This window comes from Coffea arabica, chromosome 6c (assembly GCF_036785885.1).
Source record: "Coffea arabica cultivar ET-39 chromosome 6c, Coffea Arabica ET-39 HiFi, whole genome shotgun sequence".
Lineage (NCBI taxonomy): Eukaryota > Viridiplantae > Streptophyta > Magnoliopsida > Gentianales > Rubiaceae > Coffea > Coffea arabica.
The window spans coordinates 63,329,397-63,396,668 of record NC_092320.1 but is presented as its reverse complement, the minus strand read 5'-3'; the positions used below and the strand labels follow the sequence as shown (position 1 = coordinate 63,396,668).

The window sequence follows — 67,272 nt, the reverse complement described above, 5'->3', positions numbered from 1 at the left end:
GTAAGTATTTTAGAGTTTTTTTTTGGATTCTCAGGAGTATAATTTTTCTTTTAATGCGCTTATGCAGAACATTCTTTTTTTTTTTAAATTTGTTTAAAGCATGCAAATATTTTATCTTGTTAACTTTTATAATTATGCTAAAGAGTTGGAGTTATTAGTGTCGCATGGATGTTGTGTTGATAGGTGTTTTAGCCAATCCGTAACAATGGGATGGTGATGCATCAATCCTAGCTCAAGTGTTGTAGAACTGCATGCAGTTAAGATGGCATCCAACACATCATGAGGATTTGTAGTAACTACAAATAGTATTAGAAAACTCATAGTAGACAGCAACACACACGATAGCCAGATGGCAGTAATCGGTTCTCCAGACATAACAATGCAATTGAATGCATATCTAGTCATCCCAACCGCCATACATGAAAGCCTCTTCTCTCTAACCCGGTGAATGAAATCTTGTATACGCTTGAACAACAAATCATTAGCGATAGAGAAATAGAATCAAACTCTCTTCAACTAACAACAAGATAAATCTAATGAAACAATGATAAGAAAGGAAATTAACTTGGAGATAGAATGCTAGTCCTATGGGCAAAACTACCAAAGAATATAGCAAAACGCAAGCAACAACGTTGCTGATAATATTATTCATCCTTGCCATCCAAATCACCTTGCCTACAAGATTTAAAGAGGTGAAATAACCCCAAGATAAAAAAGTACTTCACCTTTGTAGCAATGGTTAGTCAAAAAATCAGGTGATAATTCATAAAATAGATATTTTCTAAAATTTTGAAACTAACTATAATAATGAAAACATTTTCAACAAAAATGGCATATAGGAAAAATTAGAATCTTATGCAAAAGCAGTAGAGATATCTGATAAAAGGATAGTAGTTCATTTCTTACTCCTACAAGTCCTACCTATTCTTCTATGTCTCTACTTCTATTCTCTTTTTTTTTATTGGTGTTTTAGATAACTTGCACCTCCCATAACTATAATGTTATCATTTTTTTAATAAATAAAATCACCCCATTTGATTTTCTAGTAATAATAAACTATCATTTTTTTCAATAAATAAAACACCTCTTTTGATTTTCAAATAATAAGAAACTACTTCAAACATTATTAAATTAGTCTTCTAATGATTATTTATTTATTTATTTAGATTTATCGTCATTTAAACGAATGATTATTCAAAAAAGTATATAGGTAAGTATTTTAGAGTTTTTTTTTGAATTATCAGAACTATAATTTTTCTTTTAATACGCTTATGCAGAGTATTCTTTTTTTAAATTTGTCTAAAGCATGCAAAGATTTTGTCTTGTTAACTTCTCTAATTATGCTAAAGAGTTGGAGTTGTTAGGGTCGCATGGATGTTGTGTTGATGGGTATTTTAACCAATCCATGACAATGGGATAGTGATGCATCAATCTTAGCTCAAGTGTTGCAGAACTGCATGCAGCTAAGATGGCATCCAACACATCATGACGATTTGAAATAATTACAAATAGTATCAGAAAACTCATAGTATTCAGCAACACACATGATAGCCAGATGACAGTGATCGATTCCCCAGACACAACAATGCTATTGAACACATCTCTAGTCATCCCAACTGCCATACATGAAAAGGCTCTTCTCTCTAATCCGGTGAATGAAATCTTGTATACGCTTGGACAACAAAATCATTAACGAGAGAAAAATAGAATCAAACTCCCTTCAACTAGCAACAAGATAAAGCTAATGAAACCATCATAAGAAATGAAACTAACTTGGTGGTAGAATGCTAACCCTATGGGCAAAACTATCAAAGAATATAGCAAAATGCAAGCAACAACGTTACTGATAATATTGTTCATCCTTGCCATCCAATTCACTTTGCCTACAATATTTAAAGAGGTGAGATAACCCCAAGATAAAAAAGTACTTCAGCTTTGTAACAATGGTTAGTCAACAAATCCGGTGATAATTCATGAAAATGGATGTTTTCTAAAATTTTGAAACTAACTATAACAATGAAAACATTTTCAACAAAAATGAAAGATAGGAAAAGTTAGAATCTTATGCAAAAGCAGTAGAGATATCTGATAAAAGGGTAGTAGTTCATTTCTTACTCCTACGAGTCTCATCTATTCTTTTATGCCTCAACTTCTATCCTCTTTTTTTATTGGTGTTTTAGATAATTTGCACCTCCCATAACTATAATGTCATCATTTTTTTAATAAATAAAATCACCCATTTAATTTTCTAATAATAAGAAACTACCATTTTTTTCAATAAATAAAACATCTCATTTGATTTTCTAATAATAAGAAACTACTTCAGACATGATTAAATTAGTCTTCTAATGATTATTTATTTAGATTTATCGTCATTTAAACGAATGATTATTCAAAAAAAGTATATATGTAAGTATTTTAGAGTTTTTTTTTGGATTATCAGGACTATAATTTTTCTTTTAATACGCTTATGCAGAACATTCTTTTTTTTAATTTGTCTAAAGCATGCAAAGATTTTGTCTTGTTAACTTCTCTAATTATGCTCAAGAGTTGGAGTTGTTAGTGTCGCGTGGATGTTGTGTTGATAGGTATTTTAGCCAATCCGAGACAATGGGATGCTGATGCATCAATCCTAGCTCAAGTGTTGTAGAACTGCATGCAGCTAAGATGGCATCCAACAAATCACGCCCTTTATAGCAAAACTACCAAAGAATATAGCAAAACGCAAGCAACAATGTTGCTGATAATATTTTTCATCCTTGCCATCCAAATCACTTTGCCAACAAGATTTAAAGAGGTGAGGTAACCCCAAGATAAAAAAGTACTTCAGCTTTGTAGCAATGGTTAGTCAAAAAATTAGGTGATAATTCATAAAAATAGATATTTTCTAAAATTTTGAAACTAACTATAATAACGAAAATATTTTCAACAAAAATGGCAGATAGGAAAAATTAGAATTTTATGCAAAAGCAGTAGAGATACCTGATAAAGAGGTAATAGTTCATTTCTTACTCCTATGAGTCCCCTATTCTTTTATGCCTCTACTTCTATTCTCTTTTTTTTAATTGGTGTTTTAGATAACTTGCACATCCCATAACTATAATGTCATCATTTTTTTCAATAAATAAAATCACACCATTTAATTTTCTAATAATAAGAAACTATCATATTTTTCAATAAATAAAACACCTCATTTGATTTTCTAATAATAAGAAACTACTTTAGACATGATTAAATTAGTCTTCTAATGATTATTTATTTATTTATTTAGATTTATCGTCATTTAAACGAATGATTATTCAAAAAAAGTATATATGTAAATATTTTAGAGTTTTTTTTTGAATTATCAGGATTATAATTTTTCTTTTAATACGCTTATGCAGAACATTTTTTTTTTAATTTGTCTAAAGCATGCAAAGATTTTGTCTTGTTAACCTCTCTAATTATGCTAGAGAGTTGGAGTTGTTAATGTCGCATGGATGTTGTGTTGATAGGTATTTTAGCCAATCCGTGACAATGGGATAGTGATGAATCAATCCTAGTTCAAGTGTTGTAGAACTGCATGCAGCTAAGATGGCATCCAACACACCATGAAAATTTGTAGTAACTATAAATAGTATCAGAAAACTCATAGTAGACAGCAAAACACACGATAGCCAGATGGCAATTATCGGTTCTCCAGACACAACAATGCTATTGAACGCATATATAGTCATCCCATCTGCCATACATGGAAGTCTTTTCTCTCTAACCAGGTGAATGAAATCTTGTATACATTTGGACAACAAAACCATTAGCGATAAAGGAATAGAATCAAACTGTCTTCAACTAGCAACAAGATAAAGCTAATGAAACCATGATAAGAAAGGAAACTAACTTTGAGGTAGAATGCTAGCCCTATGGGCAAAACTGCCAAAGAGTATAATAAAACGCAAGCAACAATGTTGCTGATAATATTATTCATCGTTGCCATCCAAATCGCCTTGCCTACAAGATTTAAAGAGGTGAGATAACCCCAAAATAAAAAAGTATCCAACTTTATAGCATTGGTTAGTCAAAAAATCAGGTGCTAATTCATGAAAATGGATGTTTTCTAAAATTTTGAAACTAACTATAATAATGAAAACATTTTCAACAAAAATGGCAGATAGGAAAAATTAGAATCTTATACAAAAGAAGTAGAGATACCTGATAAAGGGGTAGTAGTTCATTTCTTACTCCTACAAGTCCCACCTATTCTTCTATGGCTCTACTTCTATTCTCTTTTTTTTATTGGTGTTTTAGATAATTTGCACCTCCCATAACTATAATGTTATCATTTTTTTCCAATAAATAAAATCACCCCATTTAATTTTCTAATAATAAGAAACTATCATTTTTTTCAATAAATAAAACACCTCTTTTGATTTTCGAATAATAAGAAACTGCTTCAAAAATGATTAAATTAGTCTTCTAATGATTATTTATTTATTTATTTAGATTTATCGTCATTTAAATGAATGATTATTCAAAAAAAGTATATAGGTAAGTATTTTAGAGTTTTTTTTGAATTATCAGGACTAAAATTTTTCTTTTAATGCGCTTTTGCAGAACATTCTTTTTTTTTTAATTTGTCTAAAGCATGCAAAGATTTTGTCTTATTAACTTCTCTAATTATGCTAAAGAGTTGGAGTTTTGTTCGATACAGCATTTTTACAACTGATCCTATACTTAGGGGGGGAAGAAGGAAATAGGGATTGACCCAACTATGAGAACTAAACTGCCTGTGAAAATATTTTAAAAAATTCTGAACCCCTTACCCACACCTAAGGAGGATAAAATCTTGATGGCCAACTAAACGCTAAAGAGTTGGTTGAAAAAAGGCAATCTAATAAGGCACTCAATGCAATTGTTTTAGGAGCTTGGAAGGTCAAAAAGCTGGTTCCCGTGGCTCAAAGTCTCAGGTATATGTCCAATACTTCTTTTGGCTTTTAATGTGATTTGTATTCCTCTATCAATCTTTTGAACCAGCTTGAAAAATGTCTTGTAATTTTACTTATCTCCATTGTAATCTCATAATTCTTACATGCATGGCTAGTGTTTTATCTACAATTGCAATATGATATTTACAATGTTTGCTTGTTCTTTCCTAACATTATGGCCCCGTTTGAAAGGTGAATTTTTTAGATGTTTGTCTAAAACTTAACTGTAAGTTACTGTAGAAGTTTTTTAAAAAATTTTTGAAGTGTATTTTTTTTTAATATATTTTGAAATGTATAGTTTAAAAACTTTGAAAAGTTTTTTGAGATTACTATAGCTAAAATTTTTAAAAAATTTGTAGCAGACAAACTTGGCAAAAAACTTGACTTCCAAACAAGGCCTATATTGTGTTACAGGTCATTATGTTCCTAGTAGTATCGCTAATATTGCGATAGAAACTGGATGTTCTGGTTTCTATATTGTCAATTCGGAAGGATAATTCAAGGTACCATGGTAAAAGTAAGCTTCCAGTCTTTATGTGGATGACTATGCAGGTAAAATAGATGACAATGCCTAAGTTGTTTGCAACTAAATGTTTTCATAAATGATATGCTTTGTCATATGTTATTTTAACTATGCATTTGATGCCAAAGGTTCTCTGTGTAGGCAGCCCAAGGAGATCTTACGCTGGGGTTGTACATATGGGCACCTACCTCTCTTGGGTATGAAATCAAATCCAAGTCCAGAGAGCAAGGAATTGATTTTAAGTGCCTTAGGATAGGATACATAGTAGATGAATAGAATTTCCGCTCTAGCACTAGTTATCATTAATCCCCTCCAAAAAAAAGGAAGAAGAAGAAGAAACGCATAAATAGATATTACTAGCTAAAATGCCTGTGCAGGTAGAGGAGGAGCAAATAATTTGAGTGGTAAGTGTAAGTGTACCTTTCTCAAATTACGAAAAAAGTAAAAAGTAAAACTGTTACAAGGATTTATGATTAGACAGATGCTAAATTAAAATAAATCAATTTTTCATATGAAAAAGCATGCCTATATAGGAAGATTTTAAGGCACACTTTGGAAAATGAACTTTTAATTCTACTATTCTATGCTTTGTAAATAAGCAATACTAAGTGATTGAATAAAAAATAGTATGCTAAAATAACAAAAATTGAAAAATCAATGATAAGGATTTATTTTATGTATTTTTTAAGTGCATTTTATTAGTTGATTTTGGTTTGATTATTTAGTTTTATAACTAAAATAAATAGGTTTTGGTAAAAATATACATTGTTTGGTAAAAAGTGGCTATTATTGCATTTCTATTGATTTTAGTGATAAAAACTTCATTTTTATGCAGGTTTAATGATTCAATCACCAAAGGATGTCAAGTGAGGTGAAAAATAGATAATTGGCGATGAATTCAAGTGGTTAAAAGAGAAATGAAGTGAAAAACGTTCAAAGTGAGGAAATGCAATTCAAGATAGTTTTGACACTCTTCGGTATTTCGACTATATCTGGAGCTACACTTACCGAATTGATGTGATCTTAATACCATTTTAAAGCTAAGAAAGAGACCTACAATTGTTATGAAGACATCGAAATCCAATTCTACTGTTTTCATGCACAAAAAGTTGGAATACAAAAGTTGCATTCTGTGGTCGAAAATTGAAATAGGGGTTTGACCAGGTGATAGTATTTTGATCATATCTCAAGCTACAAAGCTCCGATTTGGATGATTCTTGAAGAATTATAAAGCTAACTCAAAGGGCTACAACTTTTGTGTTTTGCACAAAAGGTAGTTCAGCCTTCATCATAGAGAAAATAATAGTTGAATCAAGGCCAAGTTGAAAACGTGAGTTGATGCCACATTTTGTGTAGTCGCGTTTTGTAGCCGAAAATCTGCAATTTGCTCAACCATTTCTCTTGTGTTCAGACTACTTTGCAGCTATAAGTTGCAAGGGAATTCGGTGCACATGCTTCAGAAGACAAAAGGGCAGACAATATGGCTTATTTTCAAGTCAAAAACATTGGTTATTGACTATCCTAACAAAGTTGAGATTTAGGAATCAAAAGGTGAAATTTGACTTGGAAAAATGGAGCTCTTGAGCGGTTTTTATGCAGAAACATTGGGAGAGGTCAAGACGACACCATACGTAGGGAGTTTTCATCTGGTAACATTTTTTCTCTAGCTAGAAGTTCTTGAGGAAGCAATTGGAGACTCATCTTGTAATCATCTTGTACAAAAACATAGCAGAAATTTGAGAGTTTCATCATTAATTGGCTAAGCTTTCTTTTATCTTCTTGTAATTGTACTTTATGATGTTTTGCATTAATAAACTTGTGAGTTTGATTTTTATTTCATTCATGAGTAGCTAATTTTCTTTATCTAGCGAGTAGATGAAACTTATGGCTAAATAATATGAATTGAATGTGATTTACACTTGTTATATCTTGTATTAATTTGTCTATTTGTGTAATTATAATTACTTGTTGTTGTATGATCACCAATAGTATGTTCATAGTTGTTATTAGTCAATGAGAATTGATAGTAACAATGGAAAAACATGAGTAGAGCTTAAGTTGTATGTTCATGAAAATAGAGATACACTTAAGTGGATTTTTCAGCATTTCATGAAGGAAAACAGAGTAGAACTAGTATTTCACCATGAAAATAGGGGAAACTACATTGCTCTAGGCCATTTCATCGTGAGAATGAGATTTGGTAATATTGGAAATGAATCCCTGGTTAAATAAGAAAAAAAATAACAAGAGGTAAATCTATTCATTTGTGTTGTTTATGCCATAAGTGGAATCTACATTCCTAGATTCAATCTTTAATGAAATTTCTCCATTTGCATTTAACATTGATTAAACCAAATTTGTAGATAATAGCAGCATTATAATTTTCTTACTCAGATTTATTGTAAGTCTAAATAATAGAGAAAAATAAGGGCTTAGTACTTGTTTAATTTGCTTCTCGTGGGATCGACCCGATACATACCCTACATTATGATTTCGGCCTGTATACTTGCAGTCAACGGATATAAAATCAAATTTAAACTTGCATTGATATAAAAATCCCGTCAATCAATATACTCAAAAATGATACCTGAAAATGCCTCAGCGAATACTTAAAAAAATTACATAAATCCATTCGTCGGTTATTAAAACTCACTGTGGTGCCACACGAGTACACCATTGTTATCATGCAAGGAGACAAGACTTGCATCGTGAACGGGTGCCCCTAGAAGGAGCTCTCCATCAACTTGAGAAAAGCTTGAGGAAGGGTGAGCCAACATTCACGACTATACTTCGTGAGGAAGACCTTCTAACTTTTAAGCCAAAAGCAAAAGTGTAGATTCTGCACGAAATCTAGAAGGTCCTTGAGGAATTCCAGGATGTGATATCTGATGACTTGCCAAAGAGATTTCCTCCAAGATGCACTGTGAATCATATCGTCGAGCTAGTCGAAGGTGCTAAATACGTCTTCCAATTGCCCTATTGGATGTATCTTAAAGAACTTGAGGAGTTATGGAGACAGCTAAAGGAGCTTTTGGTGGTCTATCTCATAATGCCATCTAAGAGCCCGTATACAGTGCCTATTCTCTTTTAGCAGAAAAAGGACAAAATCTTGCATATATGCAACAACTATCGAGTTCTTAACAAGACAATGATCAAGAACAAGTATCCCGTTCTCTTAATTGCGAATTTGTTGGACTGCCTTTGACTGAGCAAGATTTTTTTCAAATTAGATCTATGCAATGGTTATTATCAAATATGATTCAAGAAGGGAAATGTGCTGAAATGGCCATCACTATGAGATATGGGTCGTATAAATTCAGGATGATACCGTTTGATCTAACTAATGCACCAACTAGGTTTTGCAACCTCTTGCAAGAGATGTTGAAGGATTTTCTTGACAAGTTCGTCGTGAAATGCCTCGACGACATAGTCGTGTATAGTACTAGCATGGAGAAGCACATTGTGCACTTGAGGCAGGTGCTTATTGTGCTTCAGGCCAATCAACTACACATGAAAAAGGAGAAATACGGGTTTGGATTGCCTGACGTCTCCTCCTTAGGTCATATCATAGGGTACTAAAGAATCTGGATGAACTCACAAAAGATTAAGGTGATCATGGATTAGAAGGTACCAATGACGCCAACAGAGTTACCGTCATTCGACCACCCTTGATTGACTTATTACGAATAGGAAAGATGTGGAGTTGGATGCCCACATGCCAAGCCGTATTTGGAGTTTTGAAGAATGCAGTGATGAAAGAATCAGTTTTAGCACTACCAGTCTTTGGCAAGCCATTTGAAGTGCATATCGACGCATCCAACTTGATTGTAGGTGGGATCTTAATGTAAGAGAGTCATCTTATTGTTTACGAGAGCCACAAGTTGAGCGATGTGGAAAAATAGTGGGCGACTCATGAAAAGGAAATCTTTGCGGTCGTGTATTGTTTGAGAATATGCGAACATTATCTTAAAGTTGCCATACTGTTCAAGATCAAGACGAACAATCGAGCGATGAGTTACTATCAATCGTAAACAAAACTTACAAGCAAACATTTAGGGTAGATGGACTACCTAACGGAATTCAAGTACGATTTGGGGTACAATCCGGGCAAGACTAATGTAGTGGCCGATGCTTTTAGCTGCAGGACTGCTGTCACGCCCACTTACATGACTGAGACATCTTTTAAAGCGTATTAAAGAGGTGTTTCAACAAGACCCACAAGCCCAAGAGTTTAAGAAACAGGTAAAAGAAAACAAGACAAGAAGGTTTTGGCTTGAGGACGGGGTCTTCTATGCCAAGAGCTAATACATATATGTATCGGATTGAAATCACTTGAGGAGAGAGATTTTGAAGAAGTGTTATGATACTCAGTACGTTGGTCACTCGGGGACACATCACACGTTGTTTCTTGCGCAAGAATGATACCACTGGCTTAACCTGAAGGACGACGTCGATACGTACATGAGAATTTGTCTTGTGTGCTAGCAAGATAAGGTGAAAAATGAACTGCTCTCTGGACTTCTACAACCGTTGCAAGTCCCAGTAAGTGTATAGGAGAACATCTTCATGAACTCTATCATAGAGCTACCGAGGTCGAAAAGGTGCATGAGCATATTTATGATCATGGACTATTTGTTCAAATATACTATGTTCATTCCCGTCCCAAAGGAGTGCATGGCAGAGGTAACGGTAGAACTCTTCATAAGACACATTGTCAAGTATTGGGACTTGTCAGCATTTATAGTGAGTGACCAAGACTCATGATTTATGGATAGGTTCTAGACAAAACTCTTCCATTTGTTAGGATCGGAGTTCAACATGTTAACAATGATGCATCCGTAAATAGATGGGCAAACGAAACAAGTCAATAATATGTTGAAAGTGTACCTCCGATACTATGTGGCTATGAATCAAACCGACTGGGCAAAGTTGTTAAATGCTGCCCAATTTTGCTTCAACCTACAACAGAAGAAAGTACCAACAAAAGTCCAATCGAGATCGTGCTAGATTTTCAGTCGACGACTCCCAAGGACATTGTTGGTGGTCACGGTCCAAATCCTCCCACATTTAAGTTTGCTTAGGATTGGCAAGAACGAGCAAAAATAACTAAATTGTAATTAGAAAAGGCTCAACAATGGATGAAGAAGAGGACTGATCGTATACATACATTCCATGAGTTTAAGGAGGGAGACCAAACGCTAGTGAAATTCTACCAATACGAATGCATTTGTGAGGTGCATAAGGGTCTCATGAGACGATATGAAGAACCGTTTACCATACTAAAGAAGATTGAAAATGCTACATATAAAGTGGAGTTACACAAATTTATATCCCAACTTTACCCAATCTTTCATGTTAGTCTACTCAAGATGTTCCATAAGAACCCACATGACTCATCTACCGACGTGTCAGCGAGAGCACTTGCAGGTGTTAGGGATGAGTACGACAAGATCATAGAGAAGATTCTAACTGGTCGTGCTGTCTAACAGAAGAACCGTGCTCCAATAAAGAAGTACTTGGTGCGCTGGCATGGTCTACCTAAATCCAAAACAAGTTCAAAATCGGCTGCAAAATTATGCTAGTTCAAGAAGCTCATACGTGGATATGAAACAAGCTAACGGCCATCAGAGATGATACCTTGTTCAAGTAAGGAAGTATGAGGCGGTCCACACATGTCTGTCTCACAATCAACCAAACATGCATTAATGCCTATAAGAAAATCATGAAAAATTAGGATCGATAATAGAAGTATAGTCTAGTTAAAGAAATGAATGGGAAGCCATAAAGGCTAGAGCCAATGCTTAGAGGTTTCTTGAAATGTTTTGATAGTATTTCAAAGTGTTTTAGGCCACTCAAGAGTCTTGGCGAATAATTTAAAATTTGTATATAAGAGTCTTACCTTGTATAAAATGTTCTAGAGACTGAGTGTAGAGAATTGGTGTGTAGAAGTTTCTAGAACTTTATAAAGACTTTTTGACTTGTCTATAAATAGGCAAAACCTCTTCATTTGTAAACACATTGTATAATCTTTTGAGTACAATACAAGAGTTTTCCTTAACCTTCAACCTTTCTTTTCTTATTTCTTTCATTTCCGCACAATCGTGTATTTGAGAGTTAAGTTGAACTAGCAATCGTTTATAAATTAAGTCTTCAAACTTGTTAGTGTCACATGAACGTTGTTATGTTAATAGGGATTTTAGCCAATCCGTGACAATGGGACGGTGGTGCATCAATTCAAGCTCAAGTGTTGTAGAACTACGCGTAGCTAAGATGGCATCCAACACATGATGAAGATATGTAGCAACTGCAAATAGTATCAAAAAACTCAAAGTAGACACCAATACACACGGCAGCCAAATGACGGTGGTCGGGTCTCCAGACATAATAATGCTATTGAACGCATATATAGTCATTCCGGCCACCATACATGGAAGTCTTTTCTCTCTAACCTGATGAATGAAATCTTGTATACGCTCGGACAACAAAGCCATCAACGAGAGAAACAAAATTAAACTCCCTACGACTAGCAACAAGATAAAGCTAATGAAACCATAATAAGAAGGAAACTAACCTGGAGGTAGAATGCTAGCCTTATGGCAAAACTATCAAAGAATACAGCAAAACCCAAGCAACAATGTTGCTGATAATATTCTTCATCCTTACCATCCAAATCACCTTGCCTACAAAGATTTAAAGAGGTGAGATAACCTCAAGAAAAAAAGTACTCCAACTTTGTAGCAATGGTCAATCAAAAAATCAGGTGATAATTCATTGAAATAGATGTTTTCTAAAATTTTGAGCGTCGGAAAAAATCTATCGTTCCATATATTTAGATAAACTAGCTATAATAATGAAAATATCTTCAACAAAAATGGCGGATAGCAAAAGTTAGAATCTTATGCAGAAGCAATAGAGATACCTAATACAAGTAGAGAGAGACGAGGAGGGGAAGAAGGAAAATCCTTTTAGGGAAGAAAGGAGCAGGAGAAAGAGCGAGTATAGAGGGAGAATTGGAGTGAGTACGAAGTGGTCAGTACGTACGTACTGGCCGAGTATCGTAGTGGTGGGGGTAGATGGTCAGCAGTCCATTTCTCACTCCTACGAGTTCCACCTGTTCTTCTGTGCCACTACTTCTATTCTCTTTTTTTTTATTGGTGCTTTAGATAACTTGCACCTCCTGTCACTATTATGTCTTGTCTTGTTAACTTCTCTAATTATGCTAAAGAGTTGGATTTTTTTAATACAATATTTTTACAGCTAATCCGATACTTGGGGAGAGAGGGGGGGAAGGAGGGAATAGGGATGGACACAAATATGAGAACTACTACCTATGAAAATATTCTAAGAAATTCTGAACCCCTTACCTATATCCAACGGGGATAAAATCCTGATGGTCAACTAAGCACTAAAGAGTTGGTGGCCAACTGAGGGCTAAAATGTTGGTTGAATGAAGAAAATCTATAAAATCAACTATTTCTAAAGTAGTTGGCCACTAAAAAATTTTTAAAACTCTATTTCGATGTAGGTCAAGAAATCGAATATTTTGACTTGCATTTTAAAAATTCAAGATTTTCTGGAATGTTCCATCAACGGGTGCCTATACACTCGTTTGAACCGATGGTGATTCAATCCCCGTCGAGTTCCCCTTTAGCCCCTTTGAGTCTCCTATCCCCCTAGTATAGAATAGAAGTAAGCGTAAAATAAAATCTATCGTCTCCGACATAATTATAAAGAATAGGAGTGAGTTGAACGAAAAGAATCTATAAAGGAACTCAACATAATTATTAAAACTACGATAATACAAAATCTCTCGACAGACAATTTTGCTTTTCAAAGACTGTTATTGTGCTACATCACCAAGTTGGTGACCCGGTTAATTTGCTTGTGGATGAATGATGTAAAGAAGCTAATTAAGAAGATTGTTTTTTTTTTATTATTAATAATCAGAGTGAACACGTTGAAACTTGGTATTCTCTCACATTATTTCCATCTTTAATTCGTGTCGCTTGCGCGCTCTCCACTTGCGCATTCCATGCTCACATTTCCCGTTGGGAAGAGGAACCAACTCCATTCTTGAAATGCAAGAGACCAAATATTTGCAGCTCCCCATCATATCACAACTCTTTTATTCCGGTGGCGTTACCAACTTCCCTACAATTTCGATATCGAATAACATACGCAGACTGCTCGAGGCTAGCTGAAATTTATCGAGCTGAATAAGGCTCAGAATAAAGGACCTAAAACCACAACCGCGAGACAGGCCCGCCCTTGGTTTAAGTTAACAGACACGCATGCACAAACGAGCAACCTTCATGCCGGTTGGTTCCCTTTTTAAAACCAAGCATTTTAATGCTACCTTACAATTTTAAAGCTATTGAACTTTACTTTAAACATGAGTTCGTAAAACATCCTGGTTTGAAATGAAATGAAAATCGACAGACTTCTAGGTATCGGGTGAAAAACCAACAGAGCAAATTCCAAGTTTACACAGCAATCCACTCTATTATCATCTCTCCAAGGTTATCAACGATTACAACCCAAAACCAAATCGCAGATGCACTGAAATAGCTTCCAGACAGATGCAACTTCAGTCCTGCACGTTCAGTTGCAAGTTCGAAGCTTCTTGGTTCTTCCCTATCCCCTCAGCCACGTGTTCCGGTATGATGAATTGTCACGTAGAGATGCATCATGCGGTTTGTATTCCATTACATAGCTGAGCGGAAGCTTCAAATGTCGTTTAATTGCATCTCTCAGGGACATCACAGCCTAAAGACGACACGAAACCAATTATAAGACCAATGCTAAAGCAGGTCATATCAGTCAGCTTAATTACAAAGGAGATGGGTTTCAAGAGATGCAGAAGCTAGAGCTGACCTGGTGATCAGATGCATTGCGGTTCCACAGACTCAATATATCCTCGTTGAAACGAATGCTTAGTACAGCACCACAGATATTATCACCATAATCAAGCTGATCACCAACTAATGCTAAAACCTGCATTCAGTTTCACACAGAATATTAACTAACAACTTGATAAACTGCTAACAGTCATAATAGATCACAATTCCGTCCACTATAGCATTGTTGTACTCCAGAACACTGTCATGTCCATGAAAAACAGGCTGGCAAACTAGACAATTAAAAAGGCCAAGTGAAAGAAATGAGGAAACAGCCTTGTCAATCATAATATGCAACTTTTCCTAAACTAATGTACATTTACAACACTTAGTGATCAATACTGGAAAGGTTTTCTAAAAAAAGAAAGTGCTAAAAGTTTTTTTTTTTTTAATAAAAAAAGAGTGCTAAACAAGATTTAAAACCACGAATGCCTGACATCATGGCCAATGGACCTTGATCATGAGTCATGGAGTCTCACAAAACAATAGACAAAATTATTCAAAGTAGTTAAACTGATCAATTTTCAATAGATATTATGATTTACTTGACTACTCTATTGGAAAAGAACCAATACGAAGATAGTAAATACTGTGATCCGAAAAAGTCTAAAAATTATAATTAAAAAAAAAAGAAAAAAAATTTATGCCAGATGCGTGCCTCATAATGAAGAAAAGCAAACAGACGATATCTCAAAGCATCACTACCCAGAAATTAAGAGCAAAATACCACAACAGAAACAAAGGCAAAAAGTGTCGCAATCAGCTCAATAAATTAAGCAGAATAACGATAAATTGGTATCATACAACTGAAATGCAACTAAACTACAAAAAGGCATACAGGCCATCATAATCTGAGATTATGCCCAGGTAACAGGCATGGTAAAAGACAACTGAAACAAGTACATAGACGATGTTGCAGTCAAGACTGAATAAATAATATTGGATGACAAGGAATTGGTATCACAAAAGTGGTCATTCCAAAGCAACTGCCAGCCACTTAATACGTGTAATCAGAAAAAGAATACTTACAATTAGACTTACAATGGAAATCAAGCAATGCAACTACCAATAAAGGACTGCAGCTTTTAAGTTGACATTGCATGTAGAAGCAAGTCCAATTAGTATAATACAACATGAAGCTAAAAACAATAGCATGAACACAAGCCAAGATATCCAAACTGAAAAGGATCTATTTACAAGCAATTTTAGTCATATAGAGAATAGGCAATGGTAAGTTTAACATAATGTGAGCAAGAAGGTCCACAACTTTACACCATCCATCATGTCTTACAGTTCTAATAATCATTTAGTGATGTCAGCCACCATTTCAAAAAACTAGCCATCTGGACATAATTAAATATACCTAAAACTAATATGCAGTACGAATATCATCATGCATCTGCAAGAAGAATATTGAGGAAAAAAGAAAGCAGGGTCGAGAAAGCATAACCATACTGAGCAACATTGGCTTACCAAATCTTCCCAAAAGCGGCCGGAGACAGCTTTCTTGAATCTGATAATCCACTTTCCACCGTTACAATTAGCAGAATCCTATTGAACGTAATACAATTCATCCGGTCCCCCAAAAAAAAGGAAAAAAGGATTAAAAAATTTAAGATTGAGAATATGCCAACAAGAAAAAGATAAGGCAAAAGGGAAAGCAGTGCAAATTTTACCTCCCACAAAGGTCGAATACCCTCCTTGAAAAGATGTAAATCAGTTGGGCTTGGTAATGATGATGGGCGTGCCAGGTGGCAATAGCAGACCCAGAAACCCTCAACCTACAAGCAGTGCATTTTAAATGGAAGAATAATGGAAAAAACAACATTGAAGTTTCTGCCTAGGAAAAACTGATTGCTGAGCATAACAATGTTATGCAGCATAAAAGGGTTTCTTATTTTCTTTGGAGAGGGGGTGAGAAAGGGGGAAGAGTTGCAACTTACAGTACTGAAATCCACAATCTTTTTTATGTTGTCTTCATATGATGCTTGAGTGCGAACTCCAGGTGTCCTTCGAGTATACCAAAAAACGAATTTGTGCTGATTGTCACATTGTATAAATGTAAGTGAAACTATACAGAGAAGTATAATAATGCTAACAACTTTATCTTAGAAACAGCAAAAATCGGCCAGTATAATGTGAGGATTTACAGAGATTCAATAGTACGAGACAAGATCCCTCCAAACTTGAGCCTACACTACTACATACATGATATTCACAAAATCAAGTAATATCAAAAAATAGTCATAATCAATAGAAAGTGCAGCAGCAGGATTAAAAGGGCCTCCAAATGGCTTAAAACATCAAATAAGATGCAGAACTTTCTAAAATTTGATGAAACTGATAAATAACTAAATCCATCAGACAACAGACAAATCATGAGATAAATTAAGGGTTGGATAGGCGCGAAGAGAAAGATTAGAAGAATGTAAATATGTAGCACTTAATGTACAACTTGATTTATCATAAAAGAGCTACTACCACCCATTTACGGTGGTTGAAAAGAATGATGAATTGAAACATACTACAACATATCTAACACACTTCCAGTTCATGTTATAATGAAAATGCATATAATTGACAAGGAAATCAAACTTTAAAACAGTTTCGGAATTTCTTAGGGGTGAGAGCCCTAGATGAGGAGTGGATTTGCTGTTAGGAAGAAGCGAGGCAGGAAGGCTCTTTTAAGAGAACTTAAGAGAATCAAAGAATGAAAGATGATTATCAGCAAAGTTGAGAAGTATCAAGCAAGGGCAGAAGAAACTTGACAAAGATTTCACCCAAATATTCCATTCTTACTTCCACACACTAAATATTAGAAAATATGGAAAACCATCATGCTCTCTCAGTCTTTCCCTTCTAACAAATCCCACTGACACCCTTTCTTCCCTCCAAAAAATAGATCCTTGATTGAACTAACTTCTAGAATAAGCAGAACAAGAATTTAATCCCCAGCATTTAAACTCAAAATAAATGGAAGCAGTGACTTCTGGAGAGTCAGGTGAAGCTGATTCACAACGACAGAACCAAGTTTGATTTCAATATTGCTGCACCTAATCAGGCTATTTTATTTCCTTTTGCTATTCTCTTTTCAAAAGTAATTCTATCAGCCTTTCTGACTCCCGCTCAAGAATTTAACAGCCACAAATGCACTACTCACAAGTGAAAGGTTTAAATGCCTCATGTGCAAAAGATAGAAAGATCTTTCACCAAGCAACAAAAGCAACATGAAGTGGCCATGTTTTGATTTTACCATAGTTTTCCTATCAAAATAAAAACTTTCATGTTAGTTCTATTTCCACTTCTTCAGAAGATTTGTAAAAGCCTGTACATCACATTGCATCATTGGAAACTTAGTGCTTTCATAAGTGTAGCATTCTATGCAGTCAAAGTTGCAAAAGATAAGTGAAAACCATACAACAACAAAAGACAAATACAGAATGAGCACATAATTGGTGTAAGTTTCCAGAATTAAAAACACAAAAAATCTAAAGCGCTGCAGTCTCTATACTTGTGTCATTGTGTCCTGCATCCTTGAGTAGAAAAGGGTGGACTCAGGGGAGAAGGCATGAGGACCAAATCTGTCAAGTGCTAGAGTTGAGTAAATCGGACGAAGAAACAATATGTAGACTAAAAAAGAGAACAGGGGAAACAGATGTGATCATTCGAGTTCTTCACATGAAAGAAGGAGGCAAGAAAGTTATGAATGCTTGAGTAGCTGAGAGATTTGGGTTGTGCCTGCAATCATCTCCTAGTTGAAAAAAGAAACAATTGCCTTTGTTGATCATTCTATGATGTAGACACATAGATTTGATGATGGGATGGTGCGTGGAGTTCTCATGAATTTTGGATCTTCATAAATGTTTGTCTCAGTGCTGCTGGAACAAAACAATCCAATACCACCAACAAAAGGGCCGTCATTTGAGATTCCTGGTAATTGACTACTTAGCAACTTCTACATTAATCTCTTAATTGAGTTGGCATATTAATAAAATGTTGCCTCGAAACAAACAACTAAATGAAACCTAAAACGGTGCTTTTCCACACATTTTCAATCCTCAACAATCACAAATCCTTTAAACTCCTCCTTCAAGAGAAGCATACCCTAAACATCCATCATGAAAGAGGTTGCAAACATTTTAGGTCAACTGAAATTGGCGTGTTTATCAGCCAAAAAAAAAATCCACAAAAACAAAAGAGCAGGAAACAAAAAGTTACTTAATTCTAGGTTCAAATCAATCCCTACGGGATAAGCACGCAAGCGGTCTCGAAAAACCTAATCGAAAAGGAATAAAAGAAGGAAAGAAATTAAGCAAAAAGAAGAGGAAGAAGAAGAGAAGAGGACCTTGAGAGGGTGGAGACCGGCTTTGAGATCAAGAGCAATGCGTTGTTCGCGGTCTTGTGCTTCTTTGTCTTTGCTGTCGGTATCCGACGATGCTAAACGGCTGAGGTCGGAGGAGCTGTTGTTAGTCTCCGATTCTTTCTTCTCCACTGCTGCTGCCACTTCCATCTGCCTTTCTTCTGCTTCTAACTGCACTGCTCCTACTCCTTTTTTTCACTTTTCCTTTTCTTCTTATTCACTGTATTTATTAGTAATTAAGTATCAACAAAATCACCTTACCCTTTTTCGCTGCTCCTTTGCGATTACTATCAAGGGATAATTGCGGAAACCTCCCCTGAGGTTTTTGATACTAGCACTCACCTCCCCTATAATTTCTAAAATTGCACTAACCTCCTCTAGGAGGAAATTGGACCTATTACTAACAATAAATTGTATGATTTTACTTTTATACCCTAACTAATTGCAGAAACTTAATGAAAGAATTTTAGAAAAGAAAAATTATTTTTTGTCAACAAATTGAGTGACTAATTAAACTAGATTACCTGTAAGTTTAAGCATCCTTAACCATTGTGAGCAAAACTAAGAAATGGTGCCAAATGAGGAGAGAAAAAGACATATATGTTTCTATATTATGTTTTTCAAATTAGTCAATTTAAATCTAATTTTATACAATTGCAGAGAAGAAGCCTAATAAGCAATTTTGAAATTTCTACTAAAGTAAGTATAAAGAAAACTTGTACAAATATATCTGCTCAAATCATTTCTATTCCAAAACCTCCTCTAGTTCAACCTACTACAACTTCTCAAGTTGCTATATCTCTTTCCATTAATATAGTTATAACCCAGTAATCTAGAATATCAGCAGCAACAGTAGTTTTAGTACACAGTTTTAATACAGTTACTGCAATTTTTATTTACTAAAAACAACTTTATCTTATTAGTATGCACTTTTAATTACTTGTAACTAGGCTTATCTCATATTTAGTAATTTTTAGTGATGCTTAAATATGTTGTTAATTAGCTGATTGTTTAGCGATATTTTTTTGTAAATGATTGGTTCTAACAACATAAGCAGTTGTGTTACCCCTACAAATAACTATTCATATTACTAATAGAGAATTTTAAAAGTGATATGTATTCTTTATAAACTTTGCTGCAAGAATTTAGATATATGGTCATTTAACTAGCCGTTAGTATCCATCGTTGCTTCATGTATTGTTGTTAAATTTCATTCAATTGCACTAACACCCCCTTGAATTTTGCTAAATCTTAATAGTTTTTTATATTTTTATCATTCCTCTGTTAATATAACTTGGCAAGTAGCATGAGGGGCAAATCTGGTACAAATTTCTCATCTCACTCCTTAAAAAAAATTTTTAATGGTAACTTTTCTGGCATGGACTAAATCTGTAATACAAACCTTAAGTTCAAGGGTGGTAAGTGCTATTTTTTAAACCACAAAGGAGGTGTATGCTAATATCAGAAACCTTAGGGTAGGTTTCTGCAATTTTCCCTACTATCAAATGGTGTTATTTGCACTCTCTCTATCTCGTTTTTATTTTGACAAGACCATATTACTTATTTCCAAATTTCTTCTCCTTAACTATGAGTTAACTTTACTAGATTTTTTTTTTTACATTCTAAAACCAATTAATTATTCCACTATATATTAAAATTATTCTATAAAACTTCACGAAATTATATGATGTCAAAGATCAATCTAACAATGTAATATGAACAAATTTCAAATTTCAATTCCAAAATAAATATATAAATAAAAAATCTCAAGCTTCAAAGATGACCAAAAATTGAGTAAAATTCTAATATCTCATAAATAGGACACTAATACTTCAAAAAGTCAACTAAGTATAGCTCATATAACCACCATAGTGGAAGTGAAACTTTCTAATATATTTCAACAAAAGCATAACAGCATCTGGTGTCCAGATGATGCAATGGAACTTCAGTTGTGCCTATAAAAATCTACAAAATTGAAATTGAAATGAAAATATAAAAAATAAATTAAAAAACAGTTATGTAGATTTAGAAAAAAGACAAACAAAAGTTTAATTTCTTTAGCTTTTAGACACGTGCAACAATTGTTCCCAACTTCCTCACATGTAAACGTAATATTAGGAGAAAAAAATTAAAATAGAGGTAATATGGTCTCATCGAAATAAAAATAAAGTAAGAGAAGTGCAAATAACACAAGAGTAGTGCAAATAATATTACTCAAAAAAAAAAGAAAAAGAAGAAAAAAAGAGGCGGTTCGTTCAGAGAGAATTGTTTGTGAATTACCTAGTCTGATGAAGGTACGTCTAAAACAATCGTAGTCCATGTGTTTGTTTGGATAATGGATTATTTGTAAAAGGATTTTTTCCCCTCACATCACAAATACCTTTTTATCTCATATATATTATTTCAAAAATGTATTACAATATATATTTTTCGAAATGTTGTCATTTCCCTCTTGATGCAAAAATATTCAATCATAAATTAGACCCTATTTGATAACTCAATCCAGCACTTATTTCTCTCTTGATGCAAAAATATCCAGTTGTAAATTATGCCCTATTTGATAACCTAATTGAGCACTAAATTTTAATAAATTTAGATTTTAACATATTTAAAAGTGTTTGATAATAACAAAAGAACATATTAATTAATTAATTAATTAAATGAGTCTGAATTGTGCGGGCAAAATTTACTCCAAAGAATAAGTTATTTATTTAAATATATTTAAGTATATTTATTTAATGAATTTAAGTCTTTTCAAAACCAATACTAATTATTAATAGTCTAATTATACATTACATATTTAAAAACAATACATTTATCGATAGATACATTAGAATGTAAATCTAATTTTACATATCAAAGCATAAATTTTATATACACACACACACTAACGGGTCTAGCTTTAATCGGGTAGAGCCTAAAGAGATCCTAATTCAAATCATATTTTAATCGGATTTCAAATCTGTATCCAAGTTATGTCTAACCTAGGGATTATATCATTATCGTATGCTCGATTCCTTTTCTTTTCGGCCAATTCGATGTTATTGACAGCCCTAATTCTCCTATTAGCATTTTGTTTTCGGACTGCACTCAAGAATTTGCCTAACTTTTGAAGAGTCCAAAACATGGTGGTACCAAAACAGGTGGAAATTTCGTACCAAAAAATAAAGAGGGCGGGGGGGAAGGGGGAGCGCTGAGGTGAAGAACTGATGATGGATGGATGGGGGTGTGAAGTCAAAATGTAGGCCTGTTTGGAAGCTAGTTTTTTGGGCAAGTTTTTTACCTACAAGTTTTTTAACAACTTTTGCTACAGGAACCCAAAAAACTTCTCAAAATTTTTTACCTATACACTTCAAAATACATAAAACACACACAAATTCCTCCACCATCCCAACCCAATACACAAAACACACATAAAAAAAATTCCCTTCCCTTTGGCTTTCTTCTTCCTCTACCATCCCAACCCAGTCCACCACCTCCGTCGCCGACCACCACCACCTCCGGCACCATTTTTTTTTTGCTTTTCTCCCTCTCCCTGCCATTCTCCTCCTTTACCTAGTTTGACTGCCTTCCTCTTTTTTTTTTTGTATGTCCCCCGCAACCCTCCCCCTCCCGCGACCAGATCTGGTCCCATGACCAGATCGCAAAAGTGGAGGGAAGGGGAGCTGTGATCTGTTCGCGCGAGGGCGACGAGGCTACTGAGGGTGACGGGGATAGATGAGGGGAGGAGAAAAAGGGGGTGACGGGCAGAGGGAGAAGAGGGGCTGCGGGGGAGAGGGAAGGAGAAGAGGTGATGGGCGGAAGAAAAGGGGTGGCAGGTGGCGGGGGAGAGGGGAGGAATATGGATGACGGGTGGCAGGGGAGAGTGGAGGAAAAGGGGTGGCGAGCAGAGGGGGGTGGCGGGGAAGGGGAAAGGGAGGGTGACAGCAGAGGGAGGGGGAAGGGGAGAGGGAGGGGGAGGGGTAGGGGGTGCTGCATTGCTGCGGGGAGAGGGGCTGGTAACGGGGAAGGGGGAAGGGAAGGAAGAAGAAGAGAAGAAAGAAAAGAAAAAGAAAAGAAAGAAAAAGAAAAAGAAAAAGAAAAGAGAAAGAGAAAAAGAAAAGAAAAAAGAAAAAAAAAAGTTTTTCCTCTTAAAAATTTCTACAAAATTTTTCACATTACAAAAATTTTTACAAAAAAATTTTTCACCTTACAAAAAATTTTACACAAATTTTTTCAAAAACTTCTACAGTGTACTACAGTAAAATTTTAGACAAACTCCCAAAAAATTCAGGTTCCAAACAGGCCCGTAGAGCGTAGAGAGTAGGAAAGACCCGTGGCCTACCACCGCCATGACGTACCAAACCAAAGCGGTCATCTTGAAGCACTTATTAGCTATATATAATTTGCCCTTTGCGCATTTAATAAACAAAAAAAAAAAAGATATTATTCTCAACTTTTGTCGTAGAGTATTTTTCTAGAGTTTTAGAGAGAGAGAGAGAGAGAGAGAGGGGGGGGAAGGAGTTGTTATCGTGGTCTTTTCTTTCTCCATATACAGACCAACTGCCCAAAATTTTTCTCTCAGGTTCCACCTCTTTTTTTGATTTTTTTTTTCTGTTTTTTCTCATCATCTGTCATCTATCTTCTTCTTCTTCTTCTTCTTCTGTTCCTTGGTGGTGGTGGTGGTGGTGTTGGATGTTGGTGAAATCGATGAAGATGGGACGTTTGAGATTGATCATCTGCTCCATCTGTTTGCTTTCTTGGGTTCCGACCCCCCTTGCATCTTCTTCATCGCACCCTGTCTGCCCTGCTGCTTCCCATTCTCGACCATTTTCCATTCTTCACGCCCTCACCTCTCAGTGCCCTCCTTTCTTCTTTCCTAACTCCCCTCTCCATGTAAGATTCTCTGCCCCCTCTTTTTACGTTCTTATTTCTGCTCTCAAGATTCCTTATTTATTTATGTTTTACTATTCTTTTCTTTGTCCGTTTGATCAGATTTACTGTCACGATTATGCCTGCTTAGCTTTCACTGCTGTCCAGTTTACTGCTCTAAATTTATGGGTTTTGATTTTTGGCACTCTTGAATTGCTTCTGATAGCGGATTTTGGCACTCTTGATTTATTTGGTTATTCGGGTTGACTTTGTTTTTTTATATCTATATTTTGTCTCTCGCTGTAATAGACTGTAATTTCCGAGCGATTCCCACCCAATTTGTGCTTGCTTTCTCTGCAAGGGGGCTTCTGAGCTTTTCTTTTCTTTATTCCATGGGGCTGGTTATTTGCTTTCCTTATTTCAAAGCTTTGAATCTGGGGGAAATTTGCTGATTATGGTACTTTGGCCCACAAATGACGAAATTTGGAGCCAAGGTGGCTTCTTCCCCCCCCCCCCCCCTTTTGGCTGTACCAAAGTACTATGTATTTAGTGCTAACCCCTGGTTGTATAGAATCAGAAGATATGCATAATTGGCCACATAGCACAGCTTGGGAAAAAAAAATAGTCTTTACAAGGCATAGATTCTGAATGTGATTAATGGTTCCGGTTGGCATTTGCTTTTATCCAACTAAGTAGCTTGAACGCTAACACGTTAGTCTAGGGTGCTTGTGCTACTAAGATTTTGTCTGTGGCTTATTTAAATGTGGATCTTCTACCAACCAAAAGAAGAAGAAGAAGAAATATGTTCACTCACGTGATTTATATATTAGAGTTTGTGTCATCTGTAATCTGTCTAGGCTTGGATTTGCGGATTTGTTGCCCAAAGTTCCATGGAAAGTAAAAGGTGAAAACTATCAGACAGTGATTTGCATAAGTGAACAAAAGAGGGAATCAGTTTAAGAATGTTTACCACATGTTGGTGTTTCAAAATCACAGGTCTTAAGCATTCACGTGCTAATTTTCACTCTGAGAGGATGATCACATTTTTGTGCAGCATATTTCATTTAGTTGTTCAGTCATTATTTGAGGATGTTCATTTTATTTTCCTGGTTTTCATAACTCTTAGCATGTTATGAAATTATTATTTATCAGGGATGAAAGTATAGTAATTGACTTAGCATCAGAACTCTTTTGCTTTGCCAATCCTATGCCTTTACTTGAGCACTCTGACTCCACTTATACTAACCCTTTTAGGAATATATTAAGAATTGGCTCTATTTTCAAAGAGATTAGATTATTGGCCAACAGGGTGACAAGAGAAAAGCTTTTTTTTGTATTAAGAGGAAGTAAAGATGGAAATTTGAGCTTGTTTTGGGGCAGGTATTGTACAAAGGGGCCAGTAAAGATTTGACGGCTAGTAGTGCTTAGAGCTGTTATAACTATTGATGACTGAATATACATCCTGATAGACTTTCGCATCCAGCACACGATGCAGTTGTGGGCATGGAATAGAGTGTCCAAGACTGTCAAAATCTAAAGGGATATTTTGACTTTCAGTGAAATCTCTATTGACTTCTAAGATTTCAAGAAACATATCAAAAAAAATTGAGTATTACTTTTGCCAGGACTTTCATTTGAAAATCAATTACCCCTGGTACAGATAACCTGTTCTAGTATGTGAAAAGAGTTATCTGGACATCTTTATTCGATTTAGATGTATATGGTGTACAAAATACTTAGACAACGAACATTATCCAAAACCTAATGGGGCATATGAGGTTGTTATATCCTGTACTGTAGTTTGACTCTCTGGCAGTGTTAGTGTCCTGATTTTAGAAAGTTATTAACCTGACACTTGCACCTGCACCCACGCCAGTCACCTGTACCTGTCTCTGTCTGAAATAGCATTAATGTCGTTAATATGTCTTTTCACATTATTCCAAAAGAAGACTGGATGATCATACATGCACTAGCCTTAAAAAGGACTATTACTTGTACAGCAATGATGTTTTTGACTGATATTTAGATTGGTCTCTGAAGAATTTGACACCCATATGCATGTAAAAACTCAATGATACATCTGGAAATACTTGATTTCTGGAATATTTTTGGTGCAAATATGTAGAAGAGATTACTTAATAATTAGCAGTATATTTGTGGTAAGATAGAACATGATACCCACTACTTTGCCGTTATTATATATGGATGAGTATGTATTTGTGGGAATATTGTGATAACAGCATTCAAAATACTTGTGTAAAAACAGCATGAATAACTTGCAGAGCATGCCTTAAAATGAGTTGTACAATACCTAATTACGCAACGCTTCTCTTATATGTCAGTATGTCCATATATGGGGTGGTATATTACTAGATATTGCTGGTAATAAAATATTTATTCTGATTTTGGGGTTCTGGAGAATATAGTTCTCATTGAACGATTTGTAGCTGCTGCCTCTATTACAGCCTTTATAATCTGTGGTTGGCATGTCGCATTTTCTTGTGGTCTTCCTTTTACACTGTTTTTGGAACTAAACTAGCAGACCCCTTGCCTTGTCTTGTTGACTGAGTATTATTTCAGCAGTTTAGTCTGTATTATTTCAAGTTTACTTATACCGTACATTCTAAATTTCTACTGAAAACAAGTCCGTCTCTCTCTTTGGGCTGCAATATGTCATACATTAATGTGTGACTGGGAAAAGGTTAGGTTAACGCACGAAAAGATGGTGCATTTCGTAATATACGGAATAGAGCAAATGCTAGAGCCCATTTCTGACAGCACAGCATCCTCTGCAGTATGTTGCATTAAGAAGAAAGTCATTATATGGTTTCTTGGCAGTCCTTAAAATTGAATTTGCATGTTCCATTACAGTTTCTTTCTCAAATAATTTTATACTGAAGAATAACTATATGTCATAATTTTTCAGGTTAATGGCAACTTGCTTGAGAGAGTTCTTTCTTCTAAAGCAAGAAACAGCTATGCTGCTGTGCTGTTTTACGCTTCTTGGTGTCCGTTTTCGCAGAGAGCTTATATGACATTTGAAGTGCTAAGTTCCATGTATCCGCACATTGAACATTTAGCAGTAGAACAATCTTCAGCTACGCCAAGGTAAGAAGCTGATTTTTCTCTGTTCATCACAGCTAGATGTCCTTTGACCCTTGCCCAAAGGAAGAAGAAAGCATTATTCCTACTTGCTATACCAGAACAATCACTTTTAACAACATCCATTCATAGAAGTTTTGCCACACTTGGTCTCTTTTCTGCCATATAAGTGCTTTGAGTCTCTTCCTCGAAAGGAGAGGATTATTCAGCACCAACCAAAAGAAAGACCATTCTAGCAATTGCTACATGGGTTCTTCATTCAACCATGAAGCAATTGTGCCGCCCACTGGATATGGCTTCGGTGCTAGTATGGTAATATCTGTTGGATTTGGGCAAACATCAAGTTGACTTGAAGTCGGCCTTGTTGCTCTACCAAGAAAAAAATGAAATCCTACTAAGATGTACTCAACACAAATTTAAGTGTTCTTCTGGGATATCCTAGTATTGATGAGCAGAAGGACACCAAAACAGTGCATGTTCAGCATGCTGGCGCCTCCTAGTGTTTGTCTTTTGACCAGTGAAATAACTGTTCTCGCTGTACACAGGAATGGAGATATACAGGACAGGAATGAATGAAGTTTCTTCAAATATGCGCTCAAGAATAAGTACTCACATTATAGTCTATGTGACATAGTCAAAAGAATTGTGTAGGCTGAGAATTTTTTAGAATGTTATTTATTCAAGCTTGTGGTCTGATTGTTCAGACTCTGAGCTTATGTTCTCTTTATATATTCAAGCTTGTGTTCTGATTTGCTAAGACTCTGAGCCTATGTTTCTTGTTTGCTTTTGGAACCTCTTAGAGATCCCACGGACTTTAGTTTTTATGGTCTACTGAACTGCTTTTTGTGGTTATTGTTTCAGCTTGTTTTCCAGATTTGGCATACATAGCTTACCAGCTATAGTAATGGTGAAACAAAAGTCAAGAACGCGGTTTTATGGTTCCAAGGATCTTGACTCTCTTGTTGAATTCTACAAGCAAACCACTGGTATGACTTTCTAGTTTATTTGTCTGTATACCCTGGATGCATTGTGATTCTGCCGGGAACTTTTGTAGCATATAAATCTCTTATCTTTACGTTAAATTTGCTACCGTGAAATCATATACTTGGCTGTCTAATGCTTTTTAATGCTGAATTCCATGCTCCCGTGGATCTTGTACTCATGACCAAGTATATTGTTAATTTGGAATGGTGGTTTTATGATTGTATCATGGTTTAATAGCTAATTTGGAAGGAATGCGTTCTGATCTTCTTTGAGCAATTCTATCTATTATTTTTAGGTCTTGTGATAATATTGTAAATTTGTTGAACTCCTTGGGTGGGCAGTCAATACAGATATTATTTTGCAGGGGCAACTAAAATATGTTTATTGTTGATCTTCATCTTATTGTTTTGCGTGTAGGAAGTGAACCAGTTCAATACGTTGCTGCAAACCAGTCTGGCAGCTCTGTAACAAGTCCGAAGTTGATCGTGCAATCATGGATGGGGTCATCCATTCGTGAGATGGTTACTAGGGAACCCTACTTAATATTCTCTGTATTGTTCCTAATTTTGCGTGTGCTGGTATATGTAATGCCAACCGTTCTATACCGTCTCGAAGATGTATGGGCATCGTACCGGCCTCATCTGAATATGGAAATTTTCGGAGAGACGAGCCAAGTCTTGGGGCGCATTCTTCAGATGATTGATGTGAAGAGGGCTTGGTCCAAGCTGAGAATTTGCAAAAACAGGAACTTCCACCAGAGTGCAAGGAATGCCAGAGTGTGGGCGTCCTCTCTGGCTTCAGTCTCTTTAGGTGAAACGTCAATGCTCCAGGAAATCTGGGCGAAGAAAGGATAAAACTGTAGCACATATCCTGATGGTCATCATGTAACTCTAGCATCTGATACTTGCAAAGCGGAAACAGTGGAAGAAGGTTTTAGTTTTGTTATAGGGGAAGTTTTGTTATCTGAGTTGTATTCCATCCTGGATTTTTTTTCCATTTCTCGCTGTCGTGGGAAAACAAACGATGGACCGAACATCCTTGTATATGCAAATCAACAGAGATAATGTGTATATTTGTTGTGTTATAAGAAGCCATTTCAATGTGAAGCAGCAGGTTGCTATGACAGACTCTGATTAATATTTTGTCTCTCTTTCAAATTCTGCGCGTGCATGTGAAATGTGTATGAATTCCGCTTTTAGCTTTTTATCATGAAGATCTTTGGGAGGGGGTGAACAGTGTTTTAAAAACTAGACTGGACCGTCTGATTCGATCGGTCGGGATTGTGAACCGGCCTTGGCTCTAATCCGGTTTATACTTTGGGTTGATTATACATAAAAATCGGATTGAACCGTGCGAACTGGATTGAATCGTTGAACTGGCGATTTCTTTTGTTTTTGTCTATTAAATTGAATTTTTTTTTTAAAAAAGAATATGTTTTCTTTAACCCTAAAAATTAATTATTAAATGCAACATTCACTCATTTTCTTTTCATTTTTTCCCTCTTATCAAGTTTGTATTTTTATTTTCTATTTTCTTGACTTCCTCCAAATTCAAAACTTCTTTTTTTTTTTTTTTTAAAGTTGCAATATCTAAATATCAAAAACTTGAATTAAAATTTAAACTCACAATGTTTAATTTCCATATACATGAATTTTGTATAATTTCAAAATATTGTGATATTTTTTAGTTGAATTTAACATTATTTTTTTGATAAATTCAATTAAGATTGAGATGAAATTTATTTGTTTAAACTTATAATTTAAAAAATTTATTTGTGAAAATTCAAGTTCTTTGAAAATATTAAAATTTTCATCATATAAAGTCTTAAATTAGTCTAATACATGCCTTATTTTATGCATATATATTTATATAAATTATTTTTTTAAAAATTCATTGAATCAGGATTGAATCGATCTGATGGTTGAATCTCGACTCGAACATCTCACCGGTTCAATTAACTGTCCGAATTTTGAAACATTAAAGGTGAAGGAGGCTAGAATGGGATGTCCGACGAAAGCAGCTTTAAAGTTGGCATAAACTGGAGTTTTGGACACTGCACAAAGAAAAGAACTTGCAGTGCAGATGACGATAAAGAAACACTTTGGTCTTGCCTGAACACTTGTTTGGCAGCTGTTTATAATTATTTATTTATTTAAGAGGATATTATTGAATGAGGTGGATATTATTGAATGAGGTGGACATTTGAGACGTGGTTGACCTGACCATCTAGAATCCCATCCATCCATCCCACTTGGCAGACTTTTCTTTCTCATTTTTCTTTTTTGGAAGAAAATCAGCTCAGAATAAATACTATTTGAATACTCCATTTTTTTAAATAATATTTCACTTGCATTTTAAATACATTTTTCAATCCATCTTTTTTATATTTTTAATCACATTTTTATCTCATATATATCATATCACAAAAAATATTATAGTAATTATTTCAAATAACACTCTATCCAAACTAGGAGTGTTCACGAATGGTGCCGTTCGCGAGCCGATCGCGAGCGGCTCGAGTTCAAAAACATTAAGTTTGTTGGCTCGCGAGCTCAATTATATATATATTTTTTATTTTAATAGTAAAATTACACATATATTTTTAATATTTTATTATTTATTAAAAAATTATTATTTTATTTATTTTTAAAAATAAATAATTATTTTTAAATTTTTAAAAATAAATTTATTATTATTATTTTATTTTTTAAACTCGAGCTCGAGTTTGAACTCGACATTTTGAGCTCGTCGAGTTCGAGCTTCACAAACTAGCTTCACAAACTTAATTAAAAGCTCGGCTCGATTAGGTCAAAACTCAGTTCGACTTGATTCGTTTGCACTCCTAATCCAAACAGTTACTAGTTACCTATTTATTCAGATAAAAACTTGTATAGATCCAGTGTTATGAATCATGTGATCTAAATTTTATTATATCCAATTTTTGAGTTAGTAAAATAGTGTGATAAAATCAAACTTTATTCACTAATACTACAGCTAAAAAATTTGAAATTGGGAGAAATAAAAAGGCCAAAAAAAAAAAAAAGGCGATTTGGACGCAAAAAACGGAAAATTGCTTCAAACTTTGGCTACCGTGGGAGGGAGGGAGGGAATGGGAGAAAGCTGCTACACTTTGCTACTCTTCCTTGCTTTATGCTTCCTTTTGTCCTTGTCCTCTTCTTCTTCTTCGACGTTGAGAATTGGGACTAAATTTTCAAGGCCAGCACACTCCCCTCTCCCTTCTCCCCCAAACCCAAAAGAGAAAATCGAAAAAAGTCGGAAACTTGTTGCTGAAAATGGTCGTGTTTCTGAGACTTGCGATGCTCCTTTGGATATGCATTTGCTATGGAGTTTGTCGTTCATGCGCTGTCGCCTCATCATCCGCGTCGCCAGCTATGTGCCGTTCTCCTTCACCCCAATCCAACCCTCCTTTTCTTACTCATCTGCTTTCTCAGTGCCATCTTTCCTATTACCGTCCCAACTTCCCCGTTGAGGTAATTTTTTGTTCTTTTGTCCGTTTCCTTATCCTCCATTGAAATTTGTCTAACAGGGTTTTTTGAATTTCAGCCTTTCTAAATTCTATTTTCATTTTTTTGGGCATTTGAGTGCTTTACACTTACATTGGTAATGTTTTCCTGACTTTTTCCCGTCTTTTCAAGTGCATTCCTTTTTCGTTTTTCTTACTTTTAGTTATGTTTCGTTAGCTCTTTTTTTTTTTTTTGGGTAAATCTTGCATTTATCTGACTGAAAATCAGTGTTTAGTTCTGTTCTACTGTTTGTGGTGCTTGGGAAAGGAATTTGGGAATAAATATGTTGACTGTTTGGTGAACCTTAAAACGAGTGTGTGTGGGTGTGTATTTGAATATGTTGTTGTTTACAATAAAAATGTTCAAAGTTGTAGCATTCAAATTCTAAGCAAGGGATGAACCTTGTTTTGGCTTTTGAGGAGGTTGGTATCTACCTTATTTTTCGACTTTCCATGGGCGATTCTCTTTAGGTAGAGCCCTTGTTCGCTCTAATGTTTGTACGAATAGTTTATTTAGATGGTCATCAAATGATGTTTCTTGGCCCCAATGAAATATTCTAATTGACTTGTTGCCTTTTGCTTATGCTGCGTTATGTTATTGTCCCATAAAGGTCGAACTTAGAAAATTTTCCATGTTAACTGCTGCAGAAAACTTTGATTAAAGTGGAAGGGAAAGAATGGATTTTTGATGTTTGATGCAAATTTTCCAAGTTTAGCTTGTATACTTTGGCCTGAAGCCTGAAGCTGTCAAACTTTTCTTGTTGAATATGATCTGAGTGAAAGTATTCTTTACAAACAGACTAAGACTTAATTTAGGATTTTTTTTTCCTTTCTTCTATTCACATTGCGCGGATATACTTTCAGTCCATAAGGAAGAAAATGAGTTAAACATCCAAAGCTGCATCTCAATAGTTAGTTGAACGAGCACCTGAATTTGGATCTGAAGGAACTTTGTTCAGGACAGTCTGCCCAGATCTTTCGTACCGGGCTTAACATTTAAGACACATTGAACTAAGCCTTTATAAATGGTTGTGTTGTCAAAGAATCTATTTTGCTCATATATTGAACACTCCCAGCCCTTCATATGAAAGAGAACAAAATTGTTTAAACAAAAAGCACTTGTTTAGATATGTCATTTTAGCATTTGTTGCTGCATAGGCTTGGGTCAAAGTGCTCATTGGATAACAGCTTAATATGACGAGGTCTTGTAACTTTATATACTCCTTATGTTTAAAGAGGCACTTTGCTGAAAGGTACCTTTAAGAGGAATCTTCTTATCTATTTCTTTTGGTTGGTTTCTCGTTTCCAAAGCCCTAGACAACATTTCTCACTGTGGATGAACTAGATGTGGAATAGCTAACTAGACGTAAGGGATATGTTTAAGATCACTGCTATATCTAGAAATGAGTATGACCAAAAAAACCCAGTGTTTTTTCAAACTCGTGGTTCTTTAAGCTTGAGGATTTCTCCAAACAACTTCATATCTGCATGTGCTGGTTGGCTATTTTCTCCGGTGCCCAGCCCTGAGGCTGCGTGTATCTGTACTGGCTTATTAAGTTTCTTGTGTTTTGGACACATGATCCTATTCTATCTATGAGTTTGGCTTTAACAATCAAGATGTTAAGGTTGCATATTAATCATAAGGTGAATTAATTGACATTGTTCCCAGTGGTGAAACCAAGACAATGAACATAAATTGCAATGCCAAAAAGAAAGAAATACAAGGAAACAACAAAGAGGTATAAATTTACCCTAAAAAGGAACCGATGTTATCACTACCATTGTCTCCAAATAGTAGAAGATGTTGACTCTTTACTGGATGATGATGTCTCCAAATAGTAGAAGATTAATTAAAGATGCAAAATTAGAAAATGAGGGATATTGTATGATACTGGAGAAAAACTAAAGTATAAGACTCCAAAATCAGAATTTGTCTTCTGAATGAAACCAGATCTATAGATGTTTAAAAGTTGTCTAGAATGAAGAATTTTCTAATGATAAGTTAATGTTGACAATAATTTTTATCTGGTGCATGATTCCTTGTGATTTTAGTCTACTTGATGAATACCTACTTGGTAACTGTTTCTGATAAAAAGTTGTGGATAAAGCTCCTCAAAGTTGTACTTTTGTGCAAACCTGTCAGCCATTGGTTATAGTTGTCAGAATAGCATCTTTCATAGACTATCCTTTCCTCCTTTGGTAATGGATTTTCTTTCTTCTTTATTTTGAATCATCTGCACATATTTAATTTATTTGGGGCATTTAAGAGAAATTTCTTGGATATGTGGTATACAACATAGAAATTGATTTAGCTAGTTCAGGGTTTACAAAGTCAAAGGTGGGACCATGGAAAATTTTTTATCCTCAACTTGGTTTAGGTGTTGCCCTTGCCAGAATTGGACATGCAAAGACGAATCTAACTATTTCTACATAAAGCAATTATTTAAATTTTGGAATTTCCCTTGTAGAAAGAAAATCTGGATCTATAGTCTGTTTGCAATTGCAGTTATCAAGAGAATTCTAGTTTCTAACTGTAAAATAAGTCTGTTTGTCTGAAAGAAAAATGTGGACTTTTTTTTCATTTTTTCTCTGTGACATTGTTCATGGGTAGTTTTTCAAATGATCTGTTGACTGAGGTTACAATTACTTTGGGGCTAATATGTTAACACGAGCCTAGGTCTCAGGTTTTCTAAGCATGTGACGAGCAGTTTACAAAAGCAAAATTGGATTCTTGTTCACTTCTTTTAGGAGCTGTAATACTTCTGGCGGATGTGCAGATCAGTGGGCTAATCTGAAGCAGGGCTTTCAGAATTGTGATATCAGAAATCTAACTGCATATTGGTGATTTTCTGCTACAAGTGAAGTCAACATTCCTGAAGGATAGTTGTGGTTCAGGGTATACTTGGCATGAAAAGTAAATATAGTAAATTTAAGTTAAAGAAACAATATTATACAGAGAGCGAAAAAGGGAACTTGCTTATGATGAAACAACTCTCATGGGGCCTTAACCTGCCTTTCTTAAGCTAGTTTTTCTTATTTTCGCTGGACTCCATCTTTTTCGTTCTATAGTCTTTGGGAATTTGTCCTTGTTGTTGTGAAGCATGCAGGGTCTTGTTTGATTGTCATTTAGTATTATGGTTTGTCGCATAATATGCATTTTCGGTTACTCTCGCAAAATCAGCTCTGCATATTTTTTTGCCCCTTTTGGGGCATTTCATCATTCCATAAATATAGGATGAGTCCACGACTATGCATTTGTCTTATGACATAGATGCAGTTACTTAAAAGTGTTGACAAATAGTCTGCGTCCAAATCTGTTAGATCAAGCTCCAGTAAAAGAAAGTATAGTTGACCTTAAGAATCTGATTGGTTATTGGTTTGTTCTGATACCAACTCTTCCGCATTCAATTTCAAGACCACAGACTTTATCTGTGGAAATTTTCCTTATCCTAATTCAGTATATCTAGGGGAAAATACAAATATCAGTGATACCAAATTTTCAGGGATTCATTACGTACTATTAAATGGTAGTTATGGTCTCAGCTGGAGTAACAGTTGAAAATTTTCCTTATACTGCACTGACTATACTGGTCCTGTAATACCTATAATGTCTTACTGAAAATTTCAAAACTTGTACTATAATTATAACATTACGATGTTGGTGCATTTAAGATGAATGGAGACTCCCGCGAGAGTGCCCTAAGTTCCAAATCAGGGAACACATATACTGCTGTGCTTTTCTATGCCTCCTGGTGTCCATTTTCACAGGATGCCCTTTCAGCCTTTGAAGTCTTGGATTCCTTGTATCCTGAAATTGATCATTTAGCCGTTGAACAATCTTCAACTGTGCCAAGGTAAATTTGAAGTTACTTTGCCTTCATGATATACTCCTAGGTATTACACTTAAGTTACAGAAGATCAGCTTGATTTTCCAATAGCTGCAACGGAGTATGATTTTGACAAGTAAAAACTAGCCTAAGCAATGACTGCCATTCCAATTAACATTTTGCTACTTGTATATTGCTTTTAAAAGCAAAAATGAGAAAAAAAAAAGGGAAAATTATAGTTGAACTGTACTGTACCTGCCTAAATATAGACTATTACTGTGAGAGCTTAAATTTTGCATGAAGTTAGATGGTGTAATCTTGTGGCGATATCTGTTTATTTTCCAAGCTTATGTTTTAGTATTTTCTTTTTAAAATAACCTGTCATTTTAAGTTTTTCCTGTTTGCTCACTTGCTGTTGTGGATTTCTTTACAGCTTGTTTTCAAGATATGGCATACATAGCTTACCAGCTATAATAATTGTGAGCCAAAAGTCCAGGACCCGTTTTCGTGGTTCTAAAGATCTAGACTCCCTTATCAAATTTTACAAGAAAACCACTGGTATGCCTTTTCCGTACAAAGTCGGTCTGTCACTGATCTGTCCATTTTCCTTTTATGAATCATTTGGTGGTGAAAAGTGCATAGATAGCTTATTTTGCCTGTTCCAGTTCCTTATAACGCTATTAATTGACAATAAGGCCTGCTGTTATGAGCAATTAGTCCTTTCCTCATGCATCTGAGGATGGAATTTGGATTACTGTGTCTGTTGCAATTGTTTTTGCTCATCACCTGGTTTTGTAAAAATGCTAGGACATGAACCAGTTCAATACATTGCTGTGGATCAGTCTGGCAATTCAGGAATTGGTGGAAAGTCCATGGTGGTATCGCGATGTGGGTCATCTGCAAAGGAAACGTTGACAAGAGAGCCCTACTTATTTTTCTCTGTGTTATTCCTTTCTTTACGAGTGATGGTGTACGTGTGCCCAAAATTCCTTTTTCATTCAAGAAATCTCTGGGTATCTTTCCGCCCCCATTTGAATTTGGAAATTTTTGGAGGGACAAGCGAAATCTTAGGGCAGATCTTTCAGATGACTGATTTCAAGAGAGTTTGGACCAAGATTAGATTGTGTAATCACAGGAATTTCCACCTGGGTGCAAGCAATGCAAGAGTGTTTGCTTCGTCTTTCGCTTCCGTCTCCTTGGGTGAAACTTCGCTATCTAAATTGTGATCTTGAGGTAAATTTGATCCCACTTTTACTGTGAAAATATTCATAAACTCTATAGAGTGACACCAAAAGGTTTTATAGGTAAGAGTTACTTTGTCTTTTGTTTTCATCTAACCTCCATCCCAAAGTTGTGAGCAAGGTGGGAGTGGATGGATGGCCTTGTACATCAGAAATAGCTCCATGTAAATTATGTTGAAAGAAACATTTTAATATGGTAGAGTCGTGAAACATGACAATGGTAAAGAAACACTTTTGTATCCATTTTTCAGACTTTGGAAGTTGAGTTCCATTCCCATTGTTGATGGCACATTAGTCTGCAATTCTCTATATGCTAATACGACAGGATAGCACTATAAATCCATGAGACTACTGTTGATCCTCATTTGTTGGCTACGGAGGAAACTTTTACTGGACAATGTGCTTGAGCTTTAATGAGCCATTTCCTAAGCATTTCCCTTTCAGTCTTGCTTTAACATAGGCAGCATTTGGAGCCTGTGGTGGTCCTTTTCCTTTGCATCGTTTAGTAGGCGTTTGGTCGTGGCTCCACGCTTCACCATTGACAACCTTTCACCTTCTCTTACATGGTCACACCAGGTACGTAGGAATTTTACCTGAAGAAGCCCTCACGGACGGCCCGTTAATAGCATGCTGCTGCAGGAAAATGACAACGTTGAATCTTCCGTGTTCTGTGACAGCCTGCAATGTTCTCAGAAACATCTCCTTCTCCTGTGCTTTTCTTTGAAAAAGAAAGAGACAAATCTGGAGATGCAAGTCGCGTACTAACACAACAAAACCAAGAAGCAAACAGGAAACACTAGCGAAAATTAGCAGAACAAGAAAAAGCACATACTCAAGCTCCTGATCAAGGTAGCAAACTGAGTAGACATAATAATTTATTGGCCCATATGGTAACCATTGCACTTCAAATTTTGAGAAAAATTTGTAACCCCTTGTGTTAAAATTTTGACAAAAATGCAACTCCTTGTGGGGCTGTGCGTTAGTTGAACATTATATGGCTTGGAAAATCAATGCAGGATACTGCACATCGAGACAGATAGATAGATAGCTAAAATCCAATAAAGATACTTCCTCACGGACAGTTGTACATGTATGAGGGGGGAGTTTCACTTTCACTTTCATGATTCATCATCCCTTTCCCTTTCTTTGTCTATTTTTTTTTCCCTATAGGTGACCCCCAGAGTCAGCATCATCCCAAGCAAACTCCCTCAAGCAATCGCCACTTTTTTCTCATTTTTTTTATTGCAGAAAAATGGGAGCGAAATTAAAAGGGAATCTCTTGTGGAAGAACAAGTCTCCATCTTGAAGCTTCTACTTTTATGGATGAGATGAAGAGAAAATTATTAGAATATGAAATCAGCAGACAGAGTGTTAATGACACTAACAAACTATTGGCGAATGGTACTAAAGCCTATAGGAACAAAGAAATCAGGAAATTGAAAAAAAAAAAATATCCAGTAGCCTAATCAAAGGGAAGGGGGTTTTTCTCTAAGGTAGGACCCGTCGGGACCATGATCCCTTTGTCACCTTTTAGAAGGATAAGCTCCTAATTACATCATATTTACTCTCAATGCTGGTTTCCAGTCTTCACTCCAAGAGCAAGAAGACATCATAATAGAGGTAGAGAGGAGGCTGTGGTGGTGGCCTGGTCTGAATAGTATTCCTTCGCTACACTCCATGAAAGCCACCTTCGTTGAAGAACCTAATAATTCATCCCCACCATCCAACCCAAATTTTTCATCATTCCCTACTTTTCTTTTCTCCCTAGCTAGTGCGATCTTTTGCTAGAACTAAGAAAACTAAAAATGGAGGGTCTTGAAGAGTGGGAAGTCCTCCCTGATGATGGATTTCTTAAAATCCATGATGATGATGGGAAGAAGATTTTCTCAAGAAAATATGCAACCACTGCCTCTGAGAATGTTTTCAAGAATTACTTCATATGCCCATCTCCAAAATCATCAAAATTTGTCGAAACTACTGCAGAGACGGCGGCCAGAGTGCCTAATCAGCTCGTGCCAATCCCAATTCAGCTGGAGCCAGCACTTAAGAATCAGATCCCCGAAGTTGACGATCAAGGGCTGAAACAAGTGATTAAGGCCCCATTTGACACATCCATCAGAAGTCCCAAGATAATAACAGGGGAAGCTGATCAGGATCTAGTCTCGCAGGTTTTCTTCAAGAAAATGAAGGAAACTGAATTATTTGCCGACATGAAACTGGACTCGCCCAAGTCCAACAACAACAGCAGCAGCAGCCACACCGCTAGGGGGATCAAGCCTCAAATTGACGCGGGTGCCTTTCAGTTTGAGGAGAAAGCAGACACTTATAAAGCTGCTGGTGAGGCTCTGGAAACAACCAAGATTTCCTCTCCAAGACAGAAAATTGATCCAGAAGGAAAGATGATCAAGATGGATGACGCTGACAATCAAAAAGAGGTTAAGTGGGAAGAGAATCATGGTGGGCTGAATGTACTGAAGTGGAGCTTAACTGGAATAGGTGCTATTTGTTCTTTTGGTGTTGCCACAGTTTGCATCCTTGTATTCGGAGGTGTCCGAAAGAATAAGCAGCAGCAGCAGCAGCAACAACAGAATCAGAAGCTTCAATTCCACATTTACACTGAAGACAAGGTACGCAAAGTTTTCCATAACTCTTGGATTCATTAGCATCTCTTTTCTGTCCTGAAGTAAAGTATCCATCTTTTCAACTATATTAACAGCTCTCCCCGGATCATCCCAATTCTTGATTTTTAGTGATTACCTGATTGAAAATATACTGGTACAAGATTTGATGGTTTCGATCAGGTATTGAAGAATGATCACAGAGTTGTTAAAAATATTGTCGAAATCAATGGGGGTAATGAACGATAGAAAAACAAGTAGTAGTAAATTGTTCATGTGTCAGATCAGATCGAGCCATTTCTTTCATAAATGATCAAATCCTGATCCGAGCAGCCATTATTGTTATTTTGTGTTTTGACATTTAGAGGTTGAAGCGAGTGGTTCACCATGCAACCAAGTTGAATGAAGCAATTTCAGCAGTAAGAGGCGTTCCCATCACCAGAGCTCGTATCACAGTTGGTGGCTATTACGATGGCCTCTAGACCATGGACTCCCTGTCCAAAATCCTTGCCGAAACATGCTCAGGACCGCTCGTCTTTCCTACGTACTACTGTTTCTCCTCCATAAATAAGATCGCTATCTTGTTAAAAAGTTTTCTGAGTCTGTACTTGTACATAGATTCTGTTATGTCCTAATATAAACTATATATAGATCCTTTTAAGGGTTCCCATAACTACGGTATAGTTACAGGGAAATAAGCACATTTGCTGAAGATTAAAGTTCCCACGACTTCTTTCTTTCTTTCTTTCTTTTTGTCAAATTTCCCCTGGTTTGATGCTCATGTTTGGCTTGTATACATATGTTGTTTAGTGTTGCGTGTCAGATCACCACTAATCTTGTCTATAAGAACAAGATTTTAGTGCTGGTCTACTAAATATGCGGTAAGAAACTTAATCACTGTATAATGCTGTATCGTGACGAAAGAATGCAGTGCCACAATGGAATTGGTCAGATAACATCTTGACAAGCAACGCAGAGGTTTATGCAAGTTATGTATACATCAATCAAAGCTTGCATATGTAGAATAGCGTGGTGTATCAAGGAATTTTTTGCATGTAAAAGAAGAATACGCTACTAGCTAGTATTTGGCTAAACAAAAAACATGATCTTGATTCGAGCTATCAAGAGACAATAATTTAAGGCAAGTCCTCAAAGCTGCTCGAGTTTGCCAACCAGTTATTTATTGCATTAGGATCTAATAATACAATTCTTTTTTTTTTTTATCGCAACGATAACATTTATATAACCTATTTTGGCCTAACCTAAGGTGAGAGGGAGTTAGACGAAATTCGTCCATCGGAGGAAGCCACAATTAAGTGGCAATCCCCACCAAGACATTTATACCAACAGCCCAAGAGGCTTCTAAGGTACTTTTTCTGTTTTTCATGTTTTGTTTGTTTGTTTTTAGTTGATTGAGCTCGTTCTATTGTTGACAATGCAAGTAAATAAATTTTAGCAAACAATTCACTGTCCAAACAAACCCTCGTGGGGTGGAGTGATGCACTGAAAACATTCCAACAGGAAAAGTCTAAGGAAAAGACAGTCAAACTTCAATATAATACAAGTAACACTGAGTGTGGAAGTTGGAAATCCTCTTATCCAAGTAGAAGAATAAGGCCCATCCCATATCGGTAGATTGTGGGATATTTTCCCTGAGCTTAAGTTCCATGGGTGCATCGTCCTGTCATCAATTGGCTGAACATGTGTGCTACGTGGGTCCCGCTTAGGTTGCCTTTGGGTCGGTTTGCTGATGCCTGCTGCGTGTCTGATATTATTTGGGTGTGTGTGTTTCATTCCGATTCCGGAAAAAAAAGTAGAAGAATAAGGCTGAAAATTTTAAAGTGCTAAGTTGCTAGTTGCGGCTAATTAAGGAAGCACTAGTAGAGTAGTATTTTACTTTCGTTTGCTAACTTCTTCCATTTGTCTTTACTGGTACCATACGGCAATTTATAATCTCCAATATACCAGTCAACCAAGTGACTTTAGTCTAATGGTGATATGAATCGAGAAACCTCTTTTAACTTTTAGGAAATTTCAACCTTAACTATTTAAAATTGAGTTATTGTAGTAGATACAGTGGTTCATATCTGTAATTTATTTTTCTTTGTTATTAAATATTCAGTTTCCAACAATATTGGTAAATCTATCGGTGTAACAGTTAATTCTTTTTTTTACATTAAGTTAATTCAAAATAAAGGAAAGAAATAATGAACAATTTGAATGCTAATCAACAGTATGGTGGTGAAAGAAAGTAATTTGGAATATGTAAGATTTCAATAATTATGATTTGAAAAAAGTTTTATTATAGTTCTATATGTAATAATTTGATAGAAAGCAGAATCATTAAGATAAGATTAGTTATTTTTTAAAACAATATATTTAAAATAAGATTAGTTATTTTTTAAAATTATTTTAAAATTAGAGATAATTTATAAACATATAATATAATCCAATTAGGATTTAATATGGGTAAAATCCAAATGACTCATTACCCGTTAATTCTCTTCAATTAGGTGTGTGACGTAGGAGTGAGAAACAACGCTAATTAAAATAGCTACTTTCATGTGTGTATATATGTAGAGTATACACTGATAGTGTATACACTATCAGCGTTTAATTTGTGATATGTGTGCAAAAGTTGAATTTCAAATTCAAATTTTGCATAGTTGTCATTCATAGTATATACTGTCAGTGCAGGATAGATTAATCCATGTATGAGTAAATCTGATATACACTGACAGTGTATACACTATCACGTTAGATTTCTTTGGATTTCAGCTGCAAACACAAACGCCAATAACAGGAGCATTTATTAGTCACAAAGGCAGATGGCATCCTTCTCTCCCCTCCAACAGCTAGAGAAGTGTTTGTTTTAGTTTAAGATGGATAAGATAAGGATAAAATATATGATAAAGGTGAGAATGAGTGTGCAAAAAGGTGTTAATTCCCAGTATAGAGTAGCTAATCAAACTTCTCAGTAAAGATGTTAGTGTTATGGGATAATTTCACAAAGCTCTCCTGAGGTTTTTAACAATTACAAAGAGCTCCTCTTAGGTTTCAAAAATTACATATTCCTCCCTTACTTTTAACGTTTAATAACAATGTAGGTCCAACAAGATAGATTTTCTCACAAAAATCCTAAATTACCCTTTTGTACAAATTAAGAAAGAAAAATATAGTATGCTCAATCATTTTCTTCCACACTTTACATAAATTAACAAGTTTAATCCCTAACAACCATCCAAATATAAATTCTAAAATCAAGTGGACGTTAAAAAATTCCTAAATTATATATAAAATATCAATACTTGCCACATGAAAAAAAAAGAAAGAAAAACATGCACACAAACCCAATTGACAATCAATTGTACCAAAAATTAAATATCAATACTCAAATACCTTTTCAATACAAGCTAATCTAATCTAAAATCATCATTACAACCCTCCTATGGTTTTAAAAATAGTAATATCTCAAAAGTAGAGAATAAATTCCACCTCCATAATAAAATCGTAATAAAAAACCTAATCCAATGAAAGAAATCCATATATAATTATTGACATTTTGTTAAAAAAAATTCCCATAACAAACAAAATATGACAATTTTCGCATCTTTAGTTCTTTTTCCTATTTCAATTATCAATTTCATTATTCATTTCTCTATCACTACGAGCCTTTTCATTTCCTTCTAATTTGACACATAACCTGCTCTCGGTTGCTTTTGTAAATTTTAATTTGTTAATATCCACAAAATTGAAGGTAATAAAAAGATGTTATATTAATTAGAAAAGAGAGAAGCGAAAATAGACAAGAGACAGAAAAATAGAATTTTTTTTGGGTTTTGTAAATTTATAACCTTAAATCTAAAATTATCTACCAAGTGGAGGGCGTTATAGGTATTTTACTATGTCAAAAGAAATAAGTGTAATTTTTTAAATCTGAGGGGAGCCGAGTGAAATTTGACAGAAACCTCCCAAATTTTCCCTAGTATTATTAATAATGGTGGGCAGATATTTTAAATATGCCGTGAAAGGAAAGGAAAAGAAAATGACTGATGGAACAATCACAGAACCATACAGCAGCAAGAGGTCTGATATTTTTCAATGCATATTGCATGCGGGCATGGATGATATGATAGATATGACGACGACCACAACTTGGAATTTACGAAAAATAGAGTACTAGAAATGGGCTAATTGCTTAGAATATATGTAAAAAAAAAATATATCGTACAAATGTATCTCTGACACACACCATTTCTCATTCTATACCTGCCGTACTGACTGGACACGGCCGCAGAACGAATTGTCAGAAACTCTGCAAAAATGTCAGTGGGTCAGCGGCCCACAATTTTTTTTAATTAGCTTGCAAAAAAAAAAGGGCCAGCAAATGGGATGTATTTGGGGACATGAATTTTGTAGCAAAAGTGGAACGAAAGGTCATACAAATTCACTGCACTAGCTGCCCTCTTTCTTTCTTTCACTCTTTTCTTTGCTCTTTATTTCTTGGAAGAGATATCTAAACGATTTTATTGCACTAATCATAATCAAAGATTTTGGTTTTATAAATTAAAGATTTTGCTGTGGAGTCTTATAACACTTAAGTTAGGAAGATCAAATTTTCAAAGTGGAAATGGAAGATTATTATATTTTTCAAACTGCAAATTAGTATAATTCTATGTACAATGAAAATTCAATGCTTGCTCAAATTTTTTGACGAACAACATGTGTAAGCTAATAAATGAATATTTATATGTAAATTAAATGCAGTTTATACGCGACAAAATTCATGAATAAGAATCCATATATGTAAAATTAATATACATTTTTTTAATTTTTTCTAGTAATTAGATGCATTTGTGGGCCGCTGACACACCACTGACATTTTTGCAGAGTTTCTGACAATTCGTTCTGCGGGCGTGTCCAGTCAGCACAGCAAGTATAAAATGAGAAATTGTGTGTGTCAGAAATACATTTGTATGATTTTTTTTTTTTTTACATATATTCTAAGAAATTAACCCTAGAAATGAGTATTGATCCATGATGTTGGTTTTTTTTTTTTGGGCCCGTTTATAACCAGGTCACATCATGTAATGATGCTCTAATAATTTTGGTTCTGCCATGTCTGGGATCGAAAATTTGACCATGAAAAAGAAAAAGCCAGGCTCAATATTGAGAAGACGAAAAATTTCATGAATAGCATTTTTGTAGGATTCAAATTGTTCCACCTGCAAAACGAATGCTCCAATTCTGTCCAAAATACTACTGGTAAAAAAGAAGAAGACAGAGGAAATGAAAGAATATACAAGTGGAGGCAACCTCCATCACATCTGGTGCTCTCATGCGGGGTGGGGTTCTCAAAAATAGTAACAAGAAGTTCTGATACAAGTTGATATTTGATTGATGAAAAGTCACTACCACAACTACAAGGATACTAAATAATAATATTTGCTCCATTTTTATCTTTTCTTGTTGGAGGAAGATGAGCAGACAGATAGATAGATGACTACGTACGTACTCCTTAGTCCGTCACCTTAAAGATTTGAACCGCAACACGTGCAGTGTAGCCTTCAATCAGTCATTCTGGGACCCAATTACAGCAATTGGTTGGGCTACTGACGCGCTGTTTATCTGATGGATATGACCCAATACAAATTACACATTTAGCTGTTTAGGATTTGAATTGAACATATACTACTGTATCCTTCAAAAAAAAAAAAATATATATATATATATATACACACACACTACTGTATTGGCAAAATCATCCCCCTGACTTCACGGACACGACTCCTTAGGCTCGATGATGATGATGATGATAGTAGGGTAGCAACGAGCTGGTGGAGCACGAATAATACTCATTTATTCGAGTTCAAGCTCGAAGAATATTACGTGAACTCAAACTTGAACTCAAGTTCAACAAGCTTTCAATATTGAAATTGAATTATAAATTCGTGCAAGATATAAGAGATGTTTGAGATCGAGCTCAAATTCGATAGCTTCCTCCTTCCTTGAGAAGTAAATTAAAATTGAATTCGAACTCAAGTTTCTCGAGCCCGAGTGATAAAAGATGTAATTTGTCCCAAAAATATATAGATTTTTAGATAGTTAAAAATTACTTTATTCTAAGAATATACCTTGAGCTTTTGAGTGGAGCACTTAGATGTTCAAGTTCGACTCGATAATCGACTTGAGTGGCTCAAGATTGACTTGAGTTTTTATCAAGCTACTCGATTCGTCTGCTAACCTGAGATGATAGGCTCTTAGCAATTAAAATTCACAGTGTGTATGTTCCATTTGGTTTGGACTGTTTTTACAAACTTATTTTTGAACTACAATGTTACAGTAACACACTTCAAAAATAATTCTACACACACTTGCAAATAATTCTAAAAACACTTGTAAACAATTTTAATCGAGCTGTTCATCTCGTTTGCCACCACGAGATGGTAGGCTCTCAATGATTAAACTTGGTTGCATGTCTATTCCATTTAGTTTGGATTTACACTCTAAAAATAATTCTAAAAACACCTAATCCATATATACATTCTCAAATACAACTAAAAAAATTAAAAATAAAATAATTCCTACCACTATTCTCTACCACATATCACCATTATCACCAACCATTGTCATTACCCCCTCCCCACTCCTCTCTTTCTTCTTCCTCCCTCATCCTTCCTGGCCTTCCTTTCTTCTACATCTACAAAACTAGGGGTGCAAACGAGTCGAGCCGAGTCGAGCTTTGCCCTTATCGAGTCGAGCCTTAACTTAATTTCATCGAACTCGAACTCGAGCTCGAGCTCGACGAGCTGGTAATTTTCAAGCTCGAGTTCGAAAAAAATAAAAAATAATTATTTTATTTTTTAAAAAATAAATAAAATAATATTTTTTCTTAATAAATAATAAAATATTAAGGATATTTATGTAATTTTACTATTAAAAATAAAAATAAAAAAAATAAATATATATATACTCGAGCTCGCGAGCCGGCTCGCGAGCTAACGAGCTTAATGTTTTGAGCTCGAGCTCGAATCGAGCGGCTCGCGAGCGGCTCGATTCGTTTGCACCCCTATACAAAACCCTCCCCTTCCCTTGCAAAAGTAGAAAAGGGTCTGGGAGAGGGAGAGGATATGGCAGTAGTTGGTGGTTGTGGGTCGTATTGGATGATTTTTTTTAATCTTTAAAATTTAAAAAAATGCCAACAAACAACTATAAAAACAAATTTTCATATATACCACCATTACAAAAATTTTTTTTTAAAAGCTGCCCAAAATTACTTAATCAATACGGATTAATTTTGATGTTGCTGTAATTGTTATTGTTAGTATTTTATTTGACGAGGAACAAGCATACGTGGTGGTTCTAGGCTGGTTTTCGCCTTAAATACAGCCTTTGCTGCGCCTCCATCTGGCTCATAGCCCTTCCAACTCATTTTTTTTAAAAAAAAAATCATAAAGGCTGGTGTAATTGATTTGAAGAATACGCCAGCCAGTACTAATAGGGAGCACAATCATCAGATTTCACCAAATTGAAAAAAAAAGGAAAAATCAATAATTCCCGGATGCAAATTTATGCCTCGCATAATTATTTCTTGACATTTTGGTAATTGGGCCAAAGTTTGGTCGAACCTTTTTTGGCAGTGAATATCATGCTTGACTCTTTCTAGTAGGAAACGAATTGGGGAATATGTGCGTGATAAAGAGCTATAAATTTGCTCCCAAAAAAGTAGTAAAAACATTCCCTCCTCCCACTTTAATAATCCTATTTTTGTTTTTTATTTGTTTCAAATTATAATTCACTTTTTAATTAAAGAATAAAATTATCTTTTAATTTCTCTAAAATATTCTTCCCACTTTAACAGTTTTATTTTCCTTTTTCAACTATCCCAAATTATAATCTACTTTTTAATTGAAAAATATAATTAGCATTTAATTTCTCTAAAATATCCTTATTCAATGTAGATTGTTATTATTATTAGTATAAACTATCTTATTTAATATAAATTGTTCCTTGACCATCAATTCGAGTTCCCATAAACCATTAATTCAAATTTTCATAAATAATTAATATAAAGTTGTATTCTATTTAATGTAAGAATATTTTAAAAAAATAGCACCTATATTTATTTTTTCAACAAAATTAACTACTGTTTTTTAAACTGTGTGAAAAATAAAAACTAAAACTATTAAAATGATACGGAATGAGCATAATATACCTAAACTATCGACCTGAACATTCCCAATGATAAAAACTTGGAAATGACATACTATGATTGATTGCTTAACTTGATGTGCAACTCATCCTTCTTATGAGATAAATCTCCAATTGCAACCGGGAGCAAAAAAGGTCCATATACCATTCCTAATAATCCAATAGGAATCTACACTACAAAGGCATTTTCAACATTAAATTAAAAAAAAGAGCAGCAGGGTGGAAAAACTTGAATGCAAATAACAACTCCAAAAAGAAAAAAAAAAGAAAAGAAAATGTAGCAGGGATTTGGGATTGGAGGAGCCTGGAAGAACTAGGAGGCATCAGTTTTAAAAAGCTCGAATTTGGAGCATCATCCATTGCAGTCAACCCGAAATACAAAGTTTTGTTCATCATCTGCCCCCAACAAAAGGGATTATTGTGGTACTCTTTACCAATGGAAAAAAAATACCAGCAAATAAAGTACACATTCGTCTCGACAAGTCCAATTCACATATTCAATAAGAAGTAGTTCAAATATTATGCAACAAGTCATGCACTTGACACTCACCAATTTCAAAAGTAAGTGAGTAAGAAATTCCTTTAAAACTCCTGGCTGGAATTTCTTTCAAACCCCTCTTGAGCACCTGAAGAAATATTAACCAACCAATGGAAACAATTTTTGAAAGATAATTTTTTCACACACAATACAACAAATAACAAGCATTTTTGCAGCTATTTCAGCAACAAAATTCGAAATTAGAGCAAGGGAACAAGACAGCAAAATTTTGGTCAGGCCCTCCCCTTGATTTCTTCAAGTTTTCTCTCCACTACCAAGCCAAATATCAAGCCATAACTCACAATATTAGCAACCAACAAGTAAGAATCCTTAAATTCTCTACCTAGTAGTTCACCTCAAGGCCACTACCTAAGATATAAAGCAAGAAACAAGGGTTTTCTCAAATCCTTTAACTTAGCTTTTTGGTTAGGGTTTTCAAATCCTTGCAAAACAACCACTAACCATTACTAATTCTTGTAAAAATTAAAAATCAAAAGAGATGAACTTGTTACCTCTTCAAGTTTCTTGAACCCTAGTTGGAGACAAGTTTTTTTTCACCACAATCCACCAAAAACCTCCACAAGATAGTAACTTTCCTCTAGTTAGGACAATATCCAAAGGTCTTGAGGATTGGGTGTGGATTTTTGAGTAAGATTAAGGCCAAAAGTTGAAGCTTTTCTCTCTTCTTCTTGAGCTCTAAATTCGGCCAAAGAGAGAGAAAGAATGAGGGAAGATGAGCTTTTGATTTGTGGTGTAAAGGTAAGAAGAAAAGCTAGCCTTTTGTTTGGCGAGAAAGTCAATTTTGAATAGTGGTGTAATAATGTCATGCACTACCAATTTCCTTTTGTTTACTACACTTAAATACTAATCCTCCAAGATAATTCTTCTAACACCACATACACTCATTTTTAGTAGTTTAAAATTAATTCTCTAACTCTTCGATTAGTCGCGCCGGTGCGACTTTTGAAAAATTTTGACGCGTAAATGATAAAAGTATAATTTAAGTAAAATTCATACTAAAATAATAAAATTAAATAACACCAATGCAAATAATTTTAAAATAGGCTAAATTAAGAATAAAAATATGAGTCCTTACATCCTCTCCCCCTTAAAAGAATTTCATCCACAAAATTCATACCTTGATTCGAAAATAGGTTTGGATATTTCTCTCGAATCTCTTCTTCTACCTCCCAAGTTGCTTTTTCTATTTCGTGATTCCTCCATAAAACTTTTACTAAAGGGATTTGCTTATTTCTCAGTTTTTTCACCATGCGATCCAAAAGCTTCACTGGTTTCTTCTCATAAGTTAGTGCCTCGTCAATCTCAATATTTTCTAATTGCAGTATACAAGAGGGATCTAGATGATACTTCTTGAGTATAGATACATGAAAAACATTATAGATTCGAAACAAATTCGGTGATAGTTCTAACTTATAGGCCACGTTTCCCACACGTTGGAGAATCTTATAGGGTCCTACAAATCTTGGTTGCAACTTCTTTTCTTTTCCTGCCATCAAACTCGCTTTTAGAGGAGTGATCTTGAGGAAAACTTAATCTCCAACCACAAACTCCAAATTTTTTCTTTGATTATCTGCATAACTCTTTTAGCGGCTGTTTGAATCCTTTAGCATATCATCTTCACCTTTTCGTACGCCTTCTCAATCCATGGTACTACAGTTAGGTCTAAAATCTTTCTTTCGCTTATTTCATCCCAACAAATTGAAAATCTACACTGCCGACCATAAAGAGCCTCATAAGGAGCCATTTGAATGGATGAATGGAACCTATTATTATACGCAAACTCCACCAATGCTAAGTACTTACTTCAACTTTCTCCAAAATCCAACATACACGATCTCAACATATTCTCAAGAGTCTGAATTGTCCTCTCTGACTGTCCATCCGTCTGTGGGTAGTAGGTAGTACTAAAATTCAAATTAGTTCCTAACATTTCTTGCATCTTCTGTTAGAACCACGAAACAAACCGAGCATCTTGATCGGACACAATACTCACTGGTATCCCATGTAACTTTATAATTTCATCCAAATATAGCTTAGCTAACTTCTCCAGTGAGTACTTCATACTAATCGGCAGAAAAATGAGTAGATTTGGTCAATCTATCCAATATCACCCAAATGGCGTCATGACCTCTTTGTGTCCTTTGTAATCCAGGTACAAAATTCATGGTGATATTTTTCCATTTTCACTCGGATATCTCCAAAGATTGCAGTGGTCAGATGGTTTCTGATGCTCGGTTTTAACCTGTTGGCAAATCAAACATGTCTGAACAAATCTAACAATTTCCTTCTTCATATTCTTCCACTAATACAAGATCTTCAAGTTTTGGTACATTTTATTTTCTCCAAGATGTACTGTATATTTAGAACGATGAGTTTCTTTCTAAGATTTTCTTTTTTAACCTTTCATCCTTTGGCACTACTATGCAATTTTGAAATCTTAGTACACCATTTAATCCCAAATTAAAATCTGATTTTCCCCCTTTTTAATTTTCTCCAAACACTTTCGTACATCTAAATCCTTCTCTTGTGCTTTCTTGATACGATCTAATAAAGTAGATTTCACAACAATGTTCTCAAAGATTACCTTTCTTGATTCAAAACGAGGGTTCCAAACACTAACTTCTTCTAACAAGTGCAATTCTTTAATCATCAATCCATCCACTTGTACTTTACGATTTAAAGCATCAGTTACCACATTAGCTTTTCTCGGGTGATAATTTATCGTACAATCATAATCCTCCAAAAACTCCACCCATCTACATTGTTTCAAGTTTAACTCTTTTTGGAAAAACAAGTATTTAAGTCTCTTGTGGTCTGTAAAAACCTCAAACGTTACCCCATATAGGTAATGTATCTACTTCTTCAATGCAAACACTACTGCCACTAATTTCAAATCATGAGTGAGATAATTTCTCTCGAGAGGTTTTAATTTTGCGAGAAGCATATGCAATTATCCTCTCATTTTGCATCAATACACACCCCAAATCTTCTTTTGAAGTATCAGTGTAAATCACAAAACCATCTTTTTCATTAGGTAAGGCTAAGACAGGTATTCTTGTCAATCGTCTCTTCAACTCTTGAAATTTTTTTTTCATATTTAGAACTCCACATAAATTTTTCAATTTTTTTAATCAACTCAGTCAGGGGATGGATCTAACTCCATTAGTTTAGAAAATGTGAATGCTCCTTATATTCTAAAACTTGGACGTAGAACTAGAAGTTTTGAGAGAAGAAAATCATCTTTCCTTTTCTCGATTTTCATGCCGAAAGTTAAGTATGATGCTTTCTTTTAGAACTGAGGATTTTTGCCAAGATTTGACTCGAAAATGATTTTTGAGTTCTCTTTGAATATTATTTCATGATTTAGCAAGAAAAACTCCTTTAACTTAACTCGGATTTGTGATCTTGAAAGTGGGCAGTAAGAAAATATTTTTCTTATTAGTTTTGGTCGAATACCTAAGTAATCGTAATTGTGCATGTCTCAGGTGGTCAAGAGGACCCCGAGGAGCTTGTCTGATCTCTCGATTTGCTCTTGTTTTGCTCTTGACTCTTTGTAAGTGTCAAGTGCATGTTAAATGTTACCATAATTGAAATGATATTTGTACAAGTGTTATATGATATGTGAACTTGCCGATGCGAGAGTGTACTTTACCTCTCTCGTCCTCTCTCTCTCTTGATTAAATGATACTTGTTAAATGAATGTATATGACTTGCACTTGTACTCGAACATGTTTTACTTGTGAGCACTGAGCGGCAGCATATACCACACCCTATTCGGGTGGGAGGTGCCTCTCATACAGACTCAGAACCATAAACAATTCTAAATCGATTGGAGCGTTATCTCATCAACTAATTATAATTGTGGGGACGCCCCAACCCAATGGCTAATCTTGTAACTCGAGCCAGCAAGGATTTGGTCAAGAAGTTTGGTGAACCTTGAAAAATGATATAGTTTGATCTTTTGAGATCTCATTTGGCATACTCGAATAGTATTATCACTACATGAATGTTTGATTTCGGATCCGAATAGACGTTATGTTGAATGGAGATAGTAAGTGAAACATTACGTTCATGTTACGACTTGAGTTGACGGAGAATCAACCCCAAATGAGTTAAATTGGTCAAGACATGGAAATAACTCTTAAGAACTCCCGTATCCTTTCATGTGTGTTTAATTTCTACTTGTGCACTCAAATGAAATTTCATGTGAACGTTGCTTTTAAGTATATTATTTAATTGATTGGTGCTACTTGCTTGATTTTCTTAACCTCATTGAGCGTTAGTTCATTCCTTTAAGTTTGTTTTTCTTAACAGGCTTTGGAGGTAAAAGTTAGAAATTCTAGACTAACAACTTTTGGTTGAAACTAGTATGCTTTTATATGTTATTAGAGACCGTTAAAGTGTAAATTTTGTTATACTTAGGTATTTTGGATTGTAATTGTAATGGTATACTTGAGAGTTTTGGAGTTGTATATTCAAAATATTTCTTAATTAAGTCTATGGTTAATTGTGATCCTTTATTAAGGTTGAATGAGTGCATAAGTCTTGACGAGAGTTGGACAGACGTCCCGCTGGTACTCTAGGGTTCGCCCTAGGAAGAGGTGAAACAGACAAAACAACACCTCATATTTTGAACGTAAACTAACAGAATTTGTTAAAATTAACGAAAATGACGATCTCGACTATTAAATTCATCAAATTCTATTATGTTTACTGTTAAATTTATCGAATTCCGGTAAATTTTTTAATGGTTTAAAAAGTGAATTTTAATTCAATTTTTGGTTGAAAAAATGATTTTTGATTTAAAAAAAAATGAAGAACATGAGTCTAAATGGAACTTGAAAATGCGACGATTTGATCCAAAATAATAGTTTAAAAAGGATTTTTGAATGAAAAAATTGGAGTCGTCACTTGGTATTGAGTTGAGGTGTACCAAATCACCTAAAAATGAAGTTTTAAAGAAAAAGTAGAAAACCCTTTTCAAACGACTCCAAATCTACGAAAAGCAGAGAAAAAGATTCGGGAGCCACATTTGAAGAAATGGAAGGCAAGGATAAGAATCCAAGGCACCCTTTCAACCTAACCAAAGCTAGGTACGTGATTTAGTCAAAGATTTTCTTATTTTAATCTAAAGATTTATCACATTTGGATGTATTATATGAATGCAAACCCTATATCTTCGAAGAAGATCTAGGGTACATTTGGACGAAATGGATCTTCAAAACTTACTTGGTACCAATCACATTAATTGTGACACCCAATAAAGACTCTTCAAAAAAGTCACGAATAATGCAAAAAATATAAGACTCTAAGAAAAGGGAAGGAAAATAATAAAAATACGAATATACATGACCTACAGGAATGCATCATGTTAGATACGGGGGACTAATGTTCTTGACTCAATTTTTCTTTAATAGAGGGAATACGAGCGTGCTAAAGTTAGAAAGTCAAACTCGTCCATATCTCATATCCAAGGGATTTTTCCTATTTAATCATGCAAATGTGCTAGTCTAGTTCTAATTCTTAAATGGGAATGCAAGTCTAATGTCATGTTTTCGTACAAAAAGATAAGAAATATACATATAAGGAAAAATACGGAATAGGGGATATAAATAAAAGGGAATATGAGATAAAGAATGTACATATATAAAAAAGTATCATGCAATATGGTAAAAACCCTAAAAGGTGAAAAACATGTATGAAATGTAATGATTCACACAAACATGATCTAACGCGTAGACGATCCCTAAAGGTCTAGCGTTAGACTAGCCCATATCTATGAATTCCTACTAGCATTGGACTAGTGAAAAATTGAGAAAAATGTCTCAACTAGCGTTGGACTAGCAAGAAATCGTAAAAAGGGACCACGACTAGCGTTGGACTAGTGTGGCGACGTCACCCATTGATTATAACTAAACAAATAATATAATAAAGCAAGTAAACACATAATATCACATAAACACATAACACATAATCATGATATCTATATGCAAGACCCTAAGAAAGCGGATAACACATAACACATAAGCATGCAAAACATACCAAGCAAATAAAGCAAAGAAGCCCTAACTATTACATTGGGGGAGGTCCTGCTACAATCTAAAAGGGGAAAGAATAAAAATAAATAAACCCCTAACTATTACAACTTTGGCCTTTGAATGCCTTTCAAATAATTACATTGAAATAAGTATACAAAATTAAAACAAATAAAGCAAATAAATAAATAAATGAAATGAAAACATTCAAAAGGCATGCAATTAAGCACATAGAGTCACATATTTTGTTAGTTTATAATTTAGTTCAAAACATGAGATGTCGTTTTGTATGTTTTGAAATCACAGGAGATTTTTCCGTGTATTAGGTATACCACAAGGAATTTTTTTATTTTTAACCCTAGAATAAATGGTAATCAACTTTTCCCCCATTTAACAAGTGTACAAATGGATGGTGTTCAATTTCTTTTCATTTCTTTTTTCTCTTTTTAATATGCTCTAGAACAAGAAAATTACACTAAATAATAATGACTCAAACAATCTAAAACACAGTACCCTGCTAAATTAGTACCAAATTGGAAGCACGAATCAATAAATACAGACATGCCCATTTAAATTTACAAATTCACGAATAATTGATATTAGGTCAAAATTGGAAGCATAAAATGGATTAATCATTAGAAGTATAGCAACTAAGGTTGCAAATAAATCGAACCGCTCGCGAGCCGCTCGAGTCAAAGTTATCGAACTCGAGTTGAGCTCGAGCTGGTCAAATTGAATTCGAACTCAAACTTTAGTTCAAAAATATTAAACTCGTTAGTTCACGAGCTGGCTCGCAAGTTCACGTGTGTGTATATATATATATCCCTAATATTTTATTATTTATTAAGAAAAAATATTATAATTATTTTATTTTTTAAAAAAATAAAATAATTATTTATTTTTTTGAGTTCGAACTCGACTCGAATTCAAGTCAAACTTAAGTTCGAACTTTAAATTGATAGCTTGTTGAACTCAAGATCGAGTTCAAACTTTCTAAAACTAAATCAAAACTCAATCGATTAGGCCAAAATTCGACTTGAGTCGACTCGTTTGCAACCCTAATAGCAACAAAGCACAAAAATTGAAGAATCTCATGTCTACAAAAGGAAAAAGTACAGAAATGATACTCATCTAAAATTTTTCTCCTCAAAAAACCATTAACTACATCAAGAGAATAATTATTCATGGAAGAATGCTTGGTCCTTCAATTTTCTGATTTTTCTACTCTATCTCACTCTCTTGCTTTCTACCCCTCACCCCAACACAGACTTTTCTTCCTCTCTGTGTAAATAAAGCAAATCTTTTCCTATGAGCCATGACGCAACATGCTTTCTTAAAGAAAAGGTAACAAGAGAACCTCCAAATGAACCATGGCGCAACATACTTTCTTGTAATTCTTCAATCTAACCTATACTTTCTAACTAATGGTGCAAACAAGTCGAACTTAATCGAGTAGCTCGTGAGATTGCTCAGTCAAAACTCGAGCTTAATCGACCTTCACATATATATGTTATTTTTAATTTTTTATTTATTAATATAAAATGTCTATTTTGTCTCTTGTTTGAAATTATATAAAATATAAATTTATATTTTTTAAGTTCGATTAGGCTTGATTGGATTTGATAAGCATACACTCGAACTCTGGTAGTGCAAAATAAAATCGAGCTTTAGTTTGAGCTTAACTTTTACAAGCTCAAACTCGAGCTCTAGTTCGAGTTTTTTAATTCAAGTCGAATTCGAGTAATGCACTATTTGAATTCGACTCGACTCGATTACACCCCTATTTCTAACCACACCTTTTATATCTCCAATTTATTTGACCAGAATACCACTTATTCAACATAAGATTTGTTTGACTGTCTTCCAATTTGTCTCAACCCCAGATTAATTTCAAATCCTGGTAGCTCACTCCAGGTAACTCACCTGGATTAATTTCAAATCCTTAACACAATATAAGGATCCAACGAGATGCAAAATACTTGCTACAAGAGTCAAATTTTTACCTGCAAAGGGAAAAAACCCTGCACAATTCCACTTACTACTTACTAGGCTTGGTATATTCTGGCTATTCTTTGGCTTAAACCTTATAGACTGGTCAAAAACAGCCTCCAAATGAACTGTTGTGCAATATGTTTTTTTTTTTTTTAATTCTTTAGGATTTCCAGAACCTGAATTCAAATTTTATTAACATTTTTTTGTTTTTCCTGTTTATTTCACCAGAGCACAATTTATCTACCACCAATATTCAAAAATCAAAACAAACCGAACCATAAATTCCAAGTAACTCACCTATATTAAGATAGAATCCAACAAAATCTCGGAATCCAAAAAGATGTATTTCATGGTTCATGGTGTCCTATATTTGGCTGCAAAGCAACTAAACTTCGCACAAATCTACTAATTTCATACTAAACTTTTATGTTCATGTCACTCATTGCCACACGATAAACCTTGGTGCAATATACTTTCTTGTAATTCCCAGGGATATCTAGAACCTAAGTTGCAGTTTCTAATTGACATTTTCTCTTTTCTCCAAAAACATCACTTAGCTATCATTAAAGTCATTGACAACATTCCAGATTTTTTACAAATCCAAATAGATTCCAAGTAACACACCTAGATTAATTAGAATCCAAACAAAATCTCAGAATTCAATAAGATGCGCATACACTCTGTTCCACCTGTCACCGATTTGAACACTCAAATCAAAAGTTAAATTGTATCCTCATTACAGAGTCCTCACTCTACACAATTTGCTTAACTCTGGACAAAACAAAGTCCAAACGAACCTTGGCGTAATATGCTTTCTAGTAATTCTTGTGATTTGAAGAACCTAAGTTCCAGTTTCTAATTGACCTTTTTCTTTTCTCCAAAACACTACTTATCTATCGTTAAAGTCATTGGCAACATTCCAAATTTTTAACAAGCTCAAATAGATTCCAAGCAACTAACCTAGATTAATTACAATCCAACAAGATCTCAAAATCCAACGCGCATATACTTTATTCCACCTGTCACCCATTCGAATACTACAATCAAATGCTAAAGTGCAATATCATTAAGTTTCAGTTTCTAATTGACCTTTTTTGTTTCTCTGAGACACTACTTATCTACCACTAAAGTCAATGGCAACATTCCAGATTTTTAACAAAAATAGATTCCAAGCAACTAACCTAAATTAATTATAATGCAACAAAATCTCAATTCAAATGCGCGTCTACATTTTCCACCTGTCACCAATTTGAATACCACAAGTGCAATGTCATTAAGTAAGAGTCCAATAATTGCCTGCAAAGAACAAAACTCTGACAATTCACGTAACTTCTTACTAAGCCTAATATGTTCTGGTTACTCTAGCTTAAAACTTGTAGAATGGTCAAAAACAACCTCTCCAATGGACCTCGCTACAATGAGCTTTCTTGTAAATCTGGTATTTCTAGAAGCTTACTTTCAGATTCTAAAGACTATTTTTCTTTTCTACATTTATTTCACCACAATGCATCTTGCCTACCACAAAAGAATTGGTAATACTCCAGATCTTAACAAACCCATAGATAAAATCTCAAGTGACTGACCTAGATTAGATAGAATCCAAAAAAGATGCTATACTTAGTGCCTTGTGTCACCATCTAGACATTCAATTTAAATCCCAAAGTTCCTTGTGTCACCACCTTGTATATAAGTGCTATAATTGCCTGCAAAGGAACCAAACTCTTCAGAACACTAGCAAACTACTAACTAACTTGGTATGTTTCGGTTACCCTTTGCCATGAGCCTTGTAGAATGTGAAAAAAAAAATGAACCTAGCAGCAATATGCTTGTAAATCTTGGGATTTGTCGAAGCTAAGTTTCTTTTCTAAATAACCTTTTTCCTTTTCATCATTTATTTAACCAGAACACTACTAATTGATCATGAATTTCATCGGCAATACACCAGATATTTAACAACCGACAAACAAATTTCAAGCCACAAATCTAAATTAGAAAGAATCCCAAAAGATGCAATACTTAGTTCCTCATGTTACCATATGGACAATCAATCTAAATCCTGAAGTGAAATGTAGTTGTATAAGAGTCTCTAAATGCTTGCAAAGGAACCAAACTCCGCACAGCACCAGCAAACTCTAAAGTTGGTATGTTCTGGTTACTCTGTCTTAAGCCTTGTAGAATGGTGAAAAACCACCACCAAATTGCCTTACTGCAATATTCTTCCTTGTAATATTTGGAATTTCTCAAACCTAAGTTTCTGTTCTAAATAACCTTTCTTCTTTTCTCCATTTATTTTAGCAGAACACTAGTAATCCATCATAAAGTTCACTGGCGATACTCCAGATATTTGCCAACCTACAAATAAATCCCAGCAACTCACTTCGATCAATTAGAATCTAACAAGATGCAAATATGCATTGTTCTTCCTATCACCATTTGAATATCCAATAGATACCTAAAGTGCAAAATCTTTACATAAGAGTCCTGTGTATGCCTACAAAGGGCAAACTCTAGACAAATCTAAATACTACTTATCTCAATACCATGTTTTAGATTCTTAAACCTATTTTTGTAATCTCCATTTACTTCACCACAATAATACTTATTTACCATAAAATCAATGACAATACTCGAAAAATGTGTACAAACACAAGAAAAATCTCAAGTAATTCATCTAAATTAGTTAGAATCCAAAAAGATGCAGTACTTAGTTACTCGTGTCACCATCTTGACAAACCACAAGAAACCCTACTCCTACCTTGAAGTAGACGAAAATCATGCACATAGAACAAGAGAATGAAAGTGGACTTTTTAACAACAGAGCACCCCCAGATGAATTTCCATTTAAAGTATCAAATATCAATTAGTAGCAAATGAAAAGAAACCAAAGTACAATGATCAAGAAAGCAAGAAATCAAAAACAGAAAATCAAGAAACAAGTTTATCCAAAGAAACCTCAAGAAAGGAAAAATTGGGAGAAAATGGAGAACTCGGCAATAAGGCTAGAATCTATATAAACATCTAAAAGCAAACTTGGAGGGAAACGAGAGGCCAGTCATTTAAGATAAGCAGTAGGACTCTCATTCTGGAGTTCCTCATTGACAAAAGAGCGAAGATAAAAACAAGTAGAGACACTGTTGACTAGCAAATAGTATACTACCAAACCAACAACTGGGGAAACGACGCTGAAATGAAAGTGAAATACGGGAACTGGAAAAGAGAGTTGCAGCTTATGGTAAGTTATTTTTACCTTATGAGACAACTTCACCTTCTACAGTTTGCAACCATCGAAAGAGTATCTGCACCTCAAAATGAAGGCAGATGGTATACAAAGAAACCAAAAGCGGATCATGTGAACTGTCCCAAGTAAAAAAATCAAAGGCTAAGTGAGGGAAGCAACAATTTATTTCCATTTAACAACTAAAGAAATTATCATCAATTCATTCTAAGTCTTTAGCCACTGAGACAAGTCCCTGTTTTGTTTTTGAGAATTTCCATCCAAGCATCAACATCAGTTAGTATCATCCAAGATATAACAGAAAGGAATACCATCATTCAATAGGTAAACTAATACAGAAGACGCATGGGCATAACGGAAACTAAGCAACATGTCTTTCAATAAGAATTTCCAGCATAACCAAAGACAGGTGATGCAAAAACAAGCCAGAAAAGACAAAATGTATGATCCAATAGCATAAATGGACCGCGTGACAGAAAATCTAAAGTAAACTAATCAATGTTTTAAAAGTAAGCAATAAGTATTCACTAATATTTTTTGCCCCGGATAATCTAGTTGCATGACTCAAAAACTCCAAGTGGTTTAAACATATGCCTTCTATCCCTTTGCGACTTGCAAAAAAGGGACCCATAACCCATCAAATGAATAGGCATATGAGCTGGTATGCCTACAGAAATACTCAAATGCATCAGGACAGTTGATAAATTTTGAAAAATCAACTGTGTATTTCAGTAGGAATACCCCAATACATGTCAGGAAAGCAGTCTGTGAGGAACTTGGAAGCATGAAGGAAGCAGTAATGGCAAGTACTTGGGACTACCAATGGCAATAGGATGATCAAAGAACCAAGTATTTGGTTACATCAAGAGCTCAGTGACAAACAAACTAAAAGGATGGAGAAACAAAATGCTGAGCTTAGCAGGGAAGGAAGTCCTGATAAAGTCAGTGATTTTGGCATATGGCCTATTTTAAACTGCCTAAATGGACTAGGCAAGTGTATAGGGAATTTCTGGTGAAGAAGTAATCAGCAGGACAGGAAAATGCACTGGATAAGTTGGAGGAAATTATCTGAAATCAAAGGGAAGGGGAGACTAGGTTTCAGAGACTTAGAAGCTTTTAATGAAGCTTTACTTGCTAAGCAACTTTGGCAAATCATCTCTCACCCAAATCTGCTAATGAGTAAAGTGATCAAAGCAAAGTACCTCAAGGACACTAATGCTCTTGAAACCAATCCTCCTCAATCAGCTTCATGGACATGGAAAAGCATACATAGTGCATGGAGATTGTTACAAAGAGGCCTTAGGAAAAGAGTAGGAGAAGGAAGCCAGGTGAACATATGGAAGGACAGATGGGTAATGGGATCAAAAACAGGCAAAGTAACCACAAGATGCCCTCCAAACTGCCAGTTGCAAACTGTGAATCAGCTAATAAAAGATGGAAGATGGAATATAGGCATCCTGCAGGAAATCTTCAATCAAGAAGGCAGAAAGCAAATAGCCAACATGCCACTCAGTTTGTTCAAAAAACAAGATAGGTTCTTCTGGAGCTTTTCAAAGTCTGGAGTTTACACAGTGAGGACAGGCTATGCAAATGCAGTGCAGGAAAGGAGAGATGAAAGAAGAAGAGAAAGCATAGAAGAGGAAACAAGCTGGGAGATCAGAAAGCATAGCATCTGGAAACAACTTTGGAAACTAAACCTCAAACCCAAGCTGAAACACTGCATCTGGAAGTGCTCGTAGAATAGTTTAGCAGTTAAAGAAACAATCCACAATAGAACAGGCAAAGGAGACAAAATTTGCAGAGTGTGTGGAGAGGAAGTAGAAACGATGGAACACATGTTTTTTCAATGTCCAACTGCCCAAATAATGTGGAGATTAGAACCAGTGAGATAGGAAGGATTAAAGGATCTCTAAAACAACCTGTGGAGAGGTGGGAAGCAGTAGTTTAAACAGGGACAATGGTGCAGGGAATGGAACGGATCGACCTGACAGCAAACAGGTCAGTGTTCGAACAACAAAAAGGAGAAGCAAGAGAAATAATTCTAAAGGCACAACAAGAGTGGATTGAATTTGAAGAGGCAACAGGAAAAGAAAAAATGGACAAAGAAGGAGGAGCAGGTCCAAATTAGGGAGAACAGTTGGGAGAGCCACCAAAAGAAGGAATCATCAGAATCAATACGGATGCTTCTATCAGTGCAAAAATGATCAGAACAGGAGAGGGAATAATAGTAAGGAACTGGACAAGAAACATCATAAGAGCAATCGGTGTAGTGGAAACAAAGAAGGGAGGAGCTCTAATGGAAGAAACTTTAACCATTAGAATGGCACTCCAAATGGCAAGACAAGCAGTTTGGAGGAAAATAGAATCGCTATCAGACTGTAAAACAGCAATTGACCAGATCAAAAGCAACAATGTGCAGGATGGTCATATAGCAACCATTCTGGAAGACATTGATGACCTAATTCAAGGTTTTGAAATAGGAATCATTTTGCACAGTCTCTTTTGTACCTAGATCAGCTAATGTAGGAAGTCATAGGCTAGCACATTTTGTAACAAAGGTAGTTAATGACATGGAATGGGTAAACAAATTTCTAGTTTGGCTAATAGAAGCAGCCAACAATGATTGGAGGGCTGAGGCCCCTTTTTTTAATTGACCCTTGTATTTTCAAGTGTTAATATATACACCGATATTAACATTTGTGGAAAAAAAAAAGAATAGGCATACGAGCAGATAAAATAAGCCATAAAGGATAGACGGAATAGTATTCAAACCATCGGGAGTTTGTGATTCAATCACCTATATTATCTAAGGCCAAAAAATCCAGTCAGTCATCTACTGGCTTCTTTTTCATTTTTTTCTTCTTTGTCACAGTAGGTTTCAAGCATGATATAAACCTGTGCAAATAACTGGTGATCAATTTTATGCCATTTAACTTCTATAGAAATAACTGGCATTCAATTCCTTTTTGTCTTTCTTTTTTGACTTTCAAAGTGCTTCAACATAAAACAAAGAATGTCTACATCTCCCTTAAAACAGAACAAAATAGAGAGGCAGACAGAAAAATCAAAAGTGGGTCATGCATATTCTCATGAGTGAAAAATCAAAGCACAAATGAGGGAAAGCAACAATTTATTGCCATTCAACAACTAAGAAACTATCAGCAATCAATTCTAAGTCTTTAGTAACTGAGACAAGTCCATTTTCTTTTCTCTTCTTTTTGAGAATTTCCATCTAAGCAAATGCCATCATTCAATAGACAAATTACTACAGAACATGCCTGGGCAGCATAACTGAAAATAAGCTAGATGTCTTTCAGTAACTATTTCTAGCATAACCAAAGACAGCTGGTGCAAAAACAAGCAAGAAAAGATAAATTGTATAATTCAACAGTGTAAACAGACCACACTACAGAAAATCTAAAGTAAACTAATCAAAATGCTAAAAGTAAGCAAAAGTATTCACTAATATTTTTTGCCCTGGATAATCTAGTTGCATGACTCAAAAACTCCATGTGGTTTAGACATATACCTTCTATCCCTTTGCGGCTTACAAAAAAAGTACCCACAACCCATCAAATGAATAGGCATACGAGCAGATAAAATAAGCCACAAAGGACAGATGGAATAGTATTCAAACTACCAAGATCAAATAACTACTCTAATCCCTTCAAGCACGATAGAAACATGTACACATAACTGGTGAACAATTTTATGCCATTTAACTTCTATAGAAATAACTGGTATTCAATTCATTTTTTGTCTTTCTTTTTTATTTTCAACACAAAAACAAAGATTGTCTACATCTCCCTTAAAACAGAACAAAATAGAGAGGCCGACAGAAAAATTTTTAAGACCTTCAGTTTCTAGCATGTATAAACCAGACTAAAACAAATTAAATAAAACAGCAATCTACATGATCAGAACTCAATCGGAAGCAAGAATCCATAAATCTACAGCCACTTTTTGCAAACCCATGTACAGTGAAAAATTCAAAAATAATTTGGCTTTAAGTCATAATCGATATCAAATAACAGATAAATCAGTTATATGCAGCAAGAAAGCATAGAACTTGAAGAATTTCATCTCCAAGAAGGGGAAGGGGGTAGAAATAGTAAAGAAATAATACTTATCTGAAAGTGTTTCTCTCAAAAATCTTTATTCACTGCTGGAAATGAAAGCAATTCTCTTCATACAAACCTTTCTGCTCACTCTCCCCCCTCTCTCACTTCTTAGAATTTTTTGAAATGGAGAATACAACTGCGAGCTTTATGTAGAGGCTACTGGGTGCTCGTAAATGGCTAATTTTCGCTCACTAGTGAGGTCCGAATACCAACGGTGAACTCAGAAAGTTTGGTTTGGATGATTAGTTATCATAAAATGGTAACTTGGGTTGAATAGAAAATCATGCTGGAAAAGTTGAAATCCAATTGAGAGGTGTTTGTAGACAGTTGACATCGACTAATGAACTTTTTGGAATTAGGTCAGTAATGTAGACAGTAGTGAGGGCCAAAAAAATTGCAGAAGTTTAGTTCTCAGAAAAAATGAGATAGGCAAGAACAATTGGCTCCTCTAACGCTGAAGATGGTGGCACGGATAGTAATACATAAAGGGCTTTCATTAGAACAAGATTTTCAATCTAAGAATCAAGAATGCAAATATGAAGTTGATGTTGTTTGGATCAAAAGAGTTCACTTTGATGAGCTCAGACCATTGGAAGGACTTCTTAGGTCACTAACAATTTTCATATACCACTTTGTGAATTCTTGGCCTACTGTTATGTATATGAAATCTTTGCACCGGTACAAAATTGTCTGTGATATGCTATTCCATTCCCTTGTGGCTTTAGGAAATACTCATACCCAAGGAAGTGGATAGGTTTACAAGAAGATAAGATAACAAAAGGGAAATGTAACCCAAAGACAGGAGCATTTTCAGGGTAATAATTCCAATAAAAGAATTGAAGAAAGGTGAAAAGGAATATCAGACAACACAAGAAATGATGGATAGAAAAGCCTATCCCTGGGGCCTAATAGCAAGCTGAAGTTTCATCCTAGAGAAATGACTCTTGGAAGCTATATCAAAGAAACTACGATAATGTTCAATTGCATACATGAACTCCACAGAGAAAAGCTAAATTATTTTGTAGAAATCGTAACAAGACAACCTCCAAATGAACCTTGGTGCAACATGCTTTCTTGTCATTCTTCAAGATTTCTAGAATCTGAGATTTCACTTTCTAATGACACTTTTTAGATCTCCAACTTATTTCACCAGAACACTACTTATTCAACATAAGATTTGTTGACTATTTCCCAAACTCGTAACAATCTCACAAATAAATTCCAGGTAACTCACCTATTTTAATTTCAATTACCCAACACAATATCGGAATCCAACAAGATGCAAATTACTTTACTCCTCCTATCACCATCCAAATATTCAATTTAAACCCTACAAGGCAACATCCTTACTACAAGAGTCAAACTTTAACTTGCAAAGGGATAAAACTCTTCACAGTTCCACATGATACTTACTAAGCTTGCTAGATTGGTCACCCTTTGCCTTAAACCTTGTAGATTGGTCAAAAACAACCTCCAAACGAGCCATTGCAAAATTTGCATTTTTGAATCAGGATTTCCAGAACCTCAGTTTCAAATTTTATTAACATTTTTTCCTTTCCCAATTATTTCACTAGAGCACAACTTATCTACCAAAAAATCTATTGTCAATATTAAAAAATTATAACTGACAGATAAATTTCAAGTCATTCAACTACATCAGATAAAATCCAGCAAAATCTCAGAATCTAATGAGACATCATACATAGTCATTGTGTCACCATCTGAATAGCTAAACTCTAAAGTATGACGTCAGAAAGAGTCCTATACTTGCCAGCAATGGAACTAAACTCGGAACAAATATATGAATTCCACACTAAACTCAGTATGTTCTTGTCACCTTTTGCCATTAACCTCATAGAATGGTAAAAACCAACCTATAAACCTTGGTGCAATATGCTTTCTCGTAATTCTTGGGATTTCCAGAACCTATGTTTCAGTTTCTAATTAACCTTTTTATTTTTTCTCCAAAAGCACCATTTATTAAAGTCATCGACAACATTCCAGATTTTTTACAAACCCAAATAGATTCCATGGCACCTACAGGAATGCTAGAGGAGCTAATTGTATACGTATCTTCTCTTTTCTGGAGATAAAATCCAGCATTTTTTTGTCCCTCACTGCGCTAAGCATCACCCAATGCTTTCCATTAAGTTCATTAGTCTCTATTAGCAATTTACAGCCATTTCTACATTAGAATCAAAATTTTCTAATGTGATTTAGGATTATCTCTGTTGGGTTTCAATCTCTAATGATAAGTGGCACAGATCAAAAATATAACTGAGCTCAACGACTGATTGTGCAGTTTTTTTTCATTCTTCAGTCTCAAAATGTCTAAAGTCACTAGACATATTAGTCAAAGATTTTAATGTAGGCAACAAGTAAATCATTCACTTAAGAATTTTGCCCAAAAATAGTGTACTTGCGTGACTAAAACTCCATATGGTACCATCTACCCCTTTTTGGCTTACAAAAAAGAACTCATTCCCTATCTAATTCATAGGTTTATGAGTAGATAAAATAAGCCAATACGGCCAACGCCACGTCATTTAAACCATAAAAGGTCTTCAATCATGCAATTATACTATTACAGGCCAAAAAAGTTTAGTAAATAATGACTTGTAGCCTACTTTAAGCACTTTGACTAATATTTCTATTGATTTAATTATTTTCAAGCTAAAGTATGAAATAAACTGCACAATCAGTCAACGTGCTCCCCATATATTTTTGAGTCATGCCAATACCATATGAGAATGAAACCCAGTGGAGAGAATAGAAAAATCACGCTAGAAAATTTGAAATCTAACTGCGAGGTGGTTTTAGAGAGTAGATATAGACTAATGAACTTACCGGGACTAAGTGGGAAATGCCTGCAGTAATGAGGGCCCAAAAAAATTGCAGGATTTTAAATCCCAGAAAAAAAGGAGATAGACATGCACAATTGGCTACTCTAGCACTAAAGATGGTGCCATGGATGGTAGTAACTAAAGGGCTTTCATTAGAACCAAATTTTCAATCTAACAATTAAGGAAGCAAGTTTGTGATGGATGTTATTTAGGTCCAAAAAGTTCATTTTATGTGTTTAGACTATTGGAAGGACATCATAGGTCAACTAATGGTTTTTGTATACACTTTGTGAATTCTTGGCCTATTCACATGGATATGAAATCTCTGAAAGTGTACAAAAGTGCTTGTGAAATGCTATTCTACTCATACCCCATGAAGTGGATAAATTACGGGAAGATAAGATAAGGTATAAAAGGGAAAATGGAATAGCACCTAAACTGAGGGCTTTGCCTAAGACATGTTACCCAAAGACAAGAGCACAAGCAGAGTAATAATTCCATGAAAATTTGAAGACAGGTGAAAAGGAAAATTAGACCCAAAGACAGGAAATGATGGATAGAAAGGGACATCCCTCCGGGGTGACAGGAAGCTGAAATTTCTTCCTAGAGAAATGACTTTTAGAAGCTATATGAAAGAAAGTACGACAATGTCCAATAATCTACATGAATTCCATAGAGAAATGTAAAATTATTTCGAAGCATCAATTATGTCATGATACTGGTTGTCCCCCAAATTATCTTTTTGATGTAACTTCTTAAGGGACCATAAGTATCAAGGACGCCTACTGGAGAGAATAGATAATCATGCTAGTAATCTGAAAGTTTAGAAGGATGCTGTTACCAGTAATAACTGTTTCATGCTATTTAACCCGTGGAGGAATAGTAATAAATCAACTACAGCCATTTAAAGGGGATCAGGAAATTTCTTTTTATCTTTTACAATCATTTCAGCAAAAGCAGAATGTTTAGTGGATATCCATCTAAACAAGGGGAAAAAACCCAACCCTATAAGAAGAGTTCTAAAATCATGTACTTCAAGAAGTATATCTTTCTATTTCAATTTCTAAAATGTGAGGTGTTGATCACTGACAGTTGAATAAGACAAGGAAAAGCTGGAGAAAAATAGAAAAACTCATGAAGCACTACTCCTACCTTGAGCTTGAAGTAGACGAAGATCATACATAAAGAATGATAGAATGAGAGTAGGCTTTTTAACAACAATGCGTACCCAGATGACTTCCCCTGCAACGTATCAAAGATCAAATTCCTAGCAGCTGAAAAGAAACCAAAGTATAAATCAAGAAAGCAAGAATTCAAAAACAGAAAATCAAGAAACAAGTTTATCCAAATAAACCTCATGAAAGGAAAAATTGGGAGAAAATGGAGAAC

The 67,272-nt window shown here is 35.0% G+C and overlaps 4 protein-coding genes and 1 non-coding gene across 5 annotated transcripts; 3 read left to right on the top strand and 2 right to left on the bottom strand.

Annotated features, from left to right (window-relative positions):
- Window positions 1-13,776: 13,776 nt before the first annotated feature.
- On the bottom strand, window positions 13,777-18,964 carry LOC113694286 (eukaryotic translation initiation factor NCBP). Its single transcript, XM_027213190.2, has 6 exons — window positions 18,727-18,964; window positions 16,325-16,420; window positions 16,058-16,162; window positions 15,855-15,932; window positions 14,359-14,478; window positions 13,777-14,250 (listed from the first exon to the last, which is right to left on the bottom strand). Exons 1-6 carry the CDS (start codon window positions 18,889-18,891, stop codon window positions 14,119-14,121), a joined length of 696 nt encoding a protein of 231 aa, XP_027068991.1. The 5' UTR covers window positions 18,892-18,964; the 3' UTR covers window positions 13,777-14,118.
- Window positions 18,965-23,154: 4,190 nt separating this feature from the next.
- Window positions 23,155-28,784, top strand: LOC113694282 (5'-adenylylsulfate reductase-like 5). The gene is made up of 4 exons (XM_027213185.2): window positions 23,155-23,616; window positions 26,519-26,700; window positions 27,556-27,680; window positions 28,096-28,784. Exons 1-4 carry the CDS (start codon window positions 23,416-23,418, stop codon window positions 28,530-28,532), a joined length of 945 nt encoding a protein of 314 aa, XP_027068986.1. The 5' UTR covers window positions 23,155-23,415; the 3' UTR covers window positions 28,533-28,784.
- A 1,996-nt stretch (window positions 28,785-30,780) lies between these two features.
- Window positions 30,781-36,512, top strand: LOC113693873 (5'-adenylylsulfate reductase-like 5). The gene is made up of 4 exons (XM_027212626.2): window positions 30,781-31,169; window positions 34,874-35,055; window positions 35,462-35,586; window positions 35,836-36,512. The coding sequence occupies exons 1-4, from the start codon at window positions 30,972-30,974 to the stop codon at window positions 36,252-36,254; spliced, it is 924 nt and encodes a 307-aa protein (XP_027068427.1). The 5' UTR covers window positions 30,781-30,971; the 3' UTR covers window positions 36,255-36,512.
- A 1,220-nt stretch (window positions 36,513-37,732) lies between these two features.
- On the top strand, window positions 37,733-39,632 carry LOC113693871 (uncharacterized). Its single transcript, XM_027212625.2, has 2 exons — window positions 37,733-38,896; window positions 39,253-39,632. The coding sequence occupies exons 1-2, from the start codon at window positions 38,075-38,077 to the stop codon at window positions 39,367-39,369; spliced, it is 939 nt and encodes a 312-aa protein (XP_027068426.1). The 5' UTR covers window positions 37,733-38,074; the 3' UTR covers window positions 39,370-39,632.
- A 7,783-nt stretch (window positions 39,633-47,415) lies between these two features.
- LOC140008979 (small nucleolar RNA SNORD36) lies at window positions 47,416-47,500 on the bottom strand. Its single transcript, XR_011816341.1, has one exon. It is a non-coding gene; the product is annotated as a small nucleolar RNA SNORD36 (small nucleolar RNA).
- Between the last annotated feature and the right edge of the window lie 19,772 nt (window positions 47,501-67,272).

Excerpts from the sequence above, each read along its gene's own strand:
- LOC113694286 (XM_027213190.2), bottom strand. The coding sequence starts at position 18,891 with ATGGAAGTGGCAGCAGCAGTGGAGAAGAAAGAATCGGAGACTAACAAC. Across the intron at positions 16,163-16,324 it reads AGATTGTGGATTTCAGTACT|GTTGAGGGTTTCTGGGTCTG; the intron begins GTAAGTTGCAAC and ends CACTGCTTGTAG. Across the intron at positions 14,251-14,358 it reads GCAATGCATCTGATCACCAG|GCTGTGATGTCCCTGAGAGA; the intron begins GTCAGCTCTAGC and ends TGTCGTCTTTAG.
- LOC113694282 (XM_027213185.2), top strand. The coding sequence starts at position 23,416 with ATGTTGGTGAAATCGATGAAGATGGGACGTTTGAGATTGATCATCTGC. Across the intron at positions 23,617-26,518 it reads TTCCTAACTCCCCTCTCCAT|GTTAATGGCAACTTGCTTGA; the intron begins GTAAGATTCTCT and ends ATAATTTTTCAG. Across the intron at positions 27,681-28,095 it reads ATTCTACAAGCAAACCACTG|GAAGTGAACCAGTTCAATAC; the intron begins GTATGACTTTCT and ends TTTTGCGTGTAG.
- LOC113693873 (XM_027212626.2), top strand. The coding sequence starts at position 30,972 with ATGGTCGTGTTTCTGAGACTTGCGATGCTCCTTTGGATATGCATTTGC. Across the intron at positions 35,056-35,461 it reads CAATCTTCAACTGTGCCAAG|CTTGTTTTCAAGATATGGCA; the intron begins GTAAATTTGAAG and ends ATTTCTTTACAG. Across the intron at positions 35,587-35,835 it reads ATTTTACAAGAAAACCACTG|GACATGAACCAGTTCAATAC; the intron begins GTATGCCTTTTC and ends TAAAAATGCTAG.
- LOC113693871 (XM_027212625.2), top strand. The coding sequence starts at position 38,075 with ATGGAGGGTCTTGAAGAGTGGGAAGTCCTCCCTGATGATGGATTTCTT. Across the intron at positions 38,897-39,252 it reads ACATTTACACTGAAGACAAG|AGGTTGAAGCGAGTGGTTCA; the intron begins GTACGCAAAGTT and ends TTTGACATTTAG.